The 72089-nt window shown below is 33.9% G+C and overlaps 2 protein-coding genes and 1 long non-coding RNA gene across 3 annotated transcripts in view; 2 read left to right on the plus strand and 1 right to left on the minus strand.

The window, feature by feature from the left end:
• LOC113081001 (olfactory receptor 51E2-like) overlaps positions 1 to 797 on the plus strand; it is a 918-nt gene extending 121 nt beyond the window's left edge. Inside the window, exon 1 of the mRNA XM_026253071.1 lies at positions 1 to 797. This exon is cut by the window's left edge and continues 121 nt beyond it. Coding sequence (XP_026108856.1) covers positions 1 to 797 — 797 coding nt within the window.
• An 8360-nt stretch (positions 798 to 9157) lies between these two features.
• On the minus strand, positions 9158 to 51561 carry LOC113081002 (interferon-induced GTP-binding protein Mx-like; the record flags this gene model as incomplete). Its single annotated transcript, XM_026253072.1, has 7 exons — positions 9158 to 9509; positions 14172 to 14432; positions 46689 to 46765; positions 50435 to 50593; positions 50678 to 50810; positions 51242 to 51364; positions 51483 to 51561. Coding segments are annotated over 7 exons (1057 nt in total), but the record flags the coding sequence as incomplete, so codon positions are not given.
• Positions 25362 to 27647, plus strand: LOC113081003 (uncharacterized). The gene is made up of 2 exons (XR_003282059.1): positions 25362 to 25579; positions 27178 to 27647. It is a non-coding gene; the product is annotated as an uncharacterized LOC113081003 (long non-coding RNA).
• Positions 51562 to 72089: the final 20528 nt, after the last annotated feature.

Consider the following 72089-nt stretch of genomic DNA (forward strand, 5'->3'; position numbering starts at 1 on the left):
TTCTTGCTGTATTTCTGGAAAAGAAATTGCACCAACCCATGTACATTTTGATTTCATGTTTGTCCATCAACTCTGTATATGGTACAACTGGTTTTTTCCCAAGGTTACTGACAGACCTGCTGTATGATACACACATAATCTCATATGAAGCTTGCCTCATACAGAGTTTTGTCATTTACTCATATGCAGCTTATGAGCTTACAATATTAATGCTTATGGCATTTGATAGGCTTGTTGCAATTAATAAACCTTTGCATTACAACAACATAATTACCACACGTTTTCTAGCTCTTTTAATAGTTATAGCATGGCTTTATCCAATGCTTTTTGTTGGTTTTGCTGGTATTTTGACTGCCAGGCTGAAAATGTGTGATAACAAATTGTTTAAGGTATACTGCCACAACTACGAAATTGTCAAACTATCTTGTGTGAACCATAATATTAATAATATTTATGGACTTACTATAACATTTACAACAATTTGTATCCCTTTGAGTTTTATATTATATTCTTATGTCAAAATTATTATAATTTGTCAAAGAAGCTCAAAAGAGTTTAGGAGCAAAGCGTATCAAACTTGTATTCCACACATAGTTATCCTTGTTAATTTCTCAGTTGCTCTTTTTTGTGAGCTCACTTTGAGTCGGTTTGTGAATGGGGAAATTCCTATAGAGCTAGCTGTTATCCTTTCACTGGAATTTATTGTTATACCACCCTTTGTAAACCCTATTGTTTATGGTCTAAACTTTCCTGGTATCCGCAAAAAAATTAGACATTTTATAAAAGCCTCCACATAGCCTGCTTTGTTGTGATACTGATACACAGATAGCAAAGTTTAAATAAATGTAAAGATAATTGTTTAATAAAGTAAGCAATCAGCTTAATATGATTGTTGATTTAATATGAAGTTTTTCATGTACATCTTGGATGGCATCGGGGTCAGTAAATTATCTGTAATGTTTTATTCTGGAAGTGAATTATATTTGCTGTCATCTCCCATTAATCTCTGTAGAATTTTACTAAAATAAAACCATTTCAGCTTCTGTGAACTGCTGCATGTAGATTATTTTTCATTTAATTATAATTCCCTTTTTTAGTTGGTCACTCTCAATGTCATGTCGGTGAACACGATTTTGGGATCTCGCTTCAATAGACTAATCTACTTTGAGTGTAAACTAAACAAGCCGATGATTGCATCCAGCGGCTGCTGGCGTTATCATAACAAGACAGCTGATGAAGCGCATACCAGCTTTTTGCTTCAGAGCAGAGCGATAACATTGTTCTGCTCGTGCAAATATCTTAGAGTACGTCTTTGTAAAGATGACGGATCGTATTTTTAAAGATGCCATTCACCCGTGCGTTTCTGGATGTGGTCATTAACTGGCACTGAGTGATGAACACGATCACTATGTCATGGGTCTGGGCATTAAACATGCTGAGGTGGCATTCATAAGCCATGTTCCATCTCAAGATGATCATCTCGGACCTGCGGGCCAACAAGCTTCGTTTCCTCCAGGAGGGCAGAGCTCCATTTCCTTTGCTGTGATCTGGTGCTTGTCCTGGCAGCAGCCGAGCGTTTTGAAAATTATGTTAGCTGGGACAGATCTCTGTGTACTAGAACATCTAGGCATTTTTTCCCCCATGCCATCTCCAGCTTAAACAGCTAACATATGAATCATTACCTGTTTTTTGTAATTTGTTTCCATAAATCATTCTACAGCTTTATTTTTTGCCTTTCTCAAGTATTATGCAAATACAAATGCATATCTCTATTGTTTATACAATTCATTCGATGCTTATAAGCAGCCATTCAAAATGAGTAGAATAACATGACAAAGTCAAGTAAAAATGACACAAAAATATGGATTTCATTAGACAAAAAACAAACAACAAACAAACAAAAAAACACAATGCTAAAGAATACTATGTTATGCATGCCAGGCCAGTAGTTGGCAATCAAGAAACACCCTTCGAAAACATTATACGCATACACATGTCAACCTTTTTACAAATTCACATTTTTGTTGCTTTTTTTGTTGTTGTTGATATGATACAGGCATCATGTTCAAAAGGTTGTGTCTTCAGGCCCCCAACGTTATTGAAGACACCTAAAATTCACAAACAGAGTCACTGAAGGAAAAAAGGTTTGTCTAGCTGCTGTAACACAGCTTTAGCAACCAAAAAATATGTTTAATATTATAAGGGTCAAGAGCACAACTTAATTTAATCTAGTTCATTCAAAAAAAAAAGTGTGTGTTGTCAGCTTTACTTAAAAATTGTTTGTTCAGCCAACATAACATTGTTGCTTAAAAGTAACATTAATAAAACCAATACAGTCTTGCATCTCATTGGCTGAGTATTTTGCAGTGTATTATAAGTAATTGTTGTTCTGTCACCCTTTTGCAGAAGTGTAGCACCATTAGATATGTACGTGTGTAATCACTTGCCAAATTTGAGTCAGTGAATTTGTTCTGATGTATTTAAGGGCAAAAAAAATATTAAATTAATAATAATTATATATTAGGGGTGTAATGATACGCGTATTCGTATTGAACCGTTCGGTACTAGGCTTTCGGTTCGGTACGCGGTACGCATTATGTACCGAATGGTTAGTTGGACTTATTAATTATATTTGGAAAATAAATAAAAAGTTGTGAAATATAATGATATGTGTTCAACAAGGTAGCCCAATAACCCAAACGACGTAACAGGCAACGCCCCTGACACCCCAGAAGAAGAAAAAAACACCAACTTATAAGTTTATGTTAGGTTACTTAGTCAGGCGCTCGCTCACTCAGTACGCGCTGAAGGCTCGTTGCAAAATGGCCAATGCGTTTAACAGACCAGAAATAGAAATCCTCCAATAATCAACAGGTCTGGTGTTTGGGTGCACTTTACCAATCGATCGGGGCATCCAAACAAGCACAGAAATCTAAATGGACTAGTACTGTACTGTGTCGGAATTTCCTGAGCAGTACGATACAATTAACAGGCCTGCTCTCATTAGATAGAAGAACTGTTATAAATAGAACATATGAACGGGCAGTTTTGAAAACTCCACCTACTTTGCTCTTGGTATAGTTCAGCGCAAATAACGTTTGTATCTGAAGGGCAATGCTGAGACCAGGGTCCCGCACCGTGCATACCGCGTTCTGTGTGAAAGACCCTTTAGCCATTTTCCAATGAGCCTTCAGCGCGTACTGAGTGAGCGAGCGCCTTACTCTGTAGTGGAAAACGCAGGTTTTAAGAACATGCTTAATGTAATTGAGCCCCGTTACAATATTCCTTCACGAGCCCATTTCAGCCGGACCGTAATTCCTGCTTTAGTTATAGAGTTACATATAAAAAGTTACATCTTTGTATTTGTTCATAACTACTACAACAATATTACATTTAATTTTTTTTTTATAAGGAGCTGTTTTTGTTTTATACAGTATACTGCTAAGAAAACACCATAGAAGATGGGTAAAGAATAGCTCCATATAACATTGCATTGCATGTGTCTCTGATATATTTGATGAGCTTTAATTAAAAAAAAGGTCTATATAATAAGTTGTATCAAGCAGTAGTGATAGTGTAGTAATAGATGGAAAGAAAATAAAATACAAAACGATTAGAAAGGTAGATAGATTTTTTCTTCTGAATATAATTAAAATAGAAAAGTTAAGGTGTCAAATAAAGATGGAAGAGATGGGTTTTAAGCCAATTCTTTAAGATTTAATAATTACTCTCATAATAAATAATAATAATGTTTAAATATATGTTGGCGTTCTCAAAGCAAATCAAACTAAGAAGACAAACTTCAAACAATTTAGTATGTAATAAAACTAATATTACTAATTTATTTCATAAAGGTAACGGACCCACTTTATATTAAGTGGTCTTAACTACTATGTACTTACATTTTAATTAATAATTTAGTACAATGTACTTATTGTGTACATACATATTTTTACATTGTACTTATAGTATAAAAAAAACGACATGTAATTACATCTGTATTTAATTTCTGTAATTACATTCATAATTACACTGTTGACCCATACTTTACACCTTAACCCACCCTTAAACTTACCCATACCTCCAACCTTCTCCCTAACCTTACCCCTATCCCACCTCAATAGCAGCAAAAGTGTTCTACAATACAATATGAACACAATAAGTACATTGTACTTATTTTTTGATGTAACTACATAGTAGTTAAGGCCACCTAATATAAAGTGGGGCCAATGTAACTTTATTCATTTTCACAATTATTTGTTAATGTCACACACACCTAGCCAGTGACTTAAAAGATGAGAGTTGTAAATGTTACAGATGTATTAACATAGAACTGTTTAGTCTATTATTAATTTTTATTTCCACTTCACTTTTATCCAAGGAGACAGATCTATTTACAATGTATTTATCAGTGGGACAATATTCATACAATACTATAACCTATAAATAATTTAAAGGGGTCACTTGCAAGTCACAGCAGCACGAATTATATGCCTTTGCAACATCTGATTCAGATATTATGCTAATTAACAATGAGTGTTGCAGCACTCGTAGCGACTCTTATTCTGCCTGAAAGAATGAAAAGGTGTGCTGAACCCGAAGCGATTTGTCCAATCAGATGAAAGGAGCATTTCAGCGGCCTCCCACAAGTGCAAAAGAAATATTGAACCCATAAACCAATTTGTAAACTTCCAATGAAAAATGAGAAATCAAACCAAATTCTACATTTCTGTATGTTAAACTAAATGGAAAAAATTATAATAAACGAGCCATTTCATAGCAAATTCAAAATAGTAAATGAAATGATAAAAACATACAGAGACTACACTATTTGGAACATACAACAAACAACTACTGATCATCTCACAGCTTTTATGTTAAAACAAACATGTTTCAGGAACACATGATTACAAGAGTTATAGAAAAAAAAAAAAAAAACAGAAATTAAGTGGGTAAGAGCCCAGACTGCAACTAAAGCAAACACTTATCTCTAACATGGTTAGTTCAAAAGAAACTAAATTAACATCTAAACCTTAGTTAATTCTCAATAAGATCTTTTGTAAATATCTGACAGAAATAAAGTCAGTTATGTGGTTATGTGGTTATGAATAAGTAGAGCTGGTGATGCTCTCTGTGGAGTTGTTTAGATCTTGAGAGATTAAATTTTTTTTTCAGTTGATTTCATCTAAGGGTGTGGCTGAAGTCAGCTGTAGTTCTTGTGTTTCTCTTTCTTTTAGTGATTCTGTTTGTTAACTGTCTATTGCATAGTGTTGCCACATGGCAACAATTACTTTATCTTAATTTTCCAAAAAGCTGTGATATAAAATCTATGTTTTTACAGTTAGTTGTGAAAAGGGGGCTTTTACTTTAAAGGAAATACAATTTATGAGGATATCCTGTTTGCCAGTCCTTTTTGCTCATGGACATTTACATGCAAACATCACTGTGTGGGGCTCCCGAAGATTGCCTTTTATTCAGAATTTTGGAAAATTTTCATCAAATAAAAAAATTCAATCACTATCTGGGATAAGTAAACTTAAATTTTTTAACATTCAATTCAGTTTTGATGTTATATGTTTTTTTGTAATATGCTAAAATACATTTGTTGCCATATGGCAACTATATGCAAATATGGAAACTCCTGGTGCATTCAACCTGATGGAGTCCCATTGACTTACATAGCATGAAACTACTCTGAGACTGTAACTTTTGCTTATATTTTACAGGTAAAAACATTATAATTTTTTTTTATTTTATTTTGTGATTTAAGATATTTTGTAGGTTATCTGAAACACATTATCCCATTTTCTCCATAAAAGATGCATCCAAGCTACTTCTTTGGGAAAGGGGAAAGAGAATAGGGCAGAAATAGCTGTTCCGCTAGAGCAGAGTGAGGATGAACTGGTGGACAGTGATGAAGACAACGAGGTTGATGCAAACCTAGATTAGAGTTTCACAAGCTGTTGTTGTGGGGAAAAATAAAAGAGGGGCCCCAAAGCTTTGTCCGGCCAGATCCTGTCCGCAGAGACCACACAGACCACTGGCCCTTGCATGCATCTGAGAAGGCCAGATGCAAAATGCCAGGATGCATTGTGAGAAGATAGTGCTCCAAGTGTGTAGTTTTCCTCTGCTTCACTGCAGAGAGGAACTGCTTTGTTGACTTTCACAAGGCATGAAGAGAATAAAATTAAATGAATGAAAAGTGTATTTCAGTGAGACAGGTTCCAGGTTATTATACCAGACATTTCAGATAACATTTTGAAATTATATAATGTTTTACTGTATAAATGATTGTTTAAACATTTCACTAAGTATAAGATATATTTGTTGAGTCTTGTTTTAAATAAAATTAGTTTTTTTAAAATCTTTAGATTTTATGGTACTTTACAAAATTGCATATATTTGCCATATGGCAACAATTTACCAACGACCCCCCTTTAAACATAAATTTATATATATATATATATGTATCAGTTATTTAGATAATTTTAAGTAATACAAACATGCAAAACATTTTTTACCACATATAAGTAAAATTTCATGCAATAGAGGGTTAATTGCAATGCATATCTTCTATTTCTGTACTCTACTGTTATTACGACGGATCTGGTATGTACAGAGATTTCTTTGCTTATTTTTTTATGTGTACTGCTTACACAAATGTAGCAAATACAGTCTTTATAAGCTTTCCATTGAAAAACAGCGATCTGTCGTCGATGCTTGAGGCTTACACAGCAAAATCCCCAGTGTTAATTTAACACTCTGAGTGTGGACTCATATAAACAGTAACACTGAAGCAGAGTTGAAGTTAATGAGATAATTAAGAAGTTAATTGAGTTATGATTAAGCATTATTGAAGACACCTGATGTTAACAAGCAGAATCACAAACGAGAAAAATCACAATTTGTGTTTCACCATTATAGTGTTCAGTGTTTGCTTTAGCTGGGATCTTGGCTTGTAACTTTTTACTTTAAAAGTTTGTTTGTCAAACCAAGAGCAAAAATCATTGCCTGGTGATGATTATGTTTTAATGTAATCGTTGTTTGACATGAATCACTGAACTCATTTGCAGTCTTTTATCAAAGTAAAACTTCCGTTATTGATTGTCACAGCTTTGATTCCACAATGAACAAATCTGTATTTTCTATACATTTTGTAGGTATCTCTTGCAAGTGATTCTGATTTTTTTTATTTTATTAAAGAATTCTAATTTTAGGCACACACAGATAACAATAATCAACGTATGAATCTCAACAACGGTGACAAACAACATATTCAGATAAACAGACCAACTCTGAACATCACAAAACTAGATACAAAAAATGAACATAAAAACAGCAAAAATAAAATATAGTTAGAATAAAAAGTTAAAAAGACAGTTCAGCTCATAATTTATTCATGCCGCAATGCATGATGGGAGCCATGGATGAGTTTTTATTGGCTACAACATGCTTTTTTGATGCTCACGCTGATTCCTGATGTCTGTGTGTCCAAACAAAAGATTACTTTTTTTTACGTAGAACTAACTATTAAAAACATGTCATACTATGTCAGAAATGTTGGGTTGCTTACTTTTCTTTTTCACTTAATTTATGTATGCAGTAAAGAAACTTAAACTCAGGCATTCAGGTCACTCCATAACAAAAAGCTCAAATCACGATCAATGGCACACATGATTGCCTTTGCTGAGGTCTGTCTGTATGATATAATTCAGTCACCACAGCCACATAAAATCTAAAGATAACAACTGAAGGGTCAAGATCCTAACTAAAGCAAACACTGAACACTATAATGGTGACACACAAATTGTGATTTTCTCGTTTGGTGATTCTGCTTGTTAACATCAGGTGTCTTCAATAATGGTCAATCATATCTCAATTAACTTCTTAATTATCTCATTAACTTCAACTCTGCTTCAGTGTTACTTTTAACACTGCTTTAGTGTTTATATGAGTCCACACTCAAGAGTGTTAAATTAACACTGGGGATTTTGCTGTGTACCAGACATTTCAGATAACATTTTGAAATTATATAATGTTTTACCGTATAAATGATTGTTTAAACATTTCACTAAGTATAAGATATATTTGTTGAGTCTTGTTTTAAATAAAATTAGTTTTTTTTTAAATCTTTAGATTTTATGGTACTTTACACAATTGCATATATTTGCCATATGGCAACAATTTACCAACGACCCCCCTTTAAACATAAAATATATATATATATATATATATATATATATATATATATATATATATATATATATATATATATATATATATATATATCAGTTATTTAGATAATTTTAAGTAATAAAAACATGCAAAACATTTTTTACCATATATAAGTAAAATTTCATGCAATAGAGGGTTAATTGCAATGTATATCTTCTATTTCTGTACTCAACTGTTATTACGACGGATCTGGTATGTACAGAGATTTCTTTGCTTATTTTTTTTATGTGTACTGCTTACACAAATGTAGCAAATACAGTCTTTATAAGCTTTCCATTGAAAAACAGCGATCTGTCGTCGATGCTTGAGGCTTAGATCTTTATAATGATTCATAGTTTGTCAAGATTAAATTTGTCCTGTTTCATTTCATCTATTCATAACCACTGACACGTGCGAGTGGTGAGGCTTTGAGGACGAGGGCGTCGGGGTGCAGGTAGTTCAGAGTACTCATAATGGTTAATTTTAAAACTTAAATGGTATAATATATATATACATATATATATATATATATATATATATATATATATATATATATATATATATATGTATATGGAAATCCTCAAAAGACTCCTTAAGCTTAAATTAATACATTTATTTTCTGCTTAATGAATTGAACCAAAAATACAGAGGGGCGACATCACAGTCATTACCACTCATACTCTGACAATATCAGTCATGCATTTACATCTTACATTAATGTTCTAGGAAATCTTTCAAATCAATGGCAAATGTAATCTTATTTTCATAGATAAAATCAATAAATAATTTGTATAGCACTGATTACTGGTGTTCTCCTCATTGTTTGTGAGCATTTAGCTTTTTGCAGTGCTAAAATGCTACATAACTAATATCTAGGTTTTAGGCAAAAAAAAAAAAATACATTAGAATAAAATTCAGTAACATATAATAGAATTTCAGTAACTCTAAAAGCAATTTGCGACATGTATCTTAAATTGTGTCTCGCTGATTTCAATGATTGATAGAACTGAAACTGAAATTTCCATAATATGCTACATGTATTTATACCCCTGATGTCTAATAAAATGGTCTCAGAGTCTATTGCTTATCATTTCTTGAGCTTGTGTGAGGCGCTCCAGACGCTGCTTTAGATCAGCTCTCCTTCGCCCTCGGTCTGAGTCTTCACTCAGCAATTTGACCACATCTGCTTCGTTCCTCAGTTCTAGCATTTGATGCCGTAATATCTTAGCTGCATCCTTCAGCATGAAGAGGATTATCAGCATAGGCACGTAGTCTGTGAGACGCTGATAGACAACCTATATGGAGACAGGACATTAATTATAACATTAAATTTGAAATTTGAGATTGGTTACCCTTTGATCTCTTTGGAAAACCTCTAGTACTATTGCACTGGCAATGTATGGTTTAGGTGCATGTGTGCACATACAGACTCAATTAGTTAAATAGTTGTTAAATGAGCATCATCACATATTCCCTTCTTTAAAATTAATGTGTTTAGCAGACGCTTTTATCCAAAGCAATTTACAATGCATTCAGGCTAAAAATCTTTACCTAACATGGATTCCCTGGCAGAGGTGTAACGTCCAGGGGTCAGAAAGTAAAAATCCTACCATATTTTTGTTCTACCCATAAACTCAGTAGCTGATTTCACCAGAGGAGGAACCAAATCATTCCTTCCAAGTCACAAACGAGTCTCAAGTTAAATCCCAAGTCCTCAAAGAGTTAAAGTTAATGAGCTAATTAAGTGACTAATTAAATGATGGTTGTGCATTAGTGATGAACACAAGCTGTTATTGAGAATTACAGAGGATCAGATGTCAATGTTTTATTGGTTAAAATGATGCCACCATTATGGAGATACGTGTTTGATTTAGTTGTGCTCTTGACCCTTGATTTGGTGTGCTAGATCTCTCTCTGTAGCACTGTAAGTGATGTTGTAGAAACAAGAGCTCTGTGGTGTACAATAAACATATTGGCACAAGAAGTTGGTGATTATATTCAAAATTGTGTTTTTTTCATAAGTTTACATTTTGATTAATTGTCCCAGTGAAACTACAGCATGCAAAACAAGGTACTACAACATTTACAGAGAATAAACTTTAAATCTGTGTGCCACATACAAGAATTTGAACTCCAGTGCTTTTTAGACACACACATATATCATGAACCAGCATATGAATCTCTGCAATGGTGACAATCAACAAAATGCTTCATGTTGCAATACATGAAAAACTCCCATTATGCACTGCAGTATGAATAATTATTTTTCACCACTGTTGAGGATCATATGATAAATGATCATGACTAAATGCATAATCCTAGAAGCATTTTTCAATTGTTAAAAGGCTCAAGACCCCAACTAAAGCAAACACTAACCACAGATAAGTAGTATTATTATTATTATTATTGCATTAATTAGTTAATTATCTCATTAACTTTAACTGTTTGAAGACATGGGATTTGACTCAGACTCATTTGTGACTTGGAAGGAGTTACTTGGTTCCTTCTCTGGTGAAATCAGCTGCTGAGTGGAACAAAAATATGGCAGGACTTTTACTCTTTGGCCCCTGGACTACCCACCTCTGCTTATAAGTGTTCATTTAAAACTAATGATTTTGTTGTGGGGTTTAAAGGGTTAACGATTTAAGATGAAGAAAAAACTGAATGACCGTAATTTAACAGTAATAAACTCTAATGAATTTAGGGCAAAAATCTGTAGAAAAGCTGTTATTTACTGGCAGCACGTGGCTAGTAATTAACTGTTTTTCTTCAGATTGTTGCCGTTAAGTCAAGTGAAAAACAGCAATATACTGTAAAATGTAAATGTCAGATTTACCAAATGAAAAAGTTAATTTGACTTAAATATTTGTGAACAACCATTGAAAAAAAGTTATGCAAAGCCATACACTGATAAGGAGAGTAAATACTGGACTTTAAAGAAGTGCTGATACAGTGATGATCTAGCTGATGTATTTTTAATTTGGCAGCTTAAATCAGGGAAAATTAAATACTCCATGTTTATATGTAATGTTTATACTCCAGTTCTCTTATTCAATTAAATCAAGGCCACAAGTCACAAGCTGGAGCAGCTTCTAAAGGAGGGCCCTGAACAGTGTAAAAAGTGATTCTATATATTTAATCAAACAAAATGTGACAAAAGATTACAAGCAATATTATTAATTACATTTAACACATTGTTATTAGTTAGAAATAATCAAATTAGATGCCTACAAGCAACCATTCAAACTGAGTTGAATAACATGGAAAAATTAAGTAAAATTTACACAAAAATATTAATTTCATTGGACAAAAAACAAACAAACAAAAAAACATTATGGTAAACAATACTATGTTATGCATGCCAGGCCAGTACTTGGCGATCATGAAACCCTTTGAAAACATTATATGCATGCACATGATGTCAAGCTTTTCACAAATTCACATTTGTGTAGCTTACATAAATATGATACAGGCATCATGTTCAAAAGGGTGTGTCTTAAGGCCCCCAAAACAGATATATTGAAGACACCTAAATTTCACGAATAGAATCGCTGAGGGAAAAAAGGGTAAATTATTGGGGGGGTTAACATTACATTGTGTATTGTTGTTGTTACTCAATATTCAATATAGACAAATTCAGGTAATGATGGTTATGCTTTTACATAATTTTTGGTTTATCTGAATTCATTGAAAGCCTGACCTGTGAGTTAAACTGAAATTCATTATAACAATCCTGTGATTCAACAATAAAAGATCTGGAATATTCAGTATAATCTAGAGTTATAAAAGTCTGACTAAAGCACTTTTCGGACGGAACTAGTTTTCTAAACTACATTTGAGTTTCGATTTTTACCACCTGACGTCTGTGATTTTCATGTACCAATTCGGACGGGACTAACATCTCCGTGTTTATTACAGAGGTGGGAAGGTCTGATTTGTGCATCTGGGTGTCACAGAGATCACGCGCTCTGTATGCGTGCATTTAATTCATTTAGAATGATTGCCGTAGTATTATAACACAATAAATACTAAATGGCTAGTATAGCGAAACCATGTTAATGTGTGGTTCCTTTAGTTTAACTTGTTTTTCTTTTTCTTTTTTTTCTTATTTAATTAAATGTAATTAAAACATATAATGGAGTACATACATGAACGTGAGTAATTTTACCTGATGCTGATATTACAATAGCCGGTATTAAAAGTTTACGCTATCTTGCTCTTGATTTTATTGTTTGTATTATTTTTTTATTATTATTTATTTGCCGCTAAGCAAATATATCAAACATCCGCGCGGTAAGAGCATCTACGGTAATTCACGTTGGCCAAAACACACAAGGAAACGCATTGTGAAATAAAATATCACCGGCAGTCACAGACTTTCGCATTCGGACAGGATTAGTTTTCTCAGAGTATCACTGAGTTTGCTGAAAAACGGTAGGTAATTTGCTCTGGAATTATCACAGAGGTTGTGTGAGAAAAACACAGACGTGGCAGATTCGGACGGGACTAAAATCACCAAGTACGTCTGTGAAACGCAGATTTCTCTAACGACACCCTGTAAAACTAGTCCCGTCCGAATAGGGCTTAATACAGAGTTTGTCTTAAATCATCGAACGTACTTGTTACAAAAACTGATTTGGCTTTTTTAAAATGTGTGCATAATCACATTCAATATATAAACTTCTATTTAAGTTTAAGTTTCTATTTAAATTTTACTTATTTTTTTCATGTTGTTCTACTCGTTTTGAAGGTTGCTTGTAAGTATCTAATTTGATTATTTCTAATTAATTAATAATATTGCTTGTAATCTGTTGCTAATTTTATTGAGTAAATATAGATTGTCACTTTTTACAGTGTAGGTCTCTGAGGACTATAAATAAGTCCCAGGTCAGCACAGTATGAGGTTGAGGGCGATTCAATCACCAAGCTCCACTCAGAAACTTAATGACAATTTAGTTTTTGCTGAATGAGAGACAGAAGAGTATGATTCTCCATGATGGCTACCACACACACTTTGAGTGTGAAAGATTATGCACTCAATGGTTGAATTGTTGGGGTTAGGGATTGATCCATAGCTAATTTTAAACGTGGACACATAAAAACACTGAAGCAGTGTTGAAGTTAATGAGATAATTAAGAAGTTAATTGAGTTATGATTGACCATTATTGAAGACACCTAATGTTAACAAGCAGAATTGCCAAATGAGGAAATCACAATTTGTGTGTCACCATTAAAGTGGTCAGTGTTTGCTTTAGTTGGAATCTTGGCTTGTGACTTTTTTATTTTTCAAATTAGTGTGTCAAGCCAAGAACAAAAATCATTGGATGCTGATGATAATGTAATCATTGCTTGACCTTAATCACTGAACTCATTTACAGTCTCTTCTCTAAATTTATCAGTCTTTACTGATTGCAATCAATTGGATTACACAAAGCTTTTTTTTGATGGTAACCATTGTTGTGATGCTCATGCTGATTCTTTATGTCTGTCTGTCTAAGCTAAAAAAAAATTTTTTTTAAGTAGAACTAACTTGTAAAAACATGTCATATTATGCCAAAAATGCTGGATCACTTTTTTTTTGACCTAATTTATGTACACAGCAAAGAAACCAGATTTTCTCAGTTGGTGATTCTGCTTGTTAACATCAGGTGTCTTCAGTAATGGTCAATCATAACTCAATTAACTTCTTAATTATCTCATTAACTTCAACTCTGCTTCAGTGTTACTTTTAACACTGCTTCAGTGTTTATATGTGTCCACACTCAGAGAGTTAAATTAACACTGGGGATTTTGCTGTGCAGTCAGTGAAAACGGACCATTTAAGTGTGTAAAGGCATCTCAAAGATTGGGCTCTAGCCTCCAAAATTGTATTAGTCACACTTGAAGGGAGCTGTAAAGACTTAATATTGTCACAGCCAATAAATAAATAAATTTCATAGTAGGAGTTGCAACCCACCTCATAATAGAGAACTAGTTTGTCTGGAACTAGGTTTCTTGTATCCAACAATGCACAGCCTTTGGAATTAAAAATCTTGTTCTCATCATCGTAGACGTTAGTGTCAGTGTCCATCATAGCTTTCTGTGGGACATCAGAGTTGTCGAGTTTCCTTTGTAATACTTTGTCCTGGGTGAAGACCAGTTGCTCCATATCAATAAACTCCTTGATTCTTTTCTCCACTTTGGCCTCTTGCTTTGACTGAATGTCATTAATCATTTTCTGAGGAGTACAACATAATGTATATATTGTGAAAAAGTGCAGTCTAAAAAAACACACACGCTGAATTAAAATCAGAATTTTCTAAATCCTTTTCATTTTAAAAACAATGTTTAATTATAACATAGAAATTATCATCTACTGAGTGTAATTTGCCTGAAAATCCATTTCATCTCCTGGTTTCAGTATAGTCCTTTTTTAACAGCCTTGATACTGCATGCATGAAAGTGATGCTCATAGGACAAAGGATCCACATGGTGTCTCTGTTAAAGAAATAATTGACTTGCCAAAACAATGGAATAGACTCAGAATTTAGTACATCTCAACGTCGGTTACTTCTATGCCTGCTTCTGATATTTTTTGAAGGACCTCCTTGGTTGAAAGCCCTGTAAGAACCAGAGGTGGGAAGTCCAGGGGCCAAAGAGTAAAAGTCCTGCCATATTTTTGTTCCACCCTTGAACTCACTAGAGGAAGAACCAAGTCATTCTTTCCAAGTCACAAATGAGTCTTGAGTCAAATCCCAAGTCCCCGGAGAGCAAAAATAAGCAAATTCAATGTTCAAGTGTTTTGATCATAACACTTGAACATGCTTATTTTTAGCGTCTCGAGAGGCCTTTCTCTGCGTGAGCCCTGAACACCAGAACACTTTGAATTGGGCTGAATTGGGTTCTTTCACATCTTTTTATTTGTTCAAACTGCGATTTGTATTTGTTCGTTCAGGTGCAGGAGGGACTTCGAGGAGAACTTTGCAGAAGAGAGCTCGGTTCAGTGTCGCTGTCCATGATATGCAACTCTCTATCCGTGTGAACACAGCACGGGCCGGGAGTAATCAGCTACACTTTTCAGCTTTTGTGCGTCTTGTGTTTGGATGCTTTAATGTTTAAATCGACGAGCGGTAAGGCTTAAAAGATAAGCTTGCGTGACGATGCACAGCAGTGGCCCGTCAACTGTCCTGAGCATCTTTTTAGGCTGACTTCAGCCAATCGGTTATGTAAAATATCAAGGTGAAAGTCATCATAGCTTGCTTAGTAAAGACCCAGCTCCCAACCCAACTTTGAGAATAGATTAACTGCGATAGTTTTTTTATCGCCGTATAAGAGTCTCACGTTAATGCTGATAACGGCCCACCACTAATATATATATATATATATATATATATATATATATATATATATATATATATATATATTAACACACACGCTGAATTAAAATAAGAATTTACTAAATCCTTTTAATTTTAAAAACAAAGTCTAACTATAACATATTAATTATCATCTACTGAGTGAGTTTAATTTGCCTGAAACTCCATTTGATCTCCTGGTTTCAGTATAGTCCTTTGTTTTATCAGCCTTGACACTGGATGCATGAAAGTGATGCTCATAGGACACAGAATTCAATTTTTTTTTTCACAAAGGATCCACATGGTGCCTACACTGTAAAAAATTTGCCGTTAAATAACAGTAATTTTCTGGCAGCAGGGGTGCCAGTAAAGTACTGTTAATTTACAGCTCTTAACCATTAATTTACCACTCTTATTTTTTAACAGTATTTTACTGTAGATTCTACCATGGAAATTAACTCCACTCCCACTGCTTCAAACAGTTCGAGTTTTTAAACTAACATTCCCACGATGTTAGTACTATGAACTTATTTCATTTGAGTCCACTGAGAAGGAATATTTCTTACACTTAATGTGCAGTAATAAAGTAAATAAATACATGATTTTTACTCAAATCACTGCAGCTCATTGTCAGCTATAGCACACATGTATGTGCTGAAGTACTTAACACAGAGATCATCACTGTATCAGCGACTCCACATTTACTGCCTTAATATAAAGCAGCAGAAAATCAGAATTTGTGGCTCATCATTGACTGAAGCACCGGCTCTACTCTCCAGCACAATGGTGAACAACAAAACTACATTAAACTTAACAATCTCTCTTGTTCAAACACACATTAATACAGTCAAGTTCAGTATTTACTCTCATTATCAGTGTATGACTTTGCCTAATTTTTTTTCTATGGATGTTCACAAATATTTTAGTTAAATTATTATTTTTTTCATTTGGTAAATCTGACGTTTACATTTTACAGTATATTACTGTTTTTCCTTGACTTGACGGCAAAAAACTGTAGAAAAACACTTTTTTTTGCTGGCAACCATTAATTTACGGCAAGAAACAGTAGAAAAACCGTTATTTACTGGCAGCAGGGGTGCCAGTAAATAACTGTTTTTCTACAGTTTGTTTCCTGTAAATTAATTACAGTTTATTACTGTTAAATAATGTTTCATTCTGTTTTTTCTTCATCTTAAATCTTTAACCCTTTAAACCCCACAAGAAAATCCTCAGTTTTAAATGAACACTTATAATGTGTGCACACTACAGAGTGTTAGAGTAACACTGAATCAGTGAAGTTAATGAGATAATTCTGTGATTAATTGATGATTGAGCATAAGTGATAAACACCTGCAGAATCACTGAAGGAAAGAGAAACACAAGAACTACAAATGACTTCAGCCACAGCCTTAGATGAAATCAACTGAATAAAAGAATACATCAAATCTCTCAAGATCTGATTAAACAACTCATAAAACAGCTTCACCAGATTCACATTACTAACCAGACTGACTTTATTTCTGTCAGATGTCTACAGAACAACTTATGGAGAGTTAAATAGGTTTACATGTTTTTTCACTACCATGATGGAGATCAGTGTTTACTTTAGTTGGGCTCTTGAACGTGACTTTTCAACAACTAAGGATTTTTTTTTTTTCATGCTGTAACAATGCGCCTTTGGAACTTGTTATGGCAAAACAAAAATACACAGAAGAAAAAAAATCTGATATTGTTGTTTATAGATTGACAAGAACAAATACTATTATTTCTGATCTAATCCCGTGTCTGTTCTCTTATTGAATATTGATACTACAGCATGAGAAGGAACACTGCTGAGCCATAAGTTATGAAAGACTGTTAAGAAAATTTCACTCATAATAAAAAAAAAAACCTTTGCTGAAATTTAGACAGAAACATCAAGAATCAGCGTATGAATCACAACAATGGTGACAATCCACAAAATAAATGAACAGATCAATTCTGAACATCACAACACATGCTACTAAAACTTAAAACAAATGCAAAATTATAAGCACATAAGAATTCAAGAAAATAAGTGAACAATTCAGCATCATAATTTATTCATGCTGCAACGCATGCTGGGAGTCATGGATAAGTTTTATCCTGTGCTGGTACCCAGCATGCTTTGCATCATAAACCTTTTGATTATCACCATTGTTGAGATTCATATGCTGATTGTTGATGTCTCTCTTTAAGTGTTGCGGACACCGCTGCCCAAAATATTTAAAACCTAAACTGTTGTTAAAAAATATGTTCAGATTATCACATTACGGTTCATTATCATAAAATGTAAAAAAAAAAGTGTAATTCACTCAAGTATTGCAACACCAAACTAATATTTAACAACTATAGTAACACTTTCAGTCATTCTATTAGGTCGTGCCTAACAGAAACGGCCATAATCACTTGATTTTCAAAATTAACATTTCAGTAACAGATGTACCATAAAGATACAAATACAGCAATGAAACAAAATTTTAAGTACAAAAGTCAAGGGTCAGGAGCCCAACTAAAGCAAACACTGATCTCCGCAATGGTGATGCTAAAATAAACTAACATTATCATCTACATCTCTGTAATTCTCAATAAGATCTTTTGATCTCTGATCTGAAAGAAATAAAGTCAGTCTGGTTAGTAATAAGTGAAGATGGTAAAGCTGTTTGTTGATTGTATACATCTTCGGTTGATTTCGTTTTAAGCTGTGGCTGAAGTCAGTTGTAGTTCTTGTGTGTGTCTTGTTTTTTTTTTCTTCAGTGATTCTAATGGTTAACAGCAGCTGTTGATCATTGTCTGAATTCACTCATTAGTTTTCATTCTCTCTATCAGGTGGACTATATTAGTAAACTCATGTAGGGAATAGTGAATGAGGGTGTAGGGTGTGATTTGAAACACAGCCGCTGAGTGTTGACTTTGAACGTTGCTAATTTACGATATATAGCAGCAGGCTACCTTCTCGAAAACAATAAATATTGCCCAGAATGCACTGTTTTAATTAAAAACAGTATGTTACTGTCGAAATGTGGCCGTTTTTTTAAACCAAATTTAAACAGTGTACACTGTAAAAAATTTTGCCGTTAAATAACAGTAATTTTCTGGCAGCAGGGGTGCCAGTAAAGTACTGTTAATTTACAGCTCTTAACCATTAATTTACCACTATTATTTTTTAACAGTATTTTACCGTAAATTCTACCATGGAAATTAACTCCACTCCCACTGCTTCAAACAGTTCGAGTTTTTAAACTAGCATTCCTACGATGTTAGTACTATGAACTTATTTCATTTGAGTCCACTGAGAAGGAATATTTCTTACACTTAATGTGCAGTAATAAAGTAACTAAATACATGACTTTTACTCAAATCACTGCAGCTCATTGTCAGCTGTATTACACATGTATGTGCTGAAGTACTTAACACAGAGATCACCACTGTATCAGCGACTCCACATTTACTGCCTTTATATAAAGCAGCAGAAAATCTGAATTTGTGGTCATCATTGACTGAAGCACCGGCTCTACTCTACAGCACAATGGTGAACAACAAAACTACATTAAACTAAACGATCTCTCTTGTTCAAGCACACATTAATACAGTTGAGTTCAGTATTTACTCTCATTATCAGTGTATGACTTTGCCTAATTTTTTTTCTATGGATGTTCACAAATATTTTAGTTAAATTAACTTATTTTTCATTTGGTAAATCTGACGTTTACATTTTACAGTATATTACTGTTTTTCCTTGACTTGACGACAAAAAACTGTAGAAAAACACTTTTTTTTTTGCTGGCAACCATTAATTTACGGCAAGAAACAGTAGAAAAACAGTTATTTACTGGCAGCAGGGGTGCCAGTAAATAACTGTTTTTCTACAGTTTGTTTCCTGTAAATTAATTACAGTTTATTACTGTTAAATTATGTTTCATTCTGTTTTTTCTTCATCTTAAATCTTTAACCCTTTAAACCCCACAAGAAAATCCTCAGTTTTAAATGAACACTTATAATGTGTGCACACTACAGAGTGTTAGAGTAACACTGAATCAGTGAAGTTAATGAGATAATTCTGTGATTAATTGATGATTGAGCATTAGTGATAAACACCTGCAGAATCACTGAAGGAAAGAGAAACACAAGAACTACAAATGACTTCAGCCACAGCCTTAGATGAAATCAACTGAATAAAAGAATACATCAAATCTCTCAAGATCTGATTAAACAACTACTAAAACAGCTTCACCAGATTCACATTACTAACCAGACTGACTTTATTTCTGTCAGATGTCTACAGAAGAACTTATGGAGAGTTAAATAGGTTTAGGTGTTTTTTTCACTACCATGATGGAGATCAGTGTTTACTTTAGTTGGGCTCTTGAACGTGACTTTTCAACAACTAAGGTTTTTTTTTTTTTTTTTTCATGCTGTAACAATGCGCCTTTGGACCCTGTTATAGCAAAACAAAAGTACACAGAAGAAAAAAAATCTGATATTGTTGTTTATAGATTGACAAGAACAAATACTATTAATTCTTATCTAATCCCATATCTCTTCTCTTATTGAATATTGATACTACAGCATGAGAAGGAACACTGCTGAGCCATAAGTTATGAAAGACTGTTAAGAAAATGTCACTCATAATAAAAAAAAAACCTTTGCTGAAATTTAGACAGAAATATCAAGAATCAGCGTATGAATCACAACAATGGTGACAATCCACAAAATAAATGAACAGATCAGTTCTGAACATCACAAAACATGCTACTAAAACTTAAAACAAATGCACAATTATAAGCACATAAGAATTCAAGAAAATAAGTGAACAATTCAGGGGCATCATTTATTCATTCCGCAATGCATGCTGGGAATCATGGATGAGTTTTATCCTGTGCTGGTACCCAGCATGCATTGCATCATGAACCTTTTGATTGTCACCATTGTTGAGATTCATATGCTGATTGTTGATTTCTCTCTTTGAGTGTTGTGGGGACTGCTGCCCGAAATACTTTTTAACTAAAACTAGTCGTTAAATCCATAAATACTGGTTATCTCACTACTTTTCAATCTTACTAAATTGAAGTGTCATTGACTCAAATTTTTCAACACCAAATTAATATTTGATTATTTTAGCAACACTTTAAGTCAGTCTAGTAGATCATGCCTGTTAGAAACAACCATAATCACTTGACTATCAAAATTAATATTGCTGTAACAGATGCATCATAAAGATACAAATACAGCAATAAAACAAAATGTAAAGTGTAAAAGTCAATGGTCAGGAGCCCAACTAAAGCAAACACTGATCTCCACAATGGTGACGCTAAACGAAAAAGTAACATTATCGTCTAAATCTCTTTAATTCTCAATAAGATCTTTTGATCTCTGTTCTCTGATCTGACAGAAATAAAGTCAGTCTGGTTAGTAATGTGTGAAGTTGGTGAAGCTGTTTGTTGATCGTTTAAATCTTCAGTTGATTTCATCTAAGGCTGTGGCTGAAGTCAGTTGTATTTCATGTGTTTGTCTTGTTATGTTTTTTTTGGCCGTTTTTTTACGTTTTTTAACGTGTACACTGTTAAAAATCGCTGTAAAAAAACAGCCAAATTTCGACAGTAAAATACTGTTTTTCATTAAAACAGTGCATTCTGGGTAATATTCATTGTTTTCGAGAAGTAGCCTGCTGCTATATATCGTAAATTAACAACGTTCAAAGTCGACACTCAGCGGCTGTGTTTCAAATCACACCCTACACCCTCATTCACTATTCCACATGAGTTTACTAATATAATCCTCCTGACAGAGAGAATGAAAATTAATGAGTGAATTCAGACAATGATCAACAGCTGCTGTTAACGAGTAGAATCACTGAAGAAAAAAAAAACATAACAAGACAAACACATGAAATACAACTGACTTCAGCCACAGCCTTAGATGAAATCAACTAAAGATTTAAACGATCAACAAACAGCTTCACCAACTTCACACATTACTAACCAGACTGACTTTATTTCTGTCAGATCAGAGAACAGAGATCAAAAGATCTTACTGAGAATTAAAGAGATTTAGATGATAATGTTACTGTTTCGTTTAGCGTCACCATTTTGGAGATCAGTGTTTGCTTTAGTTGGGCTCCTGACCATTGACCTTTGCACTTTAAATTTTGTTTTATTGCTGTATTTGTATCTTTATGATGCATCTGTTACAGGAGTATTAATTTTGATAGTCAAGTGATTATGGTTGTTTCTAACAGGCATGATCTACTAGACCGACTTAAAGTGTTACTATGATAATCAAATATTAGTTTGGTGTTGAAACATTTGAGTGAATGACACTTCAATTTTGTAAGATTGAAAAGTAGTGTGATAACCAGTATTTATGGATTTAACGACTAGTTTTAGTTAAAAAGTATTTCGGGCAGCAGTCCCCACAACACTCAAAGAGAGAAATCAACAATCAGCATATGAATCTCAACAATGGTGACAATCAAAAGGTTCATGATGCAATGCATGCTGGGTACCAGCGCAGGATAAAACTCATCCATGATTCCCAGCATGCATTGCGGCATGAATAAATTATGCCACTGAATTGTTCACTTATTTTCTTGAATTCTTATGTGCTTATAATTTTGCATTTGTTTTAATTTTTAGTAGCATGTGTTGTGATGTTCAGAACTGATCTTTTCATTTATTTTGTGGATTGTCACCATTGTTGTGATTCATACACTGATTCTTGATGTTTCTGTCTAAATTTCAGCTAAGGTTTTTTTTTTTTTATTATGAGTGAAATTTTCTTAACAGTAGTATCAATATTCAATAAGAGAAGAGACACGGGATTAGATTAGAGTATTTGTTCTTGTCAATCTATAAACAACAATATCAGATTTTTTTTTCTTCTGTGTACTTTTGTTTTGCTATAACAAGTTCCAAAGACGCATTGTTACAGCATGTAAAAAAAAAAAAAACCTTAGTTGTTGAAGAGTCACGTTCAAGAGCCCAACTAAAGTAAACACTGATCTCCATCATGGTAGTGAAAAAAAACACCTAAACCTATTTAACTCTCCATAAGTTCTTCTGTAGACATCTGACAGAAATAAAGTCAGTCTGGTTAGTAATGTGAATCTGGTGAAGCTGTTTTAGTAGTTGTTTAATCAGATCTTGAGATATTTGATGTATTCTTTTATTCAGTTGATTTCATTTAAGGCTGTGGCTGAAGTCATTTGTAGATCTTGTGTTTCTCTTTCCTTCAGTGATTCTGCAGGTGTTTATCACTAATGCTCAATCATCAATTAATCACCGAATTATCTCATTAACTTCACTGATTCAGTGTTACTCTAACACTCTGTAGTGTGCACACATTATAAGTGTTCATTTAAAACTGAGGATTTTCTTGTGGGGTTTAAAGGGTTAAAGATTTAAGATGAAGAAAAAACAGCATGAAACATAATTTAACAGTAATAAACTGTAATTAATTTACAGGAAACAAACTGTAAAAAAACAGTTATTTACTGGCACCCCTGCTGCCAGTAAATAACTGTTTTTCTACTGTTTCTTGCCGTAAATTAATGGTTGCCAGCAAAAAAAAAAGTGTTTTTCTACAGTTTTTTGCCGTCAAGTCAAGGAAAAACAGTAATATACTGTAAAATGTAAACGTCAGATTTACCAAATGAAAAAAAAGTTAATTTAACTAAAATATTTGTGAACATCCATAGAAAAAAAATAGGCAAAGTCATACACTGATAATGAGAGTAAATACTGAACTTGACTGTATTAATGTGTGTTTGCACAAGAGAGATCGTTTAGTTTAATGTAGTTTTGTTGTTCACCATTGTGCTGGAGAGTAGAGCCGGTGCTTCAGTCAATGATGAGCCACAAATTCAGATTTTCTGCTGCTTTATATAAAGGCAGTAAATGTGGAGTTGCTGATACAGTGATGATCTCTGTGTTGAGTATTTCAGCACATACATGTGTAATACAGCTGACAATGAGCCGCAGTGATTTGAGTAAAAGTCATGTATTTAGTTACTTTATTACTGCACATTAAGTGTAAGAAATATTCCTTCTCAGTGGACTCAAATGAAATATGTTCATAGTACTAACATCGTAGGAATGCTAGTTTTAAAAACTCGAACTGTTTGAAGCAGTGGGAGTGGAGTTAATTTCCATGGTAGAATTTACGGTAAAATACTGTTAAAAAATAAGAGTGGTAAATTAATGGTTAAGAGCTGTAAATTAACAGTACTTTATTGGCACCCCTGCTGCCAGAAAATTACTGTTATTTAACGGCAAAATTTTTTACAGTGTATGTTAAAAAGATACTTGATTTGCCAAAACAATGGAACTCAGAATGCAACACATCAGTCTCGAGTCAACTCCAAGTCCTCAAAGAGTTAAAGTTAACCCTCTTGGCGCCACGGTCGAGTTTACTCGACAAGATGCGGCACTGAATAAAACGGCCAATTTTGTCAAATAGGGTGTCAAATTTCATGCAACCTCCCCTGCACCAGATAGCAGACATGTAATACTTCATCTCTGACTGAAAAAAACGTCATGGTCCTATACAAAATCTCCGAGATAGAGCGCATTGAATCAGTGGGAAAAGAGCGGAGCTTGTGTGAAAGTGAGCCATTTTATCTGACCAATATTGTCAACGTCAGCGAGTATTGGCATTAGATTATTATTATTATCATTATTATTATTATCTAATGGCATCAATAAAGCTTCAATAAAGCCCCAATGAGGTGTTGGGACTTCTATTCGCGGACACTGATTCTGAAGTGGAATATCTGCATCCAGAAGATGACGGTGATATTGAAAGTGAAAGTATAGCCACCAAGCACAGATGGTGAATCCTTTGCCCAATGTAAATAAATGGTCCTTTGCCAAATGTCAGAGGTGTGAACAATGTTTGCCGGGGTCGGAGTGTTCATCGCAAAATTAGCAGGCGTGTTATTGTTGCGGGGACGAGGCGGGAGATTTTTACCGCGCTAGACATGTATATTTGTCTTCTGACCGCACCTCTCCGCAATCGCGGACACAGTATTGTAGTGGAGACTTTGTCTAATGCCACTGGGTATGTTAGACGAGGTCGAAGTATTCATAGTACAGTTAGGAGGCAAGGTGGGGAGTCGCAATGACACTGACAGTAGTCCGAGATGTGCACACTCGGCGCATGCGCGAGGCAGATCTGGCCGCGCTGCTCATAGCAGAAGCAGAGGCGATGTGACACTGGGCATAGATTTTGAACTAAACAGGTCTTGTCTACTTGTGTTTGTGTGTCATATGAATAATATATATGTGCCTCATACATGGAATCAGAGTGCCTGCATGTAGTCAACTGAAAATCCCAACCGCTAGCCTACATGCATTCGGTTTGTTTCTACCATTTATTAGTAATGATTTACACAGTTTGTTTACTACTTACTATTTACCTGAGCATTCAGTATTTTGCAATATAGCACACAGAAGGTGAGGGACATTTTTGGGGGGAAAGAAGTGATGCATTTTATCATTTAAACATGTGACTTTTCATGAAAATTCTATAATTCAAGATGACCACCCCCATATGACGTCATAATATGCAAATTAGATGGGGAAATAAAATCCCTACATAAACATTGGGTCATCCTTAATATTTTTATAATTTACAGAAGTTCTCTATCTTTTATAAATTTTACCATATAGCCTTTTGAAATTAAGATGTCAAAATCGAACGTTTTAGGAAAAAACCTCTGGCGCCTAAAGGGTTAATGAGATAATTAAGTGACTAATTAAATGATGATTGTGCATTAATGATTAACACCTGCTATGAAATCGTCTCCACCAAAAGAAAAAAACAGAAGAAACCGGACGCTCGAGAGGCATCCAGCTGCAGCCCCGCAGACTCACTTCTTGCTAGACACCAGTGGCTGGACACCAGTGGATGGACAGCAGACGTCATTTCCGTATCATCATTCACTTTTCAAATTGACGTAATTTCCGTACCGTCGTTCACTTTTCAATTTTGACGCGCCATGCAGATGTCAGCGGTAAGAAAAAATAATAAACTGTCGATGATTTATAGGTCATGTCAGAATTCAAATGTACAAACTAGCTAGTTAAAAAAATCGTCTTGTTTTCAAGGTACTGAACTCTGGTGTGCCTCAATTCTAGAGCTAACATTAGGTTGCTACCAGAGGTGGAGAGTCCAGGGGTCAGAAAGTAAAAGTCCTGCCACATTTTTGCTCCACCCATGAACTCAGCAGCTGATTTCACCAGAGGAGGAAACAAGTCATTCCTTCCAAGTCACAAACTAGTCTCAACTCAAATCCCAAGTCCTCAAAGAGTTAAAGTCAATGAGATAATTAAGAGACTAATTAAATGATGATTGTGCATTGGTGATGAACACCTGCTGTTATTGTGCGTTACAGAGGATCAGATGCTGATGTTTTATTGGTTAAAATTATGCCACCATCATGGAGATCAGTGTTTGCTTCAGTTGGGCTCTTGACCTTTGGTTTCTTATGTTAGATGTTTCTCTGTAAAAGTACATGTGCTGTTATAAAACAGTGCGATCAGTGCTGTGCAGAAAACCGTTACTAGCTGCTTTTACATGATGAAGTGATTATTAGGCATCAGCTGAAGTGCATGCTGGGTAACACCATAGTAAAAACTCCCATCATGCACTGTAGCTTGAATAATTATTGTAACCACTGTTGAGGATCATATGATAAGTGCTCATGTCTAAAATCCCGAGCCTGTACAATTTTTTCCCCCAATATTTAAGCATTACAATAATGTTTGTTTAATAGGACTTTTTTTGTAGTTCAGTAATTGCTGAACATAATTTAACAAACCAAAGAGAGACACCTTCATGAAGTTAATTAAAATGTTTTAGATGAAAAAAGGTCAATTAAATTTTCTACTTCTAGCTTTTCATTCAGCAATGTGTTATTGTTTACTACGTAACACAACCGCAAGTGTTTAAAAGCAAATTACTTTGAATTATTAAAAGGGTCAAGAGCCCAACTAAAGCAAACACTGATCTCCATGATGGTGTACTTTTTTTTTTTTCTTCCAGTTGATTTCATCCAAGGCTGTGCTTAAAGTCAATTGTAGATCTTGTGTTTCTCATTTCTTCAGTGATGTTGATTGTTAACAGCAGGTGTTCATCACTAATGCAGAATTATCATTTAATTAGTCACTTAATTATCTCATTGACTTTAACTCTTTGAGGACTTGGGATTTAACTTGAGACTTGTTTGTGACTTGAAAGGAATGACTTGATTCCTCCTCTGGCGAAATCAGCTGCTGGGTTCATGGGTGGAACAAAAATATGGCAGGACTTTTACTTTCTGACCCCTGGACTCTCCACCTCTGGTTGCTACCATAGATTTTCCAATTAAATCGTTCTTTGAGAGGTATGATTTAATATTGTAAATACGTTTTTTTTTACTTTGATGTGTGAAGATTGTACCCAGGTAACGAGATCTCATAGAACAGTCTTGGTAGAGAATAGTCTAAAATGCTAGGTTGTCTATGCACACAAAAGTTTGCTAGCTAACTATGTTTATTTTGTTTTTTGTTGAAGTAGTACTTTTCCCTATGCACGTGTTCTAATCATATTGTACATCTGTTCTTGCTTTAGGTGTGGTGAATGTCAAAAAACTGCCCCAGGCTGTAAGAGACATGTGTGTCCCTTTTAAAATTGTACAATGCAGAAATTGCAGATGTTTTTTCAAAGACTGGGTGGGGTACTGTGGAAACGGAAGATGTGGAGACCTGCAAGGGTTTTAAACAGACCCTGAATTTCCTGAGCATTGCCCAGACTGCCAGTTTTAGGGGGCAGGAATGAGGTGTGGTGTGTACAGTGTGCAATAGTCTATTTGGAACTGTTCATGTTTTATTTTCTCTTGAAATAGGGCCTGACTGTTCTGATGGTCAGATTTGACAAGTTTTACTAATTAGATTGTGTAATTTGTTTGATTGTGTAATTGTGTAATTCCAATAAATATTGCAAAACCATGAAGTGTTAATTTGATCTGGATTGTTTGGTAAATTGTCTGATCATGTGAATCTACGTATATTTTCAAAACAGAAGTGGTTACATTTACAAAAGAAAAAAAAAGAAGAAGAATTGAATATCCAAATGGGCAAGGCAAAAAACTGTGGTCAATTAACATGTACAAGTCTGTTGTATTGACAAAACGTTATAGTCCATTGATCTAGGCTGAATTTAGGACACAAAACATAGTGATATGATCTGAACAATATATATTTTCAAGGTGGTTCTTGTGAATGCAGTTTGCATGAATTATTGATGTTATAATATTAAGTATATTATTGAGAATTGTTTTATGTAAAGAGATATGATAAATATCATATTTCAATTTGCACACAGCTTTTATATTATATATTTTAAGTCATAAAAGTAAAATGACAATACGGAAAAGACGTATGCAATTAAGGCTGCAAAGAATACTGTCTATCCACTGGTGAAAACAGAAAATAAATATGCTGTCTATCCATAGGTGAAAATATAAAATAAATATGCTGTCTATCCATAGGTGAAAATATAATATAAATATGCTGTCTATCCACTGGTGAAAACAGAAAATAAATGTGCTGTCTATCCATAGGTGAAAATATAAAATAAATAGGCTGTCTATCCATAGGTGAAAATATAAAATAAATATGCTGTCCATCCATAGGTGAAAATATAAAATAAATATGCTGTCTATCCATAGGTGAAAATATAAAATAAATATGCTGTCCATCCATAGGTGAAAATATAAAATAAATATGTTGTCTATCCACTGGTGAAAATATAAAATAAATATGCTGTCTATCCATAGGTGAAAATATAAAATAAATATGCTGTCTATCCACTGGTGAAAACAGAAAATAAATATGTTGTCTATCCATAGGTGAAAATATAAAATAAATATGCTGTCTATCCACTGGTGAAAACAGAAAATAAATATGCTGTCTATCCATAGGTGAAAATATAAAATAAATATGCTGTCTATCCATAGGTGAAAATATAAAATAAATATGCTGTCTATCCATAGGTGAAAATATAAAATAAATATGCTGTCTATCCAGAGGTGAAAATATAAAATAAATATGCTGTCCATCCAGAGGTGAAAATATAAAATAAATATGCTGTCTATCCAGAGGTGAAAATATAAAATAAATATACTGTCCATCCAGAGGTGAAAATATAAAATAAATATACTGTCTATCTAGAGGTGAAAATATAAAATAAATATACTGTCCATCCAGAGGTGAAAATATAAAATAAATATTCTGTCCATCCAGAGGTGAGAACTAAATATGCTGTCTATCCATAGGTGAAAATATAAAATAAATATTCTGTCCATCCAGAGGTGAGAACTAAATATGCTGTCTATCCAGAGGTGAAAATATAAAATAAATATACTGTCCATCCAGAGGTGAGAACTAAATATGCTGTCCATCCAGAGGTGAAAATATAAAATAAATATTCTGTCCATCCAGAGGTGAGAACTAAATATGCTGTCTATCCAGAGGTGAAAATATAAAATAAGTATATCTCAATCCAGAGGTGAAAATAGGAAATAAAATTGCTGTCCATCCAGCGGTGAAAACGAAAATTAGCGGCGAAACGGAAATGATGGAGAAAATGGAAATGACGTGGGCTGTCTATCCACTGGTGTCCAGCCAGTGGTGTCTAAATTAATATTCAAGCAGCCAATCAGGGCTGGCTCTACAAATTGTACCTTAACCTTTAAAAGAAAAGGTACTGTAAATTCACAGCAATTAGTTGCCAGGAAGTTCCTGTAAAAATACAATACATTTTTAACAGTGTAATTTAAAGTACACTCTAAAAAATGTATTGTATTTTTACAGGAAACTCCAGGCAACTAATTGCCGTGAATTTACAACAAACAACATACAAGAAATATACTGTTGATTTAATACAATAAAATTTTGTGTTTATACAGCTGTGTAGTTGTGATTACAGTAGCATTAATACAATATAATGTTGTATTTTGTATTGTTGTCGTACAATCCTCAACAGTGGTGACAATCCCGAAAAAAAAAAAAAATTGCAACAATGCATGCTGGGAGCCATGAACATGTCACCATTGTTGTGTTTAATACACCAAATGTAGATGTCTGTAGTTGGTTATAAACACTGATTTGTTGATCTGATTTGTATAGCAGAAATGTTTTCTGAAAACAACAGCAGAAAAAAGAATTGCAGCAAAAGTTGAGGATCTAGAGCACAACTGAAGCAAACCCTGATCTCTATGATGGTGATCTAAAAAACAACAACATTTTAACTAATAAGTCAACATCTTAACCTCTGTGAATTCTCAATAAGAACTTCTGTAGATGCATGACAGAAATAAAATAATTCTGTTTAGTGTTACTACAAGTGAAGCTGGTAATGCTGTTTGTGGAGTTGTTTATTCAGATTTTGAGAGACTTAAAGTCTTGTATCTTCAGTTCACCTAAGACTGTGGCTGAAGAAAGTTGTAGTTTGTGTTCTTATTTCTCTTTCTTTCTTGCTTGATTACAGCAGGTGTTTGAATGACTGAGAGAATGTTACAGGAACATTTTACTAACCTTAAAATAACATTATACTAATATGGAAACTGGACCTTTTTATGTTAGAAAGAATATGAAAGTACCAGTTTTAATGCTATCCCACAATGCTTTGTGGTGTCTGTAAAATAATGATTCTACAGTGTAGTTAAAATAATATTACAGGACTGTCCATCAATTTCCCATCATGCATTTGCAGTTACAATAAAAACCATGAATACAATGAATTGTTGTAAAATATATTGTAAAATTATATCAATTGCTAACGGTGTAGTTTTGTTGTTCACCATTGTGCTGGAGAGTAGAGCCTGTGCTGCTTTATATAAACACAGTAAATTTGGATTCTCCTGATACAGTGGTGATCTCTGTGTTAAGTACTTCAGCACATACATGTGTGCTATAGCTGGCAATGGGTTGCAGTGATTTGAGTAAAAGTCATGCATTTAGTTACTTAACTATTACAAATTAAGTGTTTGTAGTTTTATATTAAGAAATATTCTTTCTCAGTGGACTCAAATAAAAGAAGTTCATAATACTAGCATCGTAGGATTGCTAGATTTTAAACTGGAACTGTTTGAAGCAGTGGGAGTGGAGTTAATTTCCATGGTAGAATTTATGGTAAAATATTGTAAAAAAAATTAAGAGTGGTAAATTAATGGTTGAGAGCTGTTGAGAGCTGCACTGTAAAAAATTTTGCCGTTAAATAACAGTAATTTTCTGGCAGCAGGGGTGCCAGTAAAGTACTGTTAATTTACAGCTCTTAACCAGTAATTTACCACTCTTATTTTTTAAACAGTATTTTACCGTAAATTCTACCATGGAAATTAACTCCACTCCCACTGCTTCAAACAGTTCGAGTTTTTAAACTAGCATTCCTACGATGTTAGTACTATGAACTTATTTCATTTGAGTCCACTGAGAAGGAATATTTCTTACACTTAATGTGCAGTAATAAAGTAACTAAATACATGACTTTTACTCAAATCACTGCAGCTCATTGTCAGCTGTAGCACACATGTATGTGCTGAAGTACTTAACACAGAGATCATCACTGTATCAGCGACTCCACATTTACTGCCTTTATATAAAGCAGCAGAAAATCAGAATTTGTGGCTCATCATTGACTGAAGAACCGGCTCTACTCTCCAGCACAATGGTGAACAACAAAACTACATTAAACTAAACGATCTCTCTTGTGCAAACACACATTAATACAGTCAAGTTCAGTATTTACTCTCATTATCAGTGTATGACTTTGCCTAATTTTTTTTTCTATGGATGTTCACAAATATTTTAGTTAAATTAACTTATTTTTCATTTGGTAAATCTGACGTTTACATTTTACAGTATATTACTGTTTTTCCTTGACTTGACGGCAAAAAACTGTAGAAAAACACTTTTTTTTTGCTGGCAACCATTAATTTACGGCAAGAAACTGTAGAAAAACAGTTATTTACTGGCAGCAGGGGTGCCAGTAAATAACTGTTTTTCTACAGTTTGTTTCCTGTAAATTAATTACAGTTTATTACTGTTAAATTATGTTTCATTCTGTTTTTTCTTCATCTTAAATCTTTAACCCTTTAAACCCCACAAGAAAATCCTCAGTTTTAAATGAACACTTATAATGTGTGCACACTACAGAGTGTTAGAGTAACACTGAATCAGTGAAGTTAATGAGATAATTATGTGATTAATTGATGATTGAGCATTAGTGATAAACACCTGCAGAATCACTGAAGGAAAGAGAAACACAAGAACTACAAATGACTTCAGCCACAGGCTTAGATGAAATCAACTGAATAAAAGAATACATCAAATCTCTCAAGATCTGATTAAACAACTACTAAAACAGCTTCACCAGATTCACATTACTAACCAGACTGACTTTATTTCTGTCAGATGTTTACAGAAGAACTTATGGAGAGTTAAATAGGTTTAGGTGTTTTTTTCACTACCATGATGGAGATCAGTGTTTACTTTAGTTGGGCTCTTGAACGTGACTTTTCAACAACTAAGGTTTTTTTTTTTTTCATGCTGTAACAATGCGCCTTTGGAACCTGTTATAGCAAAACAAAAGTACACAGAAGAAAAAAAAATCTGATATTGTTGTTTATAGATTGACAAGAACAAATACTATTATTTCTGATCTAATCCCGTGTCTCTTCTCTTATTGAATATTGATACTACAGCATGAGAAGGAACACTGCTGAGCCATAAGTTATGAAAGACTGTTAAGAAAATGTCACTCATAATAAATAAAAAAACCATTGCTGAAATTTAGACAGAAATATCAAGAATCAGCGTATGAATCACAACAATGGTGACAATCCACAAAATAAATGAACAGATCAGTTCTGAACATCACAACACATGCTACTAAAACTTAAAACAAATGCAAAATTATAAGCACATAAGAATTCAAGAAAATAATTGAACAATTCAGGGGCATAATTTATTCATGCTGCAATGCATGCTGGGAGTCATGGATGAGTTTTATCCTGTGCTGGTACCCAGCATGCATTGCATCATGAACCTTTTGATTGTCACCATTGTTGAGATTCATATGCTGATTGTTGATTTCTCTCTTTGAGTGTTGTGGGGACTGCTGCCCGAAATACTTTTTAACTAAAACTAGTCGTTAAACCCATAAATACTGGTTGTCACACTACTTTTCAATCTTACTAAATTGAAGTGTCATTCACTCAAATATTTCAACACCAAATTAATATTTGATTATTATAGCAACACTTTAAGTCAGTCTAGTAGATCATGCCTGTTAGAAACAACCATAATCACTTGACTATCAAAATTAATACTGCTGTAACAGATGCATCATAAAGATACAAATACAGCAATAAAACAAAATGTAAAGTGTAAAAGTCAATGGTCAGGAGCCCAACTAAAGCAAACACTGATCTCCACAATGGTGACGCTAAACGAAACAGTAACATTATCATCTAAATCTCTTTCATTCTCAATAAGATCTTTTGATCTCTGTTCTCTGATCTGACAGAAATAAAGTCAGTCTGGTTAGTAATGTGTGAAGTTGGTGAAGCTGTTTGTTGATCGTTTAAATCTTCAGTTGATTTCATCTAAGGCTGTGGCTGAAGTCAGTTGTATTTCATGTGTTTGTCTTGTTATGTTTTTTTTTTCTTCAGTGATTCTACTCATTAACAGCAGCTGTTGATCATTGTCTGAATTCACTCATTAGTGTTCATTCTCTCTGTCAGGTGGACTATATTAGTAAACTCATGTAGGGAATAGTGAATGAGGGTGTAGGGTGTGATTTGAAACACAGCCGCTGAGTGTCGACTTTGAACGTTGTTAATTTACGATATATAGCAGCAGGCTACTTCTCGAAAACGATGAATATTACCCAGAATGCACTGTTTTAATGAAAAACAGTATTTTACTGTCGAAATTTGGCCGTTTTTTTTACAGCGATTTTTAACAGTGCACTGTTAAAAATCGCTGTAAAAAAACGACAAAATTTTGATAGTCAAGTGATTATGGTTGTTTCTAACAGGCATGATCTACTAGACTGGCTTAAAGTGTTGCTATAATAATCAAATATGAATTTGGTGTTGAAATATTTGAGTGAATGACACTTCAATTTTGTAAGATTGAAAAGTAGTGTGATAACCAGTATTTATGGGTTTAACGACTAGTTTTAGTTAAAAAGTATTTCGGGCAGCAGTCCCCACAACACTCATCCATGACTCCCAGCGTGCATTGCGGCATGAATAAATTATGATGCTGAATTGTTCACTTATTTTCTTGAATTCTTATTTATAATTTTGCTTTTGTCTTAAGTTTTAGTAGCATGTTTTGTGAAGTTCAGAACCTTTATGTTTATTTATTTTGTGGATTGTCACCATTGTTGTGATTCATACACTGATTATTGATGTTTCTGTCTAAATATCAGCGCAGTTTTTTTTATGAGTGAAAACAGTCTTTCATAACTTAAGGCTCAGCAGTGTTTCTTATTTTGCTGTAGTGTCAATATTCAATAATATTCAATATTCTGCTTACTTTTTTTTTTTTTTTTTAGCTATAACAGGTTCCAAAAAAGCATTGCTACAGCATGTAAAAAAAAAATAGTTGTTTTAAAGTCACGTTTAAGAGCCCAACCAAAGTAAACACTGATCTCCATCATGGTAGTGAAAAAAAAAAAACACCTAAACCTATTTAACTCAATAAGATCTTCTGTAGACATCTGACAGAAATAAATTCAGTCTGGTTAGTAATGTGAATCTGGTGAAGCTGTTTTATGAGTTGTTCAGATCAGATCTTGAGAGATTTTATGAATTATTTTATTTCAGTTGATTTCAAGTCAGTTGTATTCCTTGTGTTTCTCCTTCCTTTAGTAGTTTTGTTTGTTAATAGCAGGTGTTCATCACTCATGCTCAATCATCAATTAATCACATAATTATCTCATTAACTTCACTAATTCAGTGTTACTCAAACACTCTGTAGTGTGCACACATTATAAGTCTTCTTTTAAAACTGAGGATTTTGTTGTGGGTTTTAAAGGGTTAAAAATTTAATATGAAGAAAAAACAGCATGAAACATAATTTAACAGTAATAAACTGTAATTAATTTACAGGAAACAAACTGTAGAAAAACAGTTATTTACTGGCACCCCTGCTGCCAGTAAATAACTGTTTTTTTCTACAGTTTGTTGCCGTTAAGTCAAGGAAAAACAGTAATATACTGTTAAATGTAAATGTCAGATTTACCAAATGAAAAAAAAAATAATTTAACTAAAATATTTGTGAACATCCATAGAAAAAAATGTATGCAAAGTTATACACTGATAATGAGAGTAAATACTGAACTCAACTGTATTAATGTGTTTTCACAAGAGAGATATGTTAGCTTAATGCCGTTTTGTTGTTCACCATTGTGCTGGAGAGTAGAGCCTGTGCTCCATTCAATGATGAGCCACAGTTTCTGGTTTTCTACTGCTTTATATAAAGACGCTGATACAGTGGTGATCTCTGTGTTAAGTACTTCAGCACATACATGTGTGCTATAGTTGACAATTAACTGCAGTGATTTAAGTAAAAGTCATGCATTTAGTTGCTTTACTGTTACACATTAAGTGTTTGCATTTTTATATTAAGAAATATTCCTTCTCAGTGGACTCAAATGGAATAAGTTCATAGTACTAACATCATAGGAATGCTAGCTTTTAAACTCGAACTGTTTGAAGCAGTGGGAGTAGAGTTAATTTCCATGGTATAATTTATGGTAAAATATTGTAAAAAAAAATAAATAAGAGTGGTAAATTAATGGTTGAAAGCTGTAAATTAACAGTATTTTACTGGCGGCCCTGCTGCCAGTAAATTACTGTTATTTAACGGCACAATTTTTTATAGTGTACACTGTTAAAAATCGCTGTAAAAAAACGGCCAAATTTCGACAGTAAAATACTGTTTTTCATTAAAACAGTGCATTCTGGGTAATATTCATCGTTTTCGAGAAGTAGCCTGCTGCTATATATCGTAAATTAACAACGTTCAAAGTCGACACTCAGCGGCTGTGTTTCAAATCACACCCTACACCCTCATTCACTATTCCCTACATGAGTTTACTAATATAGTCCACCTGACAGAGAGAATGAAAACTGATGAGTGAATTCAGACACTGATCAACAGCTGCTGTTAATGAGTAGAATCACTGAAGAAAAAAAAAACATAACAAGACAAACACATGAAATACAACTGACTTCAGCCACAGCCTTAGATGAAATCAACTGAAGATTTAAACGATCAACAAACAGCTTCACCAACTTCACACATTACTAACCAGACTGACTTTATTTCTGCCAATCAGAGAACAGAGATCAAAAGATCTTATTGAGAATTAAAGAGATTTAGATGATAATGTTACTGTTTCATTTAGCGTCACCATTGTGGAGATCAGTGTTTGCTTTAGTTGGGCTCCTGACCATTGACTTTTGCACTTTAAGTTTTGTTTTATTGCTGTATTTGTATCTTTATGATGCATCTGTTACAGCAGTATTAATTTTGATAGTCAAGTGATTATGGTTGTTTCTAACAGGCATGATCTACTAGACTGGCTTAAAGTGTTGCTATAATAATCAAATATTAATTTGGTGTTATAAAATATAAATATTTGAGTGAATGACACTTCAATTTTGTAAGATTGAAAAGTAGTGTGATAACCAGTATTTATGGATTTAACGACTAGTTTTAGTTAAAAAGTATTTCGGGCAGCAGTCCCCACAACACTCAAAGAGAGAAATCAACAATCAGCATATGAATCTCAACAATGGTGACAATCAAAAGGTTCATGATGCAATGCATGCTGGGTACCAGCACAGGATAAAACTCATCCATGATTCCCAGCATGCATTGCAGCATGAATAAATTATGCCCCTGAATTGTTCACTTATTTTCTTGAATTCTTATGTGCTTATAATTTTGCATTTGTTTTAAGTTTTAGTAGCATGTGTTGTGATGTTCAGAACTGATGTTCATTTATTTTGTGGATTGTCACCATTGTTGTGATTCATACGCTGATTCTTGATGTTTCTGTCTAAATTTCAGCAAAGGTTTTTTTTTTTTTACTATGAGTGAAATTTTCTTAACAGTCTTTCATAACTTATGGCTCAGCAGTGTTCCTTCTCATGCTGTAGTATCAATATTCAATAAGAGAAGAGACACGGGATTAGACCAGAAATAATAGTATTTGTTCTTGTCAATCTATAAACAACAACTTCAGATTTTTTTTCTTCTGTGTATTTTTGTTTTGCTATAACAAGTTCCAAAGGCGCATTGTTACAGCATGAAAAAAAAAAACCTTATTTGTTGAAAAATCACGTTCAAGAGCCCAACTAAAGTAAACACTGATCTCCATCATGGTAGTGAAAAAAACACCTAAACCTATTTAACTCTCCATAAGTTCTTCTGTAGACATCTGACAGAAATAAAGTCAGTCTGGTTAGTAATGTGAATCTGGTGAAGCTGTTTTATGAGTTGTTTAATCAGATCTTGAGAGATTTGATGTATTCTTTTATTCAGTTGATTTCATCTAAGGCTGTGGCTGAAGTCATTTGTAGTTCTTGTGTTTCTCTTTCCTTCAGTGATTCTGCAGGTGTTTATCACTTATGCTCAATCATCAATTAATCACCGAATTATCTCATTAACTTCACTGATTCAGTGTTACTCTAACACTCTGTAGTGTGCACACATTATAAGTGTTCATTTAAAACTGAGGATTTTCTTGTGGGGTTTAAAGGGTTAAAGATTTAAGATGAAGAAAAAACAGAATGAAACATAATTTAACAGTAATAAACTGTAATTAATTTACAGGAAACAAACTGTAGAAAAACAGTTATTTACTGGCACCCCTGCTGCCAGTAAATAACTGTTTTTCTACTGTTTCTTGCCGTAAATTAATGGTTGCCAGCAATAAAAAAGTGTTTTTTGCCGTCAAGTCAAGGAAAAACAGTAATATACTGTAAAATGTAAACGTCAGATTTACCAAATGAAAAAAAAGTTAATTTAACTAAAATATTTGTGAACATCCATAGAAAAAAAATTAGGCAAAGTCATACACTGATAATGAGAGTAAATACTGAACTTGACTGTATTAATGTGTGTTTGCACAAGAGAGATCGTTTAGTTTAATGTAGTTTTGTTGTTCACCATTGTGCTGGAGAGTAGAGCCGGTGCTTCAGTCAATGATGAGCCACAAATTCTGATTTTCTGCTGCTTTATATAAAGGCAGTAAATGTGGAGTCACTGATACAGTGATGATCTCTGTGTTAAGTACTTCAGCACATACATGTGTGCTATAGCTGACAATGAGCTGCAGTGATTTGAGTAAAAGTCATGTATTTAGTTACTTTATTACTGCACATTAAGTGTAAGAAATATTCCTTCTCAGTGGACTCAAATGAAATAAGTTCATAGTACTAACATCGTGGGAATGCTAGTTTAAAAACTCGAACTGTTTAAAGCAGTGGGAGTGGAGTTAATTTCCATGGTAGAATCTACAGTAAAATACTGTTAAAAAATAAGAGTGGTAAATTAATGGTTAAGAGCTGTAAATTAACAGTACTTTACTGGCACCCCTGCTGCCAGAAAATTACTGTTATTTAACGGCAAAATTTTTTACAGTGTGTTAAAAATCGCTGTAAAAAAACGACAAAATTTCGACAGTAAAATACTGTTTTTCATTAAAACAGTGCATTCTGGGTAATATTCATCGTTTTCGAGAAGTAGCCTGCTGCTATATATCGTAAATTAACAACGTTCAAAGTCGACACTCAGCGGCTGTGTTTCAAATCACACCCTACACCCTCATTCACTATTCCCTACATGAGTTTACTAATATAGTCCACCTGACAGAGAGAATGAACACTAATGAGTGAATTCAGACACTGATCAACAGCTGCTGTTAATGAGTAGAATCACTGAAGAAAAAAAAAACATAACAAGACAAACACATGAAATACAACTGACTTCAGCCACAGCCTTAGATGAAATCAACTGAAGATTTAAATGATCAACAAACAGCTTCACCAACTTCACACATTACTAAACAGACTGACTTTATTTCTGCCAATCAGAGAACAGAGATCAAAAGATCTTATTGAGAATTAAAGAGATTTAGATGATAATGTTACTGTTTCGTTTAGCGTCACCATTGTGGAGATCAGTGTTTGCTTTAGTTGGGCTCCTGACCATTGACTTTTGCACTTTAAATTTTGTTTTATTGCTGTATTTGTATCTTTATGATGCATTTGTTACAGCAGTATTAATTTTGATAGTCAAGTGATTATGGTTGTTTCTAACAGGCATGATCTACTAGACTGGCTTAAAGTGTTGCTATAATAATCAAATATGAATTTGGTGTTGAAATATTTGAGTGAATGACACTTCAATTTTGTAAGATTGAAAAGTAGTGTGATAACCAGTATTTATGGGTTTAACGACTAGTTTTAGTTAAAAAGTATTTCGGGCAGCAGTCCCCACAACACTCATCCATGACTCCCAGCGTGCATTGCGGCATGAATAAATTATGATGCTGAATTGTTCACTTATTTTCTTGAATTCTTATTTATAATTTTGCTTTTGTCTTAAGTTTTAGTAGCATGTTTTGTGAAGTTCAGAACCTTTATGTTTATTTATTTTGTGGATTGTCACCATTGTTGTGATTCATACACTGATTATTGATGTTTCTGTCTAAATATCAGCGCAGTTTTTTTATGAGTGAAAACAGTCTTTCATAACTTAAGGCTCAGCAGTGTTTCTTATTTTGCTGTAGTGTCAATATTCAATAATATTCAATATTCTGCTTACTTTTTTTTTTTTTTTTAGCTATAACAGGTTCCAAAAAAGCATTGCTACAGCATGTAAAAAAAAAATAGTTGTTTTAAAGTCACGTTTAAGAGCCCAACCAAAGTAAACACTGATCTCCATCATGGTAGTGAAAAAAAAAAAACACCTAAACCTATTTAACTCAATAAGATCTTCTGTAGACATCTGACAGAAATAAATTCAGTCTGGTTAGTAATGTGAATCTGGTGAAGCTGTTTTATGAGTTGTTCAGATCAGATCTTGAGAGATTTTATGAATTATTTTATTTCAGTTGATTTCATCTAAGGCAGTGGCTCAAGTCAGTTGTATTCCTTGTGTTTCTCCTTCCTTTAGTAGTTTTGTTTGTTAATAGCAGGTGTTCATCACTCATGCTCAATCATCAATTAATCACATAATTATCTCATTAACTTCACTAATTCAGTGTTACTCAAACACTCTGTAGTGTGCACACATTATAAGTCTTCTTTTAAAACTGAGGATTTTGTTGTGGGGTTTAAAGGGTTAAAAATTTAATATGAAGAAAAAACAGCATGACATATAATTTAACAGTAATAAACTGTAATTAATTTACAGGACACCCCTGCTGCCAGTAAATAAATGTTTTTCTACAGTTTGTTGCCGTAAATAAATGGTTGCCAGCAAAAAAGTTTTTTCTACAGTCTGTTGCCGTTAAGTCAAGGAAAAACAGTAATATACTGTAAAATATAAATGTCAGATTTACCAAGTGAAAAAAAAGTTAATTTAACTAAAATATTTGTGAACATCCATACAACAAAAATATGCAAAGTCAATACACTGATAATGAGAGAAAATACTGAACTCAACTGTATTAATGTGTGTTTGCACAAGAGAGATCTTGTGATATATGTAAACTGCAGTGATTTGAGTAAAAGTCATCCATTAAATTACTGTTAAGTTACTGTTTGCGGTTTTATATTACGAAAAATATTCCATTTCAGTGGACTCAGATGAAATAAGTTCATAGTACTAACATCGTAGGAATTCTAATTTTTAAACTGTTTGAAGCACACTGTTAAAAATTGCTGTAAAAAACGGCCAAATTTCGACAGTAACATACTGTTTTTCATTAAAACAGTGCATTCTGGGTAATATTTATCGTTTTCGAGAAGGTAGCCTGCTGCTATTTATCGTAAATTAGCAACCTTCAAAGTCAACACTCAGCGGCTGTGTTTCAAATCACACCCTACACCCTCATTCACTATTCCCTACATGAGTTTACTAATATAGTCCACCTGATAGAGAGAATGAAAACTAATGAGTGAATTCAGACAATGATCAACAGCTGCTGTTAACCATTAGAATCACTGAAGAAAAAAGAAACAAGACACACACAAGAAATACAACTGACTTCAGCCACAGCTTAAAACGAAATCAACCGAAGATGTATACAATCAACAAACAGCTTTACCAACTTCACTCATTACTAACCAGACTGACTTTATTTCTTTCAGATCAGAGATCAAAAGATCTTATTGAGAATTACAGAGATGTAGATGATAATGTTAGTTTATTTTAGCATCACCATTGCGGAGATCAGTGTTTGCTTTAGTTGGGCTCCTGACCCTTGACTTTTGTACTTTAAATTTTGTTTCATTGCTGTATTTGTATCTTTATGGTACATCTGTTACTGCAATGTAAATTTTGTTAAACAAGTGATTATGGCGGTTTCTGTTAGGCATGATCTACTAGAATGACTTAAAGTGTTACTATAGTAGTCAAATATTAGTTTGGTGTTGCAATATTTGAGTGAATTACACAATTTTTTTTTTTTTTTCTTACATTTTTATGATAATGAACCGTAATGTGAGAATCTGAACATATTGATTTAACAACAGTTTGAGTTTTAAATAGTTTGGCCAGCGGTGTCCGCGACACTCAAAGAGAGACATCAACAATCAGCAAATGAATCTCAACAATGGTGATAATCAAAAGGTTTATGATGCAAAGCATGCTGGGTACCAGCACAGGATAAAACTCATCCATGACTCCCAGCATGCATTGCGGCATGAATAAATTATGATGCTGAATTGTTCACTTATTTTCTTGAATTCTTATTTATAATTTTGCTTTTGTCTTAAGTTTTAGTAGCATGTTTTGTGAAGTTCAGAACCTATATGTTTATTTATTTTGTGGATTGTCACCATTGTTGTGATTCATACACTGATTATTGATGTTTCTGTCTCAATATCAGCGCAGTTTTTTTTATGAGTGAAAACAGTCTTTCATAACTTAAGGCTCAGCAGTGTTTCTTATTTTGCTGTAGTGTCAATATTCAATACTATTCAATATTCTGCTTACTTTTTTTTTTTTTTAGCTATAACAGGTTCCAAAAAAGCATTGCTACAGCATGTAAAAAAAATAGTTGTTTTAAAGTCACGTTTAAGAGCCCAACCAAAGTAAACACTGATCTCCATCATGGTAGTGAAAAAAAAAACACCTAAACCTATTTAACTCAATAAGATCTTCTGTAGACATCTGACAGAAATAAATTCAGTCTGGTTAGTAATGTGAATCTGGTGAAGCTGTTTTATGAGTTGTTCAGATCAGATCTTGAGAGATTTTATGAATTATTTTATTTCAGTTGATTTCAAGTCAGTTGTATTCCTTGTGTTTCTCCTTCCTTTAGTAGTTTTGTTTGTTAATAGCAGGTGTTCATCACTCATGCTCAATCATCAATTAATCACATAATTATCTCATTAACTTCACTAATTCAGTGTTACTCAAACACTCTGTAGTGTGCACACATTATAAGTCTTCTTTTAAAACTGAGGATTTTGTTGTGGGTTTTAAAGGGTTAAAAATTTAATATGAAGAAAAAACAGCATGAAACATAATTTAACAGTAATAAACTGTAATTAATTTACAGGAAACAAACTGTAGAAAAACAGTTATTTACTGGCACCCCTGCTGCCAGTAAATAACTGTTTTTTTCTACAGTTTGTTGCCGTTAAGTCAAGGAAAAACAGTAATATACTGTTAAATGTAAATGTCAGATTTACCAAATGAAAAAAAAATAATTTAACTAAAATATTTGTGAACATCCATAGAAAAAAATGTATGCAAAGTTATACACTGATAATGAGAGTAAATACTGAACTCAACTGTATTAATGTGTTTTCACAAGAGAGATATGTTAGCTTAATGCCGTTTTGTTGTTCACCATTGTGCTGGAGAGTAGAGCCTGTGCTCCATTCAATGATGAGCCACAGTTTCTGGTTTTCTACTGCTTTATATAAAGACGCTGATACAGTGGTGATCTCTGTGTTAAGTACTTCAGCACATACATGTGTGCTATAGTTGACAATTAACTGCAGTGATTTAAGTAAAAGTCATGCATTTAGTTGCTTTACTGTTACACATTAAGTGTTTGCATTTTTATATTAAGAAATATTCCTTCTCAGTGGACTCAAATGGAATAAGTTCATAGTACTAACATCATAGGAATGCTAGCTTTTAAACTCGAACTGTTTGAAGCAGTGGGAGTAGAGTTAATTTCCATGGTATAATTTATGGTAAAATATTGTTAAAAAAAATAAATAAGAGTGGTAAATTAATGGTTGAAAGCTGTAAATTAACAGTATTTTACTGGCGGCCCTGCTGCCAGTAAATTACTGTTATTTAACGGCACAATTTTTTATAGTGTACACTGTTAAAAATCGCTGTAAAAAAACGGCCAAATTTCGACAGTAAAATACTGTTTTTCATTAAAACAGTGCATTCTGGGTAATATTCATCGTTTTCGAGAAGTAGCCTGCTGCTATATATCGTAAATTAACAACGTTCAAAGTCGACACTCAGCGGCTGTGTTTCAAATCACACCCTACACCCTCATTCACTATTCCCTACATGAGTTTACTAATATAGTCCACCTGACAGAGAGAATGAAAACTGATGAGTGAATTCAGACACTGATCAACAGCTGCTGTTAATGAGTAGAATCACTGAAGAAAAAAAAAACATAACAAGACAAACACATGAAATACAACTGACTTCAGCCACAGCCTTAGATGAAATCAACTGAAGATTTAAACGATCAACAAACAGCTTCACCAACTTCACACATTACTAACCAGACTGACTTTATTTCTGCCAATCAGAGAACAGAGATCAAAAGATCTTATTGAGAATTAAAGAGATTTAGATGATAATGTTACTGTTTCATTTAGCGTCACCATTGTGGAGATCAGTGTTTGCTTTAGTTGGGCTCCTGACCATTGACTTTTGCACTTTAAGTTTTGTTTTATTGCTGTATTTGTATCTTTATGATGCATCTGTTACAGCAGTATTAATTTTGATAGTCAAGTGATTATGGTTGTTTCTAACAGGCATGATCTACTAGACTGGCTTAAAGTGTTGCTATAATAATCAAATATTAATTTGGTGTTATAAAATATAAATATTTGAGTGAATGACACTTCAATTTTGTAAGATTGAAAAGTAGTGTGATAACCAGTATTTATGGATTTAACGACTAGTTTTAGTTAAAAAGTATTTCGGGCAGCAGTCCCCACAACACTCAAAGAGAGAAATCAACAATCAGCATATGAATCTCAACAATGGTGACAATCAAAAGGTTCATGATGCAATGCATGCTGGGTACCAGCACAGGATAAAACTCATCCATGATTCCCAGCATGCATTGCAGCATGAATAAATTATGCCCCTGAATTGTTCACTTATTTTCTTGAATTCTTATGTGCTTATAATTTTGCATTTGTTTTAAGTTTTAGTAGCATGTGTTGTGATGTTCAGAACTGATGTTCATTTATTTTGTGGATTGTCACCATTGTTGTGATTCATACGCTGATTCTTGATGTTTCTGTCTAAATTTCAGCAAAGGTTTTTTTTTTTTTTATTATGAGTGAAATTTTCTTAACAGTCTTTCATAACTTATGGCTCAGCAGTGTTCCTTCTCATGCTGTAGTATCAATATTCAATAAGAGAAGAGACACGGGATTAGACCAGAAATAATAGTATTTGTTCTTGTCAATCTATAAACAACAACTTCAGATTTTTTTTCTTCTGTGTATTTTTGTTTTGCTATAACAAGTTCCAAAGGCGCATTGTTACAGCATGAAAAAAAAAAACCTTATTTGTTGAAAAATCACGTTCAAGAGCCCAACTAAAGTAAACACTGATCTCCATCATGGTAGTGAAAAAAACACCTAAACCTATTTAACTCTCCATAAGTTCTTCTGTAGACATCTGACAGAAAAAAAGTCAGTCTGGTTAGTAATATGAATCTGGTGAAGCTGTTTTATGAGTTGTTTAATCAGATCTTGAGAGATTTGATGTATTCTTTTATTCAGTTGATTTCATCTAAGGCTGTGGCTGAAGTCATTTGTAGTTCTTGTGTTTCTCTTTCCTTCAGTGATTCTGCAGGTGTTTATCACTTATGCTCAATCATCAATTAATCACCGAATTATCTCATTAACTTCACTGATTCAGTGTTACTCTAACACTCTGTAGTGTGCACACATTATAAGTGTTCATTTAAAACTGAGGATTTTCTTGTGGGGTTTAAAGGGTTAAAGATTTAAGATGAAGAAAAAACAGAATGAAACATAATTTAACAGTAATAAACTGTAATTAATTTACAGGAAACAAACTGTAGAAAAACAGTTATTTACTGGCACCCCTGCTGCCAGTAAATAACTGTTTTTCTACTGTTTCTTGCCGTAAATTAATGGTTGCCAGCAATAAAAAATTGTTTTTTGCCGTCAAGTCAAGGAAAAACAGTAATATACTGTAAAATGTAAACGTCAGATTTACCAAATGAAAAAAAAGTTAATTTAACTAAAATATTTGTGAACATCCATAGAAAAAAAATTAGGCAAAGTCATACACTGATAATGAGAGTAAATACTGAACTTGACTGTATTAATGTGTGTTTGCACAAGAGAGATCGTTTAGTTTAATGTAGTTTTGTTGTTCACCATTGTGCTGGAGAGTAGAGCCGGTGCTTCAGTCAATGATGAGCCACAAATTCTGATTTTCTGCTGCTTTATATAAAGGCAGTAAATGTGGAGTCACTGATACAGTGATGATCTCTGTGTTAAGTACTTCAGCACATACATGTGTGCTATAGCTGACAATGAGCTGCAGTGATTTGAGTAAAAGTCATGTATTTAGTTACTTTATTACTGCACATTAAGTGTAAGAAATATTCCTTCTCAGTGGACTCAAATGAAATAAGTTCATAGTACTAACATCGTGGGAATGCTAGTTTAAAAACTCGAACTGTTTGAAGCAGTGGGAGTGGAGTTAATTTCCATGGTAGAATCTACAGTAAAATACTGTTAAAAAATAAGAGTGGTAAATTAATGGTTAAGAGCTGTAAATTAACAGTACTTTACTGGCACCCCTGCTGCCAGAAAATTACTGTTATTTAACGGCAAAATTTTTTACAGTGTACCTTCTCGAAAATGATGAATATTCCCAAGAATGCACTGTTTTAATGAAAAAAAGTATGTTACTGTTGCAATTTGGCAGTTTTTTTACAGCGATTTTTAACAGCACTGTTAAAAATGTATTGTGTTATTACAGGAAATTCCTGCTCTGTTAGCAATTGATGTAATTTTACAATATATTTTACAACAATACACTGTATTCATGGTTTTTATTGTAAATGCAAGATGGGAAATTGATGGACAGTCCTGTAATATTATTGTAACTACACTGTAGAAGCATTATTTTACAGACACCAGAAAGCGTTGTAGAATTGCATTAAAACTGCACTGTTAAAAAATTAATTTTTGGCAGACAATGTACAAGAAATATACTGTTGCTACTGTATTTATACAGCAATGTTGCTGTGATTAAAGGTAGCATTAATACAATAAAATGTTGTATTTTGTACTGTTGTCGTACAATTCTCAACAGTGGTGACAATCCCAAAAAAAAAATTGCAGCAATGCAATGATCTCTATGATGGTGATCTCAAAATAACATTTTTCTACATTTTTTTTCCTCAGGTTTTAAGAGGGTATGTCACATATACAATTTATTTGTAATTACATAAAATTATCAAGTTTAAATTGAGTATATTCATTTGTGAAAGTATTTAATTGTAATATTGAATATCACAGTAGAGTTCAAATTAAAATCAAATACTTTATCTTCAGAATACAGTGAACTTCTTTAAAGCATGACAGAAATGTATTTTTTAAAAGTGTTGTAATTTGTACTTACAGATACAATGTATCTCATTGGAGGGTACTGGTCAAAGGATAATTTGCACACCTCTTTGAAAATATTCTGAACAATCTCTGAAAATGAAATGTATGACAAGAAGGAAATTGTTATTTAAAACTAAAAAAATATTCAATTTTAGAATTACATTGCAAATTAAAGATGTTTATATATTTACTTATTTCTGTATTTATTCATTCATTGTCTTTTTTCTGTGTGCTGTATCCATTTTAGTGTTACTCTAAAAATAAGTCACTCAATTTGTTTTACACTTAACTAAGATTTTTTGTATTTCAAATGCATAATAATTCCCAATCCATGTAGATTAAATATTTTAACAAATTAATTAACACAATGTCATTCATATGTGTCAGTCATACATGACTTAAAAGGAGTAATGTGCCTGCTAGCCTGTTCCACAACAATTGTAACTAAAGCTATTTTTTGTCTTAGAGATATGGATGTAACGATTTACACAACTGTCGAGGCAACCACTGGATTTTAATCATGATCCAAACAAAGATGCAGCATACATTCAGCATGAGTAGTTTTTAATCAAAATTAGACTCTATTATTTCAAAATCTGAAGCAAAAACGAAATGGTTTGACTTTATTCTTGTAAAACTATATAAAACATATCTAAACAAAAGCTGAATGAGATGCAGATTAACTAAGACAGCACGTGGTGCATATGAACAGCAATGTTACAATGTTTCATGGCTGCCCTCATGAACTCTTCTTTAATATCAGAGAAAAGACTAAGACAGAAGTCAAGGGTCAAGAGCCCAACTAAAGCAAACACTGATCTCTAACATGGTTACTTCAAATGAAACAATAAATCAACATCTAAACCTTAGGTCATTCTCAATAAGATCTTCTGTAGACGTCTGACAGAAATAAACTCAGTCTGGTTATTAATAAGTGGAGCTGGTGATGCTGTTTGTGGGGTTGTTTAATCAGATCTTGAGAGATTTCATGTATTTTATTTCAGTTGATTTCATCTAAGGCTGTGTCTGAAGTCAGTTGTAGTAGTTCTTGTGTTTCTCTTTTCTTCAGTGATTCTGTTTGTTAACAGCAGCTGTTCATCACTAATGCTCAATCAGCACTTAGTTAATCACTTAATTACTTGAATGCAAAGTTTTAAAACTTACATGGTTTAAATTAAGGCAATCTGTTTACTCAAACGGTTTGAGTTAAGTATACTTGTCGGGTTTTACAGTGCAGCATGCATGGCAGAAAGATTTGATTGTCACCATTGTTGACATTCATGTGCTGACTGTTGATGTCTGTGTGTGTCATCATAGATTGACTTTTTCATGCTCGTTAAAACTTCTAACTGATTATTGTAATACTGCTGGATCTCATGCTGTAGAAACCTGTGGTTTGTGATGTGAAGATATTAATGAAACCATTGTTAGATAAAAAAATATTTTGCATGGATTTCATGAGGATTATAAATTGAAGCATTTTGTTGATTGCCACCATTGCAGAGATTCATATGCTGGTTCTTGATATATGTGTGTGTGTCTAAAAAACACTAAAGTTCTAACTTCTGTATGTGTTACACAAATGTAAAGTTCATTCCCCTTTAAATATTAGAGCAATGCTTTTTTGGTGCATGCTGTATAGTCTTACTTGAATTATTCAAAACCTAAACATGTGATAAGAAAGAAAATTAAAATAGCTGTTTGTGACTATGTGTTTATTCCCATGTCACAGTTCACTCTTTTCCACAACACCACATGCAGAGCTATAGAGAGCAATCTAGGACAACAAGTCAAGGGTCAAGAACACAACTAAACCAAACACTGATCTCCATGATGGTGGCATTATTTTAACCAATAAAACATCAACATCTTATCCTCCGTAATTCTCAATCACAGCAGGTGTTAATCACTAATGCACAATCATCATTTAATTAGTCCCTTAATTATCTCATTAATTTTAACTCTTTGAGGACTTGGGATTCAACTTGAGAGTCATTTGACTTGGAAGGAATGACTTTTTTCCTCTGGTGAAATCGGCCCCTGGACTTCCCACCTCTGTACAAAACTGGTCTCTTAAGGTACAAATCACAAGGGTACAAATTTGTTAAATTAAATTAAAATCTGACATTAACATTTTATGTGTCAAGAGCCCAACTAAAGCAAACACTGACCACTATAATGGTGACACCATTAAAATAGTGATTTTCATCTTTGTTGATTCTGCATGTTAACATCAGGTCTCGTCAATAATGGTCAATCATCCCTCGATTAATCAGTTAATTATCTCATTAACTTTAACTCTGCTTCAGTGTTAATTTAACACTCCTATTTTAACACTTTCACACTCTTGAGTGTGGTCTCACATGTACTCCCAGCAGAGTTAACTTCACTCAGATTTTTTTGCTGTGCAGTGAGTGATTTTCTTTCTTTCATTTTCTTGGATTAACATTACAGCAGCCAGTAGCTCAATTATGCGCGGTCACTTTAAGAGAAGATGAATGCATCCAATACACATCCCATTTTTTTCCCTCAACTGTTTACTTTCACTTAAGAAATAACTGACAGTATTTTCGAGCATTATTTCCAAGGTAGATATTTTGACATATTTCATATGTATTTATCAGCACTAGAGCAAAAATAAGCAAATTCAATGTTCAAGGGTTTTGATCAAAACACTTGAAAATGCTTATTTTTAGCATCTCGAGACGCCTTTCTCTGCGTGAGCCCTGAACACCAGAACACCGCAAGTATTGAATTGTGCTCTTTCACATCTTTTTGTTTGTTCAAACTGCGATTTGTATTTGTTCGTTCAGGTGCATGAGGGATTTTGAGGAGAACTCGGAGAGCTCGGTTCAGTGTCGCTGTCCATGATACGCAGCTCTCTCTCTCGTGCGCACCAAACACGGCATGCGCTACTCTGTTCAGCTTGTCCGTGTCTTGTGTTTGGATGCTTTAATGTTTAAATCGACAAGCGGTAAGGTTTAACAACACGTGAAAAAGATTAGCTTTCGTGACGATGCGCAGCAGTGGCCCGTCAACTGACACCTTACATGCATCGGGTCCATTGATAAGGCCATGTTTCAGGTCACATGTGAATTATGGATTGCATTTTCCCAGGTGTCAAATCACACATGACTTCCGGAAGTAACCGATGGCATTTGAGATTACAATCAAAACAGTAAATCTTGCACCATGACTGCCAAAAAGTGTTTGGGCGAGCAAAATCAATCAGGTGAAAAAACACAGAATGAGATAATGAGGGGGATGATCATACATGTCCGAGGAGACATATCCTCGCTCCCAATGGCTTGTATTATGCACAGAGGTGCTGTGATGCACACGCTAGTGTTTACAAAGAGCCCGCAGGCTCCTGTTTCCTTACACTTGGATCTGTTATCTTCTCGCAGAAGCAATTTACCATGGATGAAAACATAACTGAAGCACTAAGTTTTTTTTTTTTGCTTGCAAATACCGGCTCTTAATTTTTAGCTGTAGGTATGCAATGCAGAGATAAATACAACACATAATGATCTGTTGGATATTTGGAGCTGAAACTTTACAGACACATTCTTGGAACACCCGCCAAGTTTAATATTACATCTTGTTAAAAGGGACATAATAGGTGATTTAATCCTTTAATTCATGTAAAAAACTATGTAATTTAAATGGATGGAACATTTGTATGCAATTGAAATATAACATTTTGTTTTAAAACCGAAACATTTTTCTGAGCGAAAATTCAGAAAATACACACTGTACCTCGTACATGCTTCAGTGTTGCCATAGCTGGCTCTTGAAGGGCTGCCACATGGTCTTTGATGACACTTTCAAATTCACAGAAGTCACTGAATGTAAGCAATTCTCTGCCCCGATGCATCTCATTGTACTTGTCTATCATTTCCGTCACTTTTGTTGTGACTGCATTTATAATAACAAAAAAGAGAAAAATAAGGATTAGGATAATGGTACAGACACAAATGGTTTTAATATATCTTGACTTACATGATTCTTCAGTGCTTCTTAAGTAGTTGTCCCAATTCTTGAACACAGGATGAATGAGTGCATGAATGTTTCTGTCTTTTGAATGTCCTGTTCTGCTCAGTTCATTTATTTGATCACTGAACTCCATTATTATCTACAAATGAAGAAAAAATAAATACTACAACTACTACTTTCAATAATAATAGTACACAGTAAAATCCTGAGTGTTAAATTAACACTGCTCAGAGCATATGTGGTCCCATTCTAAAAGAGTGTTAAAGTTGATTTCATCTCAAGGCTGTGGCTGAAGTCGGTAGTGGTATTCTTGTGTTTTTCTTTTCTTCAGTGACGCTGCTTATTGACAGCAGCTGTCCATCACAAATGCTCAGTCAGCACTTCATTAATCACATAACTATCTCATTAATTTTAACACTGCTTTAGTGTTACTTTAACACTCTTTTAGAGTGGGACCATATGTGCTTCAAGCTGTGTTAATTTAAAACAGTCTTTTACTGTGTAATTATGATAATCTATGGGGTAGATATGGATAAAAGATTTATCATGTTTTACTCTCAGAGCTCTTACCTCACTCAGAAAAGGTCCCATTTTCTCTACTTCCAAAGGTGGACCCTGATCGTAGTTTTTAAGCTCCCTTTGCACATTGACTAGCCCAGTCTGAATCTGTTCAGTCAAGTAGGGCAGCGATTTCTGTGTCCATAAAAATATAACTGGATAATCTAATGCACATCACAACAGTTAAATGCAGAATTTAACAATCATTAATAAAATAAATGAATAAAAGCATAATCCCTCATTTAGTGCTTGCCTTAATATGATCTACCAATTCTTTGGTCAGGTTGTCTGCCAGGAATTGAGTAGATGCTTTACCATCATTCAGTAGGGAGCTGCCAATGAAACGAAAAATTTATATATCCTATATGTAAATATGAAAAATGTAATTATGGTAATAATTACACAGAGGTGGGTAGTCCAGGGGCTAAAGAGTCCTGACATATTTTTGTTCCACCCATGAGCTCAGCAGCTGATTCCACCAGAGGAGGAACCAAGTCATTCCTTTCAAGTCACAAACGAGTCTCAAGTCAGATCCAAAGTCCCCAGAGAGTTAAAAATTATGCTTCACTGTAAAAAGTGTTTCCCTATATTTATTCAGTAAAATTGTGTCAAAAATTTACAAGCAATATTATTAATTAAATTTAACACATTTTAATTAAGTAGAAATAATCATTAAAAATGAGTAGAATAACATGAAAAAATTAAGTAAAATTTACATAAAAATATTGATTTCATCGGACAAAAAACAAACAAACAAAAAACACTATGCTAAAGAATACTATGTTATGCATGCCAGGCCAGTAGTTGGCGATCATGAAACATTATATGCATGCACATGACATCAGCCTTTTTACAAATTAACATTTTTGTTGCTTACATAAATATGATACTGGCATCATGTTCAAAAGGCTGTGTCTTGAGGCCCCCCAAACAGAGTTATTGAAGACACCTAAAGTTCACAAACAGAATCAAAGGGTAAATTATTGGTTACCATTATAGTGGTCAGTGTTTGCTTTTGTTGTGCTCTTGGCCCTTGATGTTTTAATATTATATTTTGTATTGCTGTTGTAACTCAGTTATAACAGTTAGACAAACTAAGAATAAAGATGGTCAGGTAGTGTTGGTCGTGCTACTACATAATCTTCGTTCTTCCTGAATATCTGAACTAATTCAGAGTCTGATCTCTGAGACAAAATAACATTCATTTTGGCAGCCCTGTGATTCAACAAAAAAGAAAAAAAAAAGTGGAATTTTCAGTGTAAACCAGAGTTTGAGAATTCTGTTTAAAACAGAGAAAGGGGAACTTTCTTTTGACACACAGTCACATCAAGAACCAGCGTATGAATCTCAAGAATGGTGACACATAGCATATTCAGACGAACTGTAAGAATCACAAAACAAAATACTATAGAATTGTTGCTCATTATTTATTCATGCCGCAAAGCATGATGGGAGCCATAAAATGAGTTTTGATTGGTGGCACCCAGAATGCAGTGCAACATGCTTTTTGATGGTCACCATTGTTGAGGTTCTCGGGTTGATTTTTGATGTCTGTTTGTCTAAATGAAAACACTTTTCTTTTTTAACAAGGTTTTGATCAGAGGTGCTTCTAAGAATTTCTCTGATAATGCTGAAAACACCAGAGCTTATATTGTTCAATCACAGGACACAGGTTATTGATAAGACACACCAAACTCAGACCAAATGATGATGTAAAAACAAATAACGCCACCTGGTTGCATTTCCTTCTTGGCTTATCTAGCTGCTGTATCACAACTAGCAACCAAATAAAATCTGTTTAAAATTTTAAGGGTCAAGAGTCCAACTAAAGCAAACACTGACCACTACAATGGTAAGCAAATTATTATTATTTCTTTCATTCAGTGATTCGGTTTGTGAACTTTAGGTGTCTTCAATAACTGTTTTGGGGGCATTACAACCTTTTGAACATGATGCCTTTATCATATCTATATAAGCAACAAAAATGTGAATTTGTAAAAAGGCTGATGTCATGTGCATGCATATAATGTTTTCGAATGGTGTTTCATGATCGCCAACTACTGGCCAGGCATGCATAACATAGTATTCTTTAGCATAGTGTTTTTTTGTTTGTTTGTTTTTTGTCCAATGAAATCAATATTTGAATGTAAATTTTACTTAATTTTTTCATGTTATTCTACTAATTTTTAATGATTATTTCTACTTAATTAAAATGTGTTAAATTTAATTAATAATATTGATTGTAAATTTTTGACACAATTTTACTGAATAAATATAGGGAAACACTTTTTACAGTGTATGGTGTGCTGTCTTTGTCACATCATGGTACACCACACACTATAGGAGCAGAACGGTTAAATCTAGGATTTTTTTTATCCTCATGTTTGTGGTCTATCACATTTAGAAAATCTTATAAGATGTAAAAAATATTTTGGTGTGTACCCAGCATTAATAAGATAATTAAATGACTAATTCAATGATTATTGTGCATTAGTGATGAAAACCTGTTGATATTGAGAATAGTTGGGTTCTCGACCTTTGACTTGGGTGAGATTTTTCTCTGAAGCAAAATATGTATGTGACGTTGTTAAGCAGAGAAATCAGTACTGTGTACAGTGATCAGACAGACACCATGTGTTTAATTATACTCAAAATAAAAATTGTTTTCTTTGTTTAAGTTTTGAATAATCAACCATGTGAAACTACTCTATACAAAAATTGTACTGCTCTAATATTTACCATCAATTTTAAATATAACCCACATATACATTTTTGTTGCAGTTATTCTTAGACAAACACAGCCATCAAGAAAAAGCATAAGAATCTCGACAACATTGACAATCAAATAAATACTTCATTCTGCAATTCATGAAAAACTCACAACATACATCACAGTATAAATAATTATTGTCACCACTTTTGAGAGTCATAAGAGTCATGATAAGTGTTTATGTCAGTTTTTTTTGTGTCTATCCATTGGTCTAATAAGTTCTTTTTTTTTCTAAAAATCAGGTGTCGTTGGTAATTGTAAAACCGGACAAGTAACTTAACTCAAACAGTTTGAGTAAACAGATTGACTTGATTTAAACCATGTAAGTTTTAAAACTTTGCAATTTAGTGATTAACAAAGTGCTGATTGAGCTTTAGTGATGAACAGCTGCTGTTAACAAACAGAATCACTGAAGAAAAGAGAAAAACTAGAGCTACAACTGACTTCAGACACAGCCTTATATGAAATCAACTGAAATAAAATACATGAAATCTCTCAAGATCTGATTAAACAGCCCCACAAACAGCATCACCAGCTCCACTTATTAATAACCAGACTGACTTTATTTCTGTCAGACGTCTACAGAAGATCTTATTGAGAAGGAACTATGGTTTAGATGTTGATTTATTGTTTCATTTGAAGTAACCATGTTAGAGATCAGTGTTTGCTTTAGTTGGGCTCTTGACCCTTGATTTCAATCTTAGTTTTTTCGCTGGCTGTTATAACCATGTGTTTTTAAAACATGTTTGTTGCAATTCAAAAACCCAGAGAAAGTATTATTAGTTATAATGTATAATGGAAACCATTCAAAGAGCGAGTGGCTTTGTTAGAATCATAACACTTTATGCACATAGAACTTTCTTTTATGGTAGCAATTAGTCACACACAGACATCAATAATCAAAATATGAACCTCAACAATGGTGAAAAAAAAACATGTTGCAATGCATGCTGGATATTATTATAGTACAAAACTTATCTATGGGTCCCAGCATGCTCTGCTGCATTTTATTTTTATTATGGTAACCATTGTTGAGGTTCATATGCTGATTATTGATGTTTCTTTTGTGACTGTTTGACACCATGGAAAACCAAACTGTTTGGAAAATCCTTTAACTAATTGTTACAGAACCACTGCCTTTTAGAATCACTTGAACTGTCTTACTAATTACACAACAACCATTTAATCAGAGGTTACACTCTGAACAGTTCAATAATTGATGATTATCATCAATGGGTTAAATAAAAAATCCTAATAGCATTTCTTCTGGGTTTTTGAGATACAACAAACATGTTTTAGAAACATGTGGTTACAACAGCCAGAGTAGACTGAAGTCAAGGCTCAAGAGCCCAACTAAAGCAAACACTGATCTCTAAGATGGTTACTTCAAATGAAACAAATCAACATCTAAACCTTAGTTCATTCTCAATAAGATCTTCTGTAGACGTCTGACAGAAATAAAGTCAGTCTGGTTATTAATAAGTGGAGCTGGTGATGCTGTTTAATCAGATCTTGAGAGATTTAATGGTCCATGTAGGTCCGTGTACCTTCGTATAATTTGTTTTTTAATTTAATATTGAAATCTGAAAAATGAAAAAACTGCACATTTTATTTTTTTTTCATTTGTCCAAACAAAACGAAAAATTAAGACTTTGGTTTATTTTTTGTTTGTTTTTACCTTCAGGGACAGAAAACGAATAAACAACTTGAATATTCGATCCCTACATGTAGGCGGTAATGAAACGCCCCCCTCCGCTGATTGGTCAACCAAACATTACAACAAAATGATAGTCCTAAAAACATAATAAGAGTCCTACGGATTCTTAACGTGTTTATTTCTACTTACATTTTATCTCTTTCTCTTCATCAAACAGCCAGGGCTGCGTTTCCCAAAAGCATAGTTGCTAACCTGTAAGCAACTTAGTTGGTTGGCAATGGGAAATTGTATTGCAACCAACAAAGTTGCTAACTTAGTTAGCAAACTATGGTTTTGGGAAACGCTCCCCAAATCATACAGAGGCAGAGCCTTTTGTTCCTTTGGCACATGGCTGCTTTATTATATCCACGTCTATCAAAATCTGTCTGGCAAAGCTGCGCAACGCATGGCAGCGCGGGGGAGCAAAGTGCAGACCGCTTTCAGTTTATGTGACCATAGTTATAACTTTTGTTTTAGATAATATGCTGCATTTTGAACTATGAGGGAACTTAAATAAAGTGACAGATATGAATAGCAGAGGTGGAGAGTCCAGGGGTCAGAAAGTAAAAGTCCTGCCATATTTTTGTTCCACCCATGAACCCAGCAGCTGATTTCGCCAGAGGAGGAATCAAGTCATTCCTTTCAAGTCACAAACAAGTCTCAAGTTAAATCCCAAGTCCTCAAAGAGTTAAAGTCAATGAGATAATTAAGTGACTAATTAAATGATAATTCTGCATTAGTGATGAACACCTGCTGTTAACAATCAACATCACTGAAGAAATGAGAAACACAAGATCTACAACTGACTTTAAGCACAGCCTTGGATGAAATCAACTGGAAGAAAAAAAAAAAAAAAAAAAACTTTGTCACCATAATTGTGGTGAGTCCACCATCATGGAGATCAGTGTTTGCTTTAGTTGGGCTCTTGACCCTTTTAATAATTCAAAGTAATTTGCTTTTAAACACTTGCGGTTGTGTTACGTAGTAAACATTAACACATTGCTGAATGAAAAGCTTGAAGTAGAAAATTTAATTGACCTTTTTTCATCTAAAACATTTTAATTAACTTCATGAAGGTGTCTCTCTTTGGTTTGTTAAATTATGTTCAGCAATTACTGAACTACAAAAAAGTCCTATTAAACAAACATTATTGTAATGCTTAAATATTGGGGGAAAAAATTTTACAGGCTCGGGATTTTAGACATGAGCACTTATCATATGATCCTCAACAGTGGTTACAATAATTATTCAAGCTACAGTGCATGATGGGAGTTTTTACTATGGTGTTACGGAGCATGCACTTCAGCTTGAAGTGTTTTGTTGATTGTCACCATTGTTGAGATTCATATGCTGGGCCATGATGTCTGTGCGTCTTATTAGGATAAGATTTCGAAAAATTTATATTTATTACATACATTAGGAAATGTATTCATTATAGTGATTAAACTAACGGTTCCACAAGGTAGGTTATTTAAAAACTGAACATTTGTTAATAATAAATACATAAAATTGTTTTGGAAATAAACAGGCTGATGCCTAATAATCACTTCATCATGTAAAAGCAGCTAGTAACGGTTTTCTGCACAGCACTGATTGCACTGTTTTATAACAGCACATGTACTTTTACAGAGAAATATCTAACATAAGAAACCAAAGGTCAAGAGCCCAACTGAAGCAAACACTGATCTCCATGATGGTGGCATAATTTTAACCAATAAAACATCAGCATCTGATCCTCTGTAACGCACAATAACAGCAGGTGTTCATCACCAATGCACAATCATCATTTAATTAGTCTCTTAATTATCTCATTGACTTTAACTCTTTGAGGACTTGGGATTTGAGTTGAGACTAGTTTGTGACTTGGAAGGAATGACTTGTTTCCTCCTCTGGTGAAATCAGCTGCTGAGTTCATGGGTGGAGCAAAAATGTGGCAGGACTTTTACTTTCTGACCCCTGGACTCTCCCACCTCTGATGAATAGAAATTAGCACATCTATTATTTATTACTTTTCTATTTTGACTTTTATTCATAAAGCACTTTATGCAAATTTCAGAAACCATTGGTTGTTATCCCAAATGTTTACCTTATGCTGTGTTCCAGACAACGCGGATACAATATAATATTTTTATTATATTATATTGCATTATACGAATAAGATTATAGTTTTCATAATAATAATAATAATAATTATTATTATTATAATTATTATTATTATTATTATTATTATAGCCTAGAAAGAGAGAGAGAGAGAGAGAGAGAGAGACATTATTTTGGGGTCCAGGTTGCTGGTTTTCGTGCAAGTCAGCAAATCATTTATAGATGATCAATGTATAATTAATAACTTGCTGACATGCAAGAAAAACAGCTGAAAATCACGTTTCTCTCTCTATATATATTTATTATTATTAATATTATTATTAATATATAAAGTATAATTATACACTATACCATAATAATATAATATAATATAATATAATATAATATAATATAATATAATATAATATAATATAATATAATATAATATAATATAATATAATATAATCCGAGTTATCTGGAACGCAGAGATATTAGGTAAACATTTCTATAAGATGACATTTCATCACTTGACAAACAGATAGAGACTCCTAAGTAGCACTTAAAGCACGGCTACGTGCGAGTGTTAAGTGCATTTTTGGGAAATGTTATTTTTTCAATAACGGACGATCGTAAAATGACTCGTAGAAAACGATCTTCAGCACTAAAATCGATCGTTATCGAGAAACGCAGCCCAGATTAACGATTGGCTTGACACAAAATGTACCGAGGCAAACCCTACAGAACTTTCTTTTGTGTAAGCATAAATTATGCAACCTACACAGCAAAATCCCCAGTGTTAATTTAACACTCTGAGTGTGGACTCATATAAACACTGAAGCAGTGTTAAAAGTAACACTGAAGCAGAGTTGAAGTTAATGAGATAATTAAGAAGTTAATTGAGTTATGATTAAGCATTATTGAAGACACTTGATGTTAACAAGCAGAATCACAAATGAGAAAAATCACAATTTGTGTATCACCATTATAGTGTTCAGTGTTTGCTTTAGCTGGGATCTTGGCTTGTAACTTTTTACTTTTAAAGTTTGATTGTGAAACCAAGAGCAAAAATCATTGCGTGTTGATGATTATGTTTTAATGTAATCGTTGTTTGACATGAATCACTGAACTTATTTACAGTCTTTTCTCAAAGTAAAACTTCCATTATTGATTGTCACAGCATTGATTCCACAATGAAAAAAATCTGTATTTTCTATACATTTTGTAGGTATCTCTTGCAAGTGATTCTGATTTTTTTTTATTAAAGAATTCTAATTTTAGGCACACACAGATAACAATAATCAACTTATGAATCTCAACAACGGTGACAAACAACATATTCAGATAAACAGACCAACTCTGAACATCACAAAACTAGATACAAAAAATGAACATACAAACAGAAAAAATAAAATATAGTTAGAATAAAAAGTTAAAAAGACAGTTCAGCTCATAATTTATTCATGCCGCAATGCATGATGGGAGCCATGGATGAGTTTTTATTGGCTACAACATGCTTTTTTGATGGTCACCGTTGTTGTGATGCTCACGCTGATTCCTGATGTCTGTGTGTCCAAACAAAAGATTACTTTTTTTTTTTTTTTTTTTTTACGTAGAACTAACTATTAAAAACATGTCATACTATGTCAGAAATGCTGGGTCGCTTACTTTTCTTTTTCACTTAATTTATGTATGCAGTAAAGAAACTTAAACTCAGGCATTCAGGTCACTCTATAACAAATAGCTCAAATCACAATCAACGGCACACATGATTGCCTTTGCTGTGGTCTGTCTGTATGATATAATTCAGTCACCACAGCCACATAAAATCTAAAGATAATAACTGATAATAAGATAATAATGGTCAATCATAACTCAATTAACTTCTTAATTATCTCATTAACTTCAACTCTGCTTCAGTGTTAATTTTAACACTGCTTTAGTGTTTATATGAGTCCGCACTCAAGAGTGTTAAATTAACACTGGGGATTTTGCTGTGTACCAGTGAAACATTTAGTTAATCAAGTAAATATGAATTTACTTCACACCTGCACTCACAAGTTTGTGCACTGCAGCGCGGGGAGAATGTATTAGACAAGCGCAGATCATTATTCATTTATGTGAACATAGGTAGTTTTAGGCAATAAGCTGAGTTTATTTAATTCAAAATGGGTAGGCTACTGGCCATCTAACTGATAGCATAGAAATGTTTTATTTTCGCTCCCCACGTCACAGAACCGCTGTGTCTTACAGTAGGAGCAAAGAATGGTGTAACGTTCCTTAAAGAATCACAGTCTTTGAAAGATCCATTATTATAGACAACAATTCACTGACCAATTATTATAGACAGCAACTTGATTTTATTTCTGAATCAATTAATGAAGCATTTTGAACGAATAGATTGAATAAAAGGCGTCTTTATAAATACAATGAAATACCGCCACCTAGTGGTGATATTACTTTCATAATTCAAGTTTCATTTTCATTTCATTTAAAAAAACATTTTTTTAAAATTTATAAAACATTAATCTTATATCATTATACATTTGTAATTGCTTTGTAAATGCACGTACAGCTGTCTGATCAGCATTAAACTGTAAATACATCAATAAAAGTATCTTCAGACAGGGTCTATATCTCTGAATACTGATTTAATTGGTAACAGCCTATTGTCATATTATTCTAATGTTTTTGATGTAAAAATGTAACATTAAATATGGCATACAAAAGGTAAAATGTAAAAAAAAAACAATAACAACAACTGAAAATCAGGTGCCCCTTATGAAAAAGTTAATTTCTGACACTGATCTATGGTTTATTATTCGAAGTGTTATTTCAGGGTTTTGATATGTTCTTATAACTCAAATGAGTTTACATTCAAATCATGACGTCGAAATCACATTTCACTAAATTCAATCACTGGAACAAGCACTCTGATGAACCATTAGTCCCATGCTAGTGGGAAAACAACATATGATTTCCGAAATTTGCATAAAGTGCACTATGAATAGAACTCAAAATAGAAAAAAAATATATGTGCTAATTTCTATTCATATCTGTCATTTTATTTAAGTTCCCCCATAGTTTAACATGCAGCATATTGTCTAAAACAAAAGTTATGACTACATGTTCATATAAATTGATAGCGGTCTACGCTTTGCTACAATAGGCTTTATTTTTTACCATCGGTGCTCGGGCCCTAATTAAAGCTGCAAGCAGCGATGAACGGGCCCTCGCACCCGGGCTCACCGGCAGCGAGTGGCTTTAGTAAATAGGTGAATGGTGAGAAATATGCATTTAAAGTCATAAATATAAGTGGAATATATCAAAGTATATTGCATATACAGTATGTTCCAATATTCCTGTTGCCAGCAGGTGGTGCTATCATTATAATGGAATAGTGGCCTTCAGATGTGTTCAGACCAGGACTCTTTATCGAACATGTGAAGTTTGGGGAAGATCGAACAATTTATGCGTGAGTTATAACAACTTCTCTTGTTGTGGCGAGACATAAAACTTGTCATGGCGCCATGGACACGCCCTTTAACAAAAACTCAAGATTTTCACAAGTTAACATTGCACAGGCCTTTAGATTAGACTAACCACAAAATATATGTTAATCTCAAAAAAATTCTAGGAGTAGTTTGTCGCAGCGTAAAAGATGTCACTTTCTGTTGCCAGTAGGTGGCGCTATGACTATAACTGAATATGGGCATGTAGATCTGTTAAGGGCAGAAGTTTTATCTAACATGTGAAGTTTGGGGCAGATTGGACATTGTATGTCTGAGTTACAGCAAGTTCCTTTTTCATGGCGAAACATCAAAATTTGTCAGGCTGCCATGGACACGCCCTTTAACGAAACCTCAAGATCTTCGCAATTTAACATCACAAAGGCCTTTAGACTGCACTGACCAAGTATGGTGTTGATCTGAATAAATCTCTAGGAGTAGTTCGTTAAAGTACAACCCTTTGAAAATGGCAAAAACAACACCATTATTGCAGGGAAAATTCAAAATAACCGACTTCATTTTGGGATTCGGATTTCGTACCAACAGACTTTTTTATAGCTATTGGTGTGTTACATATGTGTACCGATTTTCGTACATGTACGTGACACGTAGCTCGAGGCGCACTCCATTGAAAGTGTATAGGTGGCGCTATCGAGCCATTTTGCCACACCCAATGGAATATTTTTTGAGTATGTTTAGGCCCTCAAAAATGCGATTCATTTTGGAGAAGAAGTATAATAATAATTAAAGCTGCAAGCAGCGATGAACGGGCCCTCGCACCCGGGCTCCCCGCCAACGAGTGGCATTAGTAAAAAGGTGAACGGTGAAAAAAATGCATTTAAAGTCATAAATACAAGTGGAATATATCAAAGTATATTCCATATACACCGTTCCAATCTTCCTGTTGCCAGCAGGTGGCGCTCTCATTATTATGGAATATTGGCCTTCAGATGTGTTCAGGCTACGAGACTTTTTTCGTAGATATTGGTGTGTTACATATGTGTACCGATTTTCGTACATGTACGTGACACGTAGCTCGAGGCGCACTCCATTGAAAGTGTATAGGTGGCGCTATCGAGCCATTTTGCCACACCCAATGGAATATTTTTTGAGTATGTTTAGGCCCTCAAAAATGCGATTCATTTTGGAGAAGAAGTATAATAATAATTAAAGCTGCAAGCAGCGATGAACGGGCCCTCGCACCCGGGCTCCCCGCCAACGAGTGGCATTAGTAAAAAGGTGAACGGTGAAAAAAATGCATTTAAAGTCATAAATACAAGTGGAATATATCAAAGTATATTCCATATACACCGTTCCAATCTTCCTGTTGCCAGCAGGTGGCGCTCTCATTATTATGGAATATTGGCCTTCAGATGTGTTCAGGCTACGAGACTTTTTTCGTAGATATTGGTGTGTTACATGTGTGTACAGATTTTTGTACATGTATGTGAAACATAGCTCGAGGCGCACTCCGTTGAAAGTGTAAACGCACTCCATTGAAAGTGTATAGGTGGCGCTATCGAGCCTTTCTGCCACACCTGATGGGATATTGGCCTTCAGATCTGTTCAAGCCAGGACCCTTATCACACATGTGAAGTTTGGGCAAGATCGGACATTTTATGCCTGAGTTATAACATCTTTTATTCCCATGGCGGGACATCGAACTTCGTCATGGCGCCATGGACACGCCTTTTAACCAAAACTCAAGATCTTCACAACAAAACATCACACAGGTCTTTAGATTAGACTGACCACAAAAAAGACATTGATGACATAAAATTTCTAGGAGTAGTTTGTTACATTGTAAAATATGTCACTTCCTGTTGCCAATAGGTGGCGCTATGACTATAACTGAATATTAGCATGTAGATCTGTGCAGGTCAGTACTCTAATCAAACATGTGCATTTTGGGCAAGATCTGATATTTTATGCCTGAGTTACAACAACTTCTACTCCCATGGCGAGACATCGAACTTTGTCACGGCGCCATGGGCACGCCCTTTAACGAAAACTCAAGATCTTCACAATTTAACATCGCACAGGCATTTAGATTAGACTGACCACAAAAAAGACATTGATGTCATAAAATTTCTAGGAGTAGTTCTTCGCAGCATAAAATATGACACTTCCTGTTGCCAATAGGTGGCGCTATGACTATAACTGCATATGGGCATGTCAATCTATTCTGTTCCAGAGTCTTATCAACCATGTGAAGTTTGGGGCAGATTGGACATTGTATGTCTGAGTTATAGCAACTTCATTTTTTATGGCGAGTCATCGAAATTCGCCAGGCCGCCACGGACACGCCCTTCAACAAAAACTCAAAATCTTCGCAATTTAACATCGCAAAGGCCTTTAGATTAGGCATACCAAATTTGGTGTTGATTTGAAGAAATCTCTAGGAGGAGTTCGTTAAAATACAACGCATGGAAATGGAAAAATGACACAAAATTTGCTCATAAAATTTTAAAAATAACCGACTTCCTGTTGGGTTTAGAATTTTGCTCCAAGAGTCTTTTTTTGTAGGTATTGATGTGTTACATGTGTGTACCGATTTTCATACATGTACGTGAAATGTAGCTCGAGGCGCACACCGCTGAACGTGCATAGGTGGCGCTGTCGAGCCATTTTGCCACGCCCACTTCTGAAACCCATATCAGACGTAAATTTTCGCCAGTTCGGAGGCGTGTGCAAAATTTGGTGACTTTTTGAGCATGTTTAGGCCCTAAAAAATGCGATTTATTTTGGAGAAGCGGAATAATAATAATAATAAATGGAGCAATTCCAAGAGGGTCCTCACACCATCTAAAGCTGCAAGAAGCGATGATTGGGCCCTCGCACCCGGTCTCACCGCCAGCAAGCAGCTTTAGTAAAAAAAGCGAACGGCGAGAAATATGCATTTAAAGTCGTAAATATAAGTGGACTATGTCAAAGTCATTTATATGTGCCAATCTTCTTTTTGCCAGCAGGTGGCACTATCATTATAATGGAATATTTTCCTTCAGATGTGTTCAGGCCAAGACTCTTATCGAACATTTGAAGTTTGGGGAAGATCTAATATTTTATGCCTGAGTTACAACAACTCCTCTTCCTATGGCGAGACATCAATTTTGTCATGGCGCCATCGACACGACCTTTAACAAAATCTCAAGATAGACTGACCACAAAAAAAAAAATTCTAGGAGTAGTTTGTCGCAGTGTAAAATATGACACTTCCTGTTGCCAATACGGGGCACTATATATCTGTGTTGTTCTGTCCTTTCATCTGCTCACTGCAACTGTGTCTTACAAGTGGTTTTTAAAAGTAAAAATTACTTCAATTTCAGTCTCTTTCAATATAAGTGTTTATATAAATATTAATTAAAGCTTAGTTAAAATATTTTAATACATTATTAATAATATTTTTTTTAATTACATTTTTATTTTAAGATTAGTTTATGTACTGTGAAATAACATAAATAATAATATTTTTAATGATAGGAATAACTAACATAAAAAAAGATTAATAAATGATCTGAAAAATAGATTGTTCATTGTTAGTTCATGTTAGTTAATGCATTAACTAATGTAAACCAAAGAGAGCTTATTCGCACTTTTCATGATCTATAACTATTTTTAAAAATACTTTTATTGATCTATAAACCAGTAAAAGCTTTTTAAAATACATATTATTTTACTTTGAAAGATTTTTATAAATGATTTAAATGCTTTATACACGTTTCTAAAACAATTATTTAAAAGTAATCCTATAGCTCCATCTGGTGGTGGCCATGATAGGTATTACACACTGCACGTTTGGTGTTGCTATCTGAACCAGTCCGAATGAAGCGTTCCTAAATGGAGCACGAGAACAGGACAGACTGTGCATATGCCTATGCAAGGCCAGGTTCACAAGCTCTATCTGTAATGCATATTTTTTTCAGAGCCCATGTTAATAATTCAGAGCATTCACACTGCACATGGTAAAAGATGTGAACAGAAAAGGTTAGAAGTAGAAAGGTGTGAAAAGAATGAATATCTAGTGCATGAGCATAGAGAGAGTTGTGAGTGCACAGGACACAATTTGAGCAGAGGAAAAGGGTTTTAAGTGCGCGCACGCTCTCCGAGCAAAAGCAGCATGTATCAGAGGACGCAGTTTTTGACAAAGTAAAGGAAATGTGCATGCAAGCGGAGAGATTCATGCTCGCGCATTATTTTAATGTGTTTTTGCGTTACAATAACATGCTCTCGCTACTGCGTCTGCACCACATACACATACTGTATCCACTCTGCAAACAGTGAACCTGTATAATGTATAACAAATCTATTTCAACACCTGAAGCATCGCTACAATGAGCACTATGACCAATGCATGACAAGAAGACATGCCTAAAAATTCAGCACTCCTGAATATGAGCTTTTCACTTCCAGCCTTCGAGGACAATTATATATATCACACATAAATCATGAAATAACCAGATCTATAGTATTTATTAAGATTGATGTGATTTGAAATTGGTAAAATGTGCTTGGAAAAAAATGTCATCAGATATTAACGTGCCTTACTATTATGCACTTTGTGAAAAAGCATTTTTAACAATTTTATTGATCTATAAGCATTTGTAAAATATTTTTGCCTGCATTACAGCTTAGTCTTTATCTGTGAGCTGAACTGTATTACTGTTAAATCAGCAAGATTGTGTAAATTCAGGTCATGTCATGTCATGTCACAGAATTTCTGTCATAGGTCAGTATCAAATAAGTTTAAAATTATTATCAGAATAAAAAATATATACAAGTCATCGTATGTATTTTTAAAATCTTTTTTTTATTTTGCAATTAACATAATTCTTAACCTAATTATATAAAATCATTTTGTCTGAGCCCTACAAATTGTACTAGGTTTTTTTGTCCCTAAAAGTGATAGAAAATGATTTCTTAAAGATTTCTTAATCTGTAATGATGAAAAAAATCAACAACACACAATTACAGTTTTTTTTCTGGTGATTAAAGAGATGTTAACTCTCTCTCTGTCAGGCAGGCCCTCAAGCACGCCTCCCCCTCCCTTCCCTCACACAGAGAGTGAAGTGAAGTGACATTCAGCCAAGTATGGTGACCCATACTCAGAATTTGTGCTCTGCATTTAACCCATCCGAAATGCACACACACAGAGCAGTGAACACACACACACACACACACACACCCAAACTGTGAGCACACACCCGGAGCAGTGGGCAGCCATTTATGCTGCAGCGCCCGGGGAGCAGTTGGGGGTTCGATGCCTTGCTCAAGGGCACCTAAGTCGTGGTATTGAAGGTGGAGAGAGAGCTGTTCATGCACTCCCCCCACCCACAATTCCGTCCGGCCCAAGACTAGAACTCACAACCCTTCGATTGGGGGTCCAACCCTCTAACCATTAGGCCACGACTTCCCCAAATGAGAGAATGCCAGAGAGTGAGATCAGATGTCTGACAGTTTTATAATTTTATTTTAATCATACAGTGTTGTAAAGTCATGAAACTATGCATATTTCCTCATAATCGCATGTTCTCTAAATGAAAAATGTTTTTGAAATGTTTGGAAGCTGCAATTTAAAAATACTAGACAATTAATGTTTCCCTTTTTACTGTTATTTCAAAAAATCACCACGGCAAAACCGTTCAAGCTATCCAAAATCCATTCACAATTTAAGTTCCTCAATGTTTTTTCAACATGTAGACAAAGTTTGGTGTGTATAGTGCACTTCCCCTGTGAGGAGTATGCATTAATTCACAGCCGAATTTGCCCAAAAATACATATTCAAATTAAAATAGCTGACTTCCTGTTGGTTGTAGCTTATGACTGTGAATTAGAAAATTGTCCGTCTTGATAAGAACAATTTATGTACCAAGTTTGGTGTCTGTAGCTAAAACGAATCCCCCCACTTTTGACAAAAGGTGGCGCTATAGAGTGCCTCCTTCACGTCCTTTTGAAAGCTTATGCCATTGTCTAGATATCATTAATACTGATATGTGTTCTGAGTTTAATGTAAATCTGAGCTTGTTGTCTGCCTCAAAATCACCATAACAGAAAATTCAAGTTTGACATGTTGCCATGGCAACACTATATTAGATATCACTATACCCACAACATATTTACATCAGCTGTGTTCTGTCATAATTCTGATGAAGTTTGAAGCAAATCGAGTAAAAATAAGACGCTGAATTAAAGAATTTTGAAAATGACACACTTCCTGCTGCCAGTTGGTGGCGCTGTAACTTTGACACCTTATAGTTACATATATGCGAGCAACATATTACAATGAACAAACCGATGAAGTTTGATGAAACTAAGGAAATGTATGCGGATGTTATTAGGCACTTCCTGTTTCAAATTTTGTGCCCTAATTTCAACGCCTCACCACGGGCAAACCGTTCGAGATATCAAAAATCCCCTCGCAATTTTTCATCCTCAATGTCTTGAGATCATGTTCACCAAGCTTTGTGGCGAACGGGTGGAAAACCTCAGAGGAGTATTTCAAATTCCAGAGCATGCTTTTTTTAAACAGCCCTGAATAGCTGACTTCCTGTTGGGCGGAGCCTATGACATAGAGAGTGAAAGTTGTTCGGCTCAATGAGATCTATAAGTGTACTGAGTTTCATATAAATACATGCAAGTATGTGTGAGCTATGGTTTAGGATTTTCTGACGGTGTTCCAGGGGGCGCTGTAGAGCCCCTGTGCCACGCTCGGGTTCCAGTCTCTGTGGGGACCTGATGGCCGCAGGTTCCAATGTGTATGCCAATTTTCAAGAGTTTTTGAGTATGTTAAGGCCCCGCAAAACCCCTGGAAGGTTAAAAAAAAATATAAAAATAATAAGAAATATAGCTGCAAGCAGCGATGGCGGGCTCAAGCCACCAATGCCATCGCCACCCCGGTGGCATCAGGTAAACTGTGCCCAGCGGGCACATGCATTCACAATATCCCTCTGGCAGTGAGGTTTTAAAGGGTATGGCGGTTAAAGGGTTAATCCGAATCATCTAGACTTTAAAATCACATTCACAGAACAATATATATATATATATATATATATATATATATATATATATATATATATATATATATATATATATATATATATATATATATAGTAACACTTTACAATAAGATTTCATTTATAAACATTATGTTAACATGAACAATATTTATATAGCATTCATTCATGTCATTTAATATTCCAAACTTAAACATTAAAACATTGTTTTATTGTGATTTTTTTTCCAAGCACATTTTACCAATTCCAAGCCATATCAATCTTAATAACTACCATTATTTTTTATTTAATCATTTATGAGTGCTATACAATATTCCAGGAAAGCTGGAAGAGAAAAACTCCTTATATTCATGTGCAGAATCATTAGGCATGTTTTCTTTTACAGATGAAATGCGCTAAAAAAGAGTTTTAACTCAAACGTTTTTAACTCAAAGTCGAAAATTATGAAATACCCATGAGAAATATCAAACACAAATGCAATACAGAAATGGATAAGTTAAGACTTGACCATTGTACAAAAATGCAGACTGGGTCATGAGGTCAGAAAAGAAGAAGAAGAAAAGAAAAAAACAGGTCAAGAAGAACTGACAAAAATAATTGCAAAATAATTAGGAATTAATGTGAAGATTAATTTTTAGTAAATTCTGCAAGACAGACTTTCAGGAAAGGAGGTGGAATAAAAATGAGCTCCTAAATCTTAATCCCGGATTCAGGAAAATATATTCCTCAAACCATCGGACAAGAGGAGGTGGTGCTGGTCCTTCACGAGTCACTCTAATCTGTTCATAAAGCCTATATATAAAGTCTTAATATGTAGTATTTCACAATACTTCATGGTATTCTAATTAAATCATTTTTTGGAATCTTTGATTTCTCAGAACCTGACACATTGTAATTCTGAGACTCCAGGAAAGTGGCAGTTCTGTAAAATGTTGGCACTGGAGACTAAATGCTCCCTGATAGTTTCACAACTAATTCACTTAACACACACACACACACACACACACACACACACATTACCCACAGTGACAGAGGGACAGAGTGACATCAGATGTATGATAGTTTATTAATTTTCTATCATCCATATAGTGTTGTATAGTCATGAAACTATGCATATTTCCTCAGAATGACTTGTCTTCTATGTGTAAATTTTTTTTTTAAGTGTTTAGAAGCTGCACTTAAAAAAATAAAAGACATTTACTGGTTACTTTTTTACTAATATTTTAAAAAATCACCACGACAAAACCATTCAAGCCATTCAAAATTCATCCGCACCTGTACTGTAAGATACATTCTTTAAACTGGTAAAAGAGGATGTGGTGCTGATCCTTCAAGTCACTCAAAACGTATCTGTCCATAAAGCCTATAAAGAATTATTCTTAATATACAGTTCACAATACTTCAGCTTGTTATTCTAATTAAGTGAATGTCATTTTATCAGTAAAATACATAAAATTCATATTATTTTTCTTTGAAAGATTTCTATAAATGATTTAAATCACACTTGTTTCTACAATAATTATTTAAAAGTAATCCTATAGCTCCATCTGGTGGCCATTATTGGTACTAAGAATTGCAAGCTTGATTTATATGTTATGATAGTTTTAAATTTATGCTGGCTCTTGAAAATGATAAAGCTATGAAACTTACTGTGCTTCCTTCAAATGATGACTTCTACGTATATAAAAAATTATGAAGAGTTGGAATTAAAAATTTTAAAGATATAGTAAAATTACTATTGTATTTTTTTATGTTACTTTAATAAATCGCTATGGCCACACCATTTAAGGTATCCTAAACCCATTCGCAATTTAACATCTTCAGTATATGGCTTCATGTTAAAACAGTTTGGTGTGAACTACTTGTGTCTTCTTGGAGGAGAATGAATTCATTTACAGGCTGAGTTTATCATAAATCCACAATAACATTTATGAGTTCTGTATCAATCAGTGTTGTTGTTTGTTTATTTTTTATTTATTTTTTTCATAGGAAGATAACTGACCCTTTACTCTCCTTTTTAATAAATGTGCTTATAAACCAAGAACAAGCTATTTATAGCTGTATTTATAAACTGCTTACTACTGACTATTAATATTGGGACAAGGCTTTATGAAGCATGAACTGACTATTTACTAATGAGTGCAGTTATTATAAAGTGTTATCAATGCATTTGCTAATCTTAACAAATTAGACATTATTTTACAGTGTTATCAAATCCCTTAAATGATTTGTAAGTGTTTTGTAATGATTTTATTGACCTAAAAGCATTTGTGAAAGTTCTGCTTGCATTAGAGCTTAGTCTTGATCTGTGAGCTGAACAGATTTACTGTTACATCCATGAGATTATGTAAATTCAAATAAATATCATGTCACAGGATGTCAGAGGTCAGTATCAAATTAGTTTGAAATTATTATTTGCAGCACAAATAAGGTTTTTTAGGATTTTTAAAAATCCCTAAAACTGTCAGAAAAGGATAAGGCCTAAGATTTCTATGTGAGTGGCTAAATTTGTTTGTTTTTATAACTATAATGCATAAACTATGAAACTATACAAAATGTATAAAAAAGTACAAGTTATTCTTTTCCAATGTTTTTAATTTATTTAATTTTTTTTTTTTTTTTTTTTTTTTTTGGATTTACATTTTAAAAAATTAGCCTACGGCGATCATTCTAAACATCTTGAATAAAACCTGTCAATATTTATTATAGACCACTATAACTGTGTATAATCTAACAAACGAGTTTATTATGAAAATAAAAGCGTGTACACCAGATAACTTGGACGATAAAGAAATTGCTAACAATAGTATAATAGAGCATGTTTTAGGTTTTTAGGCGTTTAGATGCAGAAATGGACAAATCAAATGTAAAATAAAATGTAATTGATTTAATTAAATATAGATTAAATCTTGTTAGAGCAAAATAATAAATAAATACGTACACACATAAAAAAAGCAGCCAAGATGAATGAGTTTCATTTTTTATATAGATTAAAATTGAAGACAGAAGCAGCTGGTATATGCGGTCACTTAATATTAAAATCCAGTAGATCCACTTCAGATTTATTTCTCAACAGTTTATGTTCACGTGGCTGTTTTCGTTTATATTAGCCAAGCTATTATGTATTTTGAAGTAATCTTGTCCGTGATGTGTTCGTTCTTACGACGAAAGGCAGAATCCTGCAGCTCGAGAGATATGTGTTATTCTGCCAGTCGCGCTTTCAAACAGTCTTGCGCACATAAACGGGTCAAAAACACCTGCATTTAGCTTGTGTTGTGTTATAATGGGTGTATTGTGTGCATTTATGGCAATAACTTATTTTTTTCTGTATGAAAAAAGGTTTTGAAGTGTTTGGAATTTAAAAATGCAGGAAAATTAATAATTCCATCTTTACTGTCATTTAAAAAAAATCACCATGACAAAACCATCCAAGCTATCCAAAACCCATTCACAATTTAAGTTCCTCAATGTTTTTTCAACATGTAGACGAAGTTTGGTGTGTATAGTGTTACTCTCCTCTGAGCTGATTAATTCACAGCTAAATGTAAAAAACAATCCACATTCAAATCAAAATAGCCGACTTCCTGTTGGTCGTAGCTAATGACTGTGAATTAGAAAGTTGTCCGTCTTGATAAGAACAATTTTTGTACTGAGTTTGGTGTCTGTAGCTAAAACTAACCCCCCCACTTTTGACAAAAGGTGGCGCTATAGATTGCCTCTTCCACGCCTTCTTATGAACTTTTGCCAGTGTCTAGCTGTCACTAATACTGATATGTGTTCTCAGTTTGAGGAAATTCTA

The sequence above is a fragment of the Carassius auratus genome, unplaced genomic scaffold (assembly GCF_003368295.1).
Source record: "Carassius auratus strain Wakin unplaced genomic scaffold, ASM336829v1 scaf_tig00032733, whole genome shotgun sequence".
Classification (NCBI taxonomy): Eukaryota; Metazoa; Chordata; class Actinopteri; order Cypriniformes; family Cyprinidae; genus Carassius; species Carassius auratus.